The sequence below is a fragment of the Neoarius graeffei genome, chromosome 9 (genome assembly GCF_027579695.1).
Source record: "Neoarius graeffei isolate fNeoGra1 chromosome 9, fNeoGra1.pri, whole genome shotgun sequence".
Lineage (NCBI taxonomy): Eukaryota > Metazoa > Chordata > Actinopteri > Siluriformes > Ariidae > Neoarius > Neoarius graeffei.
The window spans coordinates 57,237,802-57,309,890 of NC_083577.1; the positions used below are offsets into that span (position 1 = coordinate 57,237,802).

At 42.4% G+C, this 72,089-nt stretch overlaps 2 protein-coding genes across 2 annotated transcripts in view; one reads left to right on the forward strand and one right to left on the reverse strand.

The window, feature by feature from the left end:
• Positions 1–8,632: 8,632 nt before the first annotated feature.
• On the reverse strand, positions 8,633–40,978 carry epsti1 (epithelial stromal interaction 1). Its single transcript, XM_060929904.1, has 11 exons — positions 40,712–40,978; positions 33,852–33,910; positions 21,523–21,606; positions 19,810–19,883; positions 19,628–19,711; positions 17,866–17,939; positions 17,240–17,324; positions 14,933–15,016; positions 13,204–13,277; positions 12,883–13,052; positions 8,633–11,034 (listed from the first exon to the last, which is right to left on the reverse strand). Exons 1-11 carry the CDS (start codon positions 40,855–40,857, stop codon positions 10,904–10,906), a joined length of 1,065 nt encoding a protein of 354 aa, XP_060785887.1. The 5' UTR covers positions 40,858–40,978; the 3' UTR covers positions 8,633–10,903.
• Positions 40,979–67,675: 26,697 nt separating this feature from the next.
• Positions 67,676–72,089, forward strand: part of dnajc15 (DnaJ (Hsp40) homolog, subfamily C, member 15) — a 43,713-nt gene continuing 39,299 nt past the window's right edge. Inside the window, exon 1 of the mRNA XM_060929906.1 lies at positions 67,676–67,796. Coding sequence (XP_060785889.1) covers positions 67,689–67,796 — 108 coding nt within the window. The 5' untranslated portion in view covers positions 67,676–67,688. The remainder of the gene's footprint in view (positions 67,797–72,089) is intronic.

The window sequence follows — 72,089 nt, forward strand, 5'->3', positions numbered from 1 at the left end:
ACTGGTGGGTGATGATAAAGTGCATAGTGATGGCATTGAATTATACCTATATAATTGGAAACTACGGTATACTGCATAAACTAGTGGTGTGTAGTTTTGTACCCACTGGAATGTTCCATCTTCAGTGCCCCCACACACACACACATACACGCAAGCGGTGCACAACTAAATACTATATTTCTTCAGCTACAATAAGCTTCAGGTTTACAGCGTGTCAGTAATTCGAAGACTGATTGATTGTTTTTGCAGGCATATTAAATTCATCCTCAAATATCACCCATTATTCTTCTTTTCTTTTCTTTTCTTTTCTTTTCTTTTCTTTTCTTTTCTTTCCACATGGCATGATTTGTTGGTTTGTATGTTAATTTGGTGCATTTTGCTAAAAGTTACCCTGTGAACTCTTTCACACTTTGCATACATCTCTCTCATAAGAGTTTTAGCCTACTTATTTTATTAGCTACATCCACTGTATCTCAGGTATTTATAAAAAATGTCACTGCTGATTTAAGGACACTGATGGCTGACCACATGCTTTCCAGCTACACTGTTTACTGCACATAAAGATGTTTATCCGGCAGATAACGAGAGAACTTGACACACATACGCAAGACAAAACCACAGATGACACTTATTTGTGTCACTTCAACTGTTTCATTGTATAATTGTAAAACAGTTTAGCATCTTAATGTGCTGGTGCTTTGGTATTTCACAAGCCTTAGAATACTCGTTCACACACAAGCTTTGCAATACAAGGCTTTCTTTTGTTATTACATGGGCACATTTAAAACCTAGGCATATTCATTGCAGCTCTTAAATAAACAAGAATATGATGCTGAATGTGCAAAGATAGCGTGAGAAGAATACGTTAATTTCAGTCACGAAGGTGGTCCTGTCCTTCTCCCTTGTGACTCAACAAATCACAGAGTAGAGAACGTCAGGCTAAACACTGGTCAAGATTTGGTGCCTGCTTCACCACACTGAGCTCCAGATGCTGAATGATCATGCTAGGTGAGCTGGCAGTTCTTCTAAAGCTTCGGTTAAGGTTGAGTAAAACTCTCTAATTGATCTTTACCCTCTCTTCATCTTGAGACATTGCTAATTTCACATGGCACCATACAGCAGACTACTAAGGGGCTGGGCACAAACCTTTCTGCTTTTGATTTAGCACTCGTATTATTCTCAGTGTTTTTTTAAACATGAAAAGGCTTTACAGCAGACCTGGAGATGTACATTGGAAATATTAAAAGATCTTTTTAAATAATAAGAAGCAATTTTGTCATGTTTCACATGACTGCCGAGAGCAGGTGGTTAGGGCACTTGAAATATGGCTGCGGAGAAGAAATATTAGGTATTAATTCGATGATTTGTGTAATTACTTCAGGAATCAGGAGGCAGACTGTAAACACAGACATGACAACATTGTTTTGCATTAGTTCAGTGACTGCGTACTTTCTAGGGAGTGGCCATTGCTGCTTCAGAAGAGTCATAACTGTGGTGAGTTAGATAAATACGATGTCTGGGCACCATATGTCATGATTGTGTTGAAACACTTGGTCTAATAATATAAGTTAAATGCGACTATAGTTTTTGTATGTTTCTGTTACACTTTTGTATTAGTGTACACAAAGCATTCTTATGGCAAGTGCTGCTGAGTGATCTTTGTCATCATTTTCATTTTGTGCAGCACATATTACATGATATGCATACACCATATATATAATAAACATTCTAATAATACTCTTAGAAACATTTAATCTCAAAATACACAGACAGCACTGTGTACACAACAGTTCTCTACCCAAAATAATGTATTATTCGTTTCTACAGGGGGAAAAAAAAGAGCAAGGTTTGGCAGGTAAGGCTTTAACAGTTAATGATCTGAATAATGAGTCACTGGAAAATAAATCACTTGGTTTGACCACATGATCCTTGCTGGCACTTTGGGCTGCTCTGTGTGCCTGCTTTGAATTGATTTGTTAAGCTTATCATAGTCCATGCTTTATGTCCAACGTAGCAGCAAGATTCGAAAAGGATTACCACATTGCCAAAACCAGATATCAGATATAAAGAGGGATTTATATGTAAGCATTACACAGTCAAAATGTGTTTAATCCCTCACTTACTTATTTCACAGTTCTGATTCCTGATTCAACATCACAGTTTTTTTTTCTCTCTTCCAGGCACTGCTGTACTACTAGTATGGAAATTGAACAAGCATATGCTTTCCTATATTTTGATTGGTTTCAAATTAATAGTGGGTATCTTGCAGAATAAAAACATTCTTTGTATTGTATAGCTGGAACATTTTGGTCTTTGGAGACTTACTTCTGTAGAATACCACAATTGCCTGAAATTGGACTTTACACAATAACTTGCTACAGTGTTGTGAAAGTGGTCTGACTGTCTTCTGGTCAAAGGCCTCCCCCAGGCTCCTGAACTGATTACGCTGTGAATAAACTGGGATACTGTTGGGAGTTCAGATGTATCATTGAGGATATTACTGAGACAGAAGACCACAGCATGGTCAGGGCTTTGTCCTGTACAACTTCTAAATTAAGTCACTGAGTTTATTTGCTGGAATGTTTTTGTAAAACCGAACTGACCTCTGTTTCTGGGTTCATTGCAGTTGTTTATATTATTCTTATTTTCACTCTGACAACCTCATACAAATATTTTCGACCAATAGAAATGCCCAATAGAAATTGCTTCAATTTACAGTGTATTGTTAGCTGTTGTAAAACAACATACTGAACATAAATCACGAGAGATGCTACTCTGCTCTGTTCCATTTGTCAAAAATAATCCAGCAGTGTTTTCCCTTCAAAATGGTGATAATGCTGATTGTTTCTCAAACTTTTCTGTGCACGATCAAAATGACCAGTTGTCCAAACCCAACATCCAGTAATCCAACCGGAACAAGATATATCTAATGACAGAATCACTCTTCAGATCAGTGGCAAACCGTTGATGCTTGGTCTCCAGTGCTGTCATAGCCTTTAATTTGGAAACTAGCAGCACGCTGGGTCCATCACAGAGTGGCCACATAGCCATGCGTTAGTGGTTTTCAGCATGAGGTGCTCCTCTCTGCTCCATGGGAGGAAGGTTAGTGTGATGCCTCAAACATGCTGGCAAGGGAAGTCAGTCAATTTTCAGTGCTGAGGAGACTTGGGGCAGAGGAAGTTCAGCAGGTCAGGGTGTAGCTGTGTCTGCTATTACCCATGAGAATCCAGAGCAAGCGGATAGTCAGAGGAGGCACTTCTTTCCTGAAAAGGCTATTGGAGCACCAAAGTGTGGGCATCAGCAGGCAGTTTTATTGCTTTTGCTATGGCCTTGGATTTTGTGCCAGTGCCAGACCAGAGAAAGCAAATATTTTGCTTGTCTCGCAGCTGTGCAGGTCCCATGTAGACTTCAGCCTGGAAAGAGGCCAGCCCTTAGTGGGGAAACAGTTGAGATAAATAACTTTCCCAGCAAAATAAAATTGTCTGTAATTATAATGTTAAATCACACTGTGAAGGGCTGTGAGTGGCGTCAGCACCCTGGTTTAAGCCTGATTTCATGCAATGGGGAGATCCTTTAAACACCAACGAACATCACTGAACTAAAGTCATGGAATCTCATCACCTCTTTTTCCTCACACATTCTCATTGCAGACAGGCCAAACTGATGACAGGTTTTTATCCAGGGTACCGATTTTGCCTTCACACCACTGTAGCAGTGTAAACACATCATAAAATCTGTTATAAACTCACTCCAAAGCCTCTCTCCAGCCTTTTCCCACTAATGCCAAGGAGTGCACATTAAAAAAATATATATTTAAGCTATATGATCAGCAACACAGCCTGTCTCACTACACACAAAAGTCATTTTTTCCTTAATGAGGTCCAGGCGGAGCAGGGTCTAATGTCTACCATCTAATTTATCAGTTTCCTGTGTGTTGCATAATGTCTCAAATTTGGCCATTCGCTGTAAACAGGCATGACATGTGTCACTGCTGCCAGCAATCCTAGAGTAAAATCACTCTGCTGTGTCTATGCTGCAAAGATTCAGCAGAACAGATACTGTAGATGATCATTTAAGATATTAACCCTCTCCTGACCATAGCCCCAAAGAGCACCTGTAGAATGCCCTAGATGTCATCATCAGGAGACCATCTAACTTTCGGACTGACTTTTTACTAACTGAATATTTACCATTATTGTTTTTTTTAATTATTCATTAAATTAATGTTAGAAATTGAGTTTAACAAATGCTGCACTGATTTGGTTTCAGCAGTACATAATGGCTATGATGGGCAGCATGGTGGTGCAGTGGTTAGCATGGTTGCTTCAGAGCAAGAAGGTTCTGGGTTTAAACCTCATGGCCAACTGGGGTCTTTCTAGAGTTTGCATGCTCTCCCTGTGCCTGTGTGGGTTTCCTCCAGGTGCACTGGTTTCCTCCCACAGTCCAGAGATATGTGGATTAGGTCAAGTGGTTACTCTAAATCACCCATGAGTGTGAATGGTTGTTCATCTCTGTGTTAGCCCTGTGATAGATTGGTGACTTGCCCAGGGCGTACCCCCCTCTCACCCAAGGTCAATTGGGATTGGCTCCGGTTTCTCCATGATCCTGAAAGATAGGTGGTCTGGATCGATGGATGGATAATGGGTATGTGTATTTTGGATTTGAAGCAAGTACAAAAACATGTCTTCCTTCTGAAGCCTATCTGTAGTGTATTTTACCAGACCATTTGCCCTGTATATGTAGTGAAGTTGATGAGTAAAAAAAAAAATAGTCCCTCCCATGCCAGGACCCAGGCAGTCTCCAGTACTAACCAGGTCCTTAAGGTGCATTGGGTGGTACCAATCTCCACTTCTATGGCCCTTGGCCTCTCATACAGCTCAGGGCTAGTTCTCTGGTAACCATGAGAGTTTGGCTCCCCACTCACATCTGTGTTGCAGCATATCTTGCCAGATGGCAGTAGATACCATTTTTATGAATGTCTTTGGTATGACCCAACCATGAGTAGAACTCGCAATCTCCCAATCAAGAGGCAGACACACTAACCACTAGGCCAACTCGAGGTCAAAGTTGATGAGTAATTGTGAACAAATGAAGGAGTCTTACTTTGATCATTGCAAAAATGCCTCGATACTATTTACGACAACATCCTCATGCCTACTGCTGCATACATGATTTAGGCTACTGTAAAGGTATAAATCTTGAGTATCTATAGAGGAATAACATATTTTATTCTAACACACAATATATTTTAATATTAGTGAATGGGATTGCTCCATTCTTGGTTAATTTCTTTGCTTGTGTGGGTGTATGTGTGAGAGAGTGTGTGAGTGAAAAAAAAAGTCAGCAAACTGTCAGCACTGTTCATCAGCAGCCAAGGCGTGCCTGCATGGTCTCTCTTTCATGGAGCCGATTTTTCCCCAGGAAGCAGAGTGACTCAGTTGTGGTTGTTGTGGAGATTTCTGCATGTTACAGCCCTGCAAAAGGCATGCTTTTCCAGTTCACATTAAGGTCCTTCACCGACCTTAAATATCCTTCCTTTCCAATAAAGAAAGATATCTACAATTGATCTATGTCTGAGAGAGGTAAAATGGTATGAGCTTTTGTAATAAAGCCATATCCTTTAGGGTTTAAAAAAAATTCAGGTACTCTAGTCATGTTTTTGTTGTAAAGGGCTAGGCTGTATTTCATTACCCTATTTTTTTCCACTTCAGATGATTTTTGGAAAAACTGCAAGAAGTGTTACTCATAGTTCAGAATGTGACCTTTCCTTTTCATGAAGTTTGGATAACAGTCAACAACAAAATCCAATGAAGTATTTTTTTTTATTTATTTAAGAAAATCAGTATATTTTGTCTTTGACTCTAAAGGATAATAGCCTCCAGATCTTCAGGGTGGATTCAGTGGTTTAAAACAATCTATACTTGTTATTATTTTTCCTCAGAATTCTTTTGTGATATGGGTAATGCTGTGACCTAATTCAGGGGAGGAACCGCAGGAAATCCCCCTTACTGCAGCTGAGGTAATCAGGGTCCTACAGGTTTCTACAGGATAGGGGATGTGACCTATTGGGCTTGTGTACCCTCAGGATAGGGCCGGTGGTTCTCTCACTAAACACAAGTTTTTGTGTGGCCCAGAAAAACAACTCTGAAATCCATTTTTAATCATGTGTCAAATGTGCTTGTAGATTCAGTCCTTAGTGATAACAGATTAATTCCATTTGTGTAGGTTTAGACATTGGAAACCCCCTATTAAACATTCACTCATCTCTACTCTTTTCTAACTAACACACACGCACACAAAGATCAAAAGGCAAGCTGGCTGTAACAGGAAATGGCCTATTTAATAGGGGAATACATTAACATAATAAGTGATAAATTTGGTCTTTCCTGCACTTGAATATGATTAATCGTGATTCAATGTCAACATGTGGTACCAAAATTATTGGTGATTGCAAAGTGTAGTGTATGTTCCTTTGAGTCGGGTGAAAAGGCCTCTGCGCTCCTATTCCACTAACTTTGATGCTGTTGGAAAGCCTGATCCTGCAGGATGTAATAGTTGGATCAGGAACCCAACCACACACATCGACACACACCTGCACTCTTCCCCTTTTGGTGCGAGATGAAACATCAATTTCCAGTTTTTCATGACTGCATGTGCTGGGCTGAGCAATAACTAAAGTTCATGCACAGTACAGGATACAACAAAACAATCATGTTGCCAGTGATCTGTGTGCTGCTTTTGTCTTATTCTGCTGTCCTCTATAACACCCATGTGATTTAGAAATCAGTGTTTAGACTTATGAGTACAAACCCAGAAATGCCCTTGGGAACTGCTTTGATCTTCGCTTGAATGAGTTACCTCAAACTACTGGCATGCATGTTTAAAATCTCATAAGTGAGCTTTCATAACTGGGAGCTGGGCAGAAAGATATGTCTGGCATGCTCAGCTAGGTTAAGAGAAACGTTTATTTATTGTCATCAAAATGCAGAAGAAGGAATTCTTAACAAATAATTTTTCTTGAATGTCTTTGCGTATATGTTTTGTATTGTTGGGAACAATACTTTGCAATTGTAACTTGCCAAGCTACATGCAACTCATGATGTAAAATAGCTATAAGCAGGGCCGCTGACAGCTTTGGCTGGGCCCGGGACAAAATGCTCTGAATGGGCCCCCCCAACCCACACATACACCCACCTCTCTTATCCCAGTCTCTACTCACTCCAACCCTTAAATGACAGGTATTCAAAAACCATTCAACCGGTCAACAACCATTTCATTTTAGCATTTCAACATTTTTATAGTTTTAACATTTTAACATTTCCTTAGTCTGCAACTATTCAGGTGCGAAATGCAATGCGCCGGACTTTTGTTGTGCGTGCGTGCGTACTGTCCAGTGTGAAAAGCAGAGAAGAACACACCGCTCGAGAAACGGCGGGATATGATTGCGGGCTAATGTGAATATTCTTAGCTTCAATCAGATATATGAAACACAATGTTATTAAGCCGTTGTGGTTATGAAATGATTCAATGCCCTGTGCGTTTGATATGGTGTTCAGTGTGACTTGCTCCCCTCGTTTGTAACATGAATCGCGTGCCGCGCGTGCCTTGGTTGGGGTTACTTTATGGGGCTGGTACTAGCAAAGGTACTAGCAAAGGCAGCAGGTACTAGCAAAGGCAGTGGGGCAGCTGAGCCAGGTACACTCTAAAAAATGACACATTGTCTGAACTTAAACAATTGAGGTAACAATTTGCATCGGTCTTTTTAAGTATTCCCAACAAAGCAATTATTCAGTTCCGCTGACTCTTTTTTTTAAAGTATGCTAAACTTAATTTCAGTTGACTTCTAAAAGCTTAGGTGGGTTGCACGAGCTTTTTTCCAAGTGCCAACTCAATTTGTTAAGTACACTAAACCTAGTATCAGGTGGGTTCTAAAAGCTTAAGCATATTGAACAAACTTAATTTCCCGAACAATGTTTTTGTATATTCTGTAGTTAAATTATTGTTTCGAGTAATTCTAACAAACTACATTGCAATGTATATATGGTAACATTTTAAATTGGATTAAATGATATTAAATCGAGTTTGTTAGAATTACTCGAAACAATAACCTGATATTAGGTTTAGTGTACTTAACAAATTGAGTTGGCACTTGGAAAATTAAGTTCGTGCAACCTATCTAAGCTTTTAGAAGTCAACTGAAATTAAGTTTAGCATACTTTAAAAAAAGAGTCAGCGGAACTGAATAATTGCTTTGTTGGGAATACTTAAAAAGACCGATGCAAATTGTTACCTCAATTGTTTAAGTTCAGACAATGTGTCATTTTTTAGAGTGTATACCTGGCTCAGCTGCCCCACTGCCTTTGCTAGTACCTGCTGCATCATCCGAATCTTTTTTAAAGTATTTATGCAGTGAGCCCCTGAGTCTCTTGGTTTCTTCCTCTCTTTTTCTCTTTTCTTTTCTTTTCTGTGCTCCTGACTTGTGCATGTTGGCAAATGGCACGCACGCTGATTGTCGAAGCGCTATGATATAACGATGTCGTTTTTTCCCCTTAATCAAAGAGTCAGACCAAACCATTTTTGCATTAGGGGTGGTAGGGGGTTCTTGACGCCTTTTTCAAAGACAATAAAGGCAAAAGATCTAGAAATCATTTATTGAATGCAAATATAGCACATTTCTCCGCCAAATCAACACATTTTGAAATGAAATAAAATAATCGCAACTTCATGAGAGCCCAGTTCTGGGCCCTCCCCATTCCTGGGCCCGGGACAACATACCCGTTTGTCCCCCCCTGTCGGCGGGCCTGGCTATAAGCTATGGCCAAACTACCCATTTGATAAAGAAGCTAGCTATTAGGACAAGCGGAAAATGGAAAACAAGCTACTCTCCATATATATGTCACCATGTGAATCTTTCACACTCAAGCACTGATGAACATGGCCTTGAAAGTCTTGTTTTCATCACTAGTAGAATGCACCCTGTATAGCTGTATAACATGATTCTGTTATTCTCCACACAGATCAGTGAAAGCTGAAGCCTGTACCCTAATATACATTTACACTAATTACATATGTTAAACCTGGTTCCTGAAAGATGCAATCCTTTGCACAGATTTTGTGATTTGCTTGATTCAAGAGTATTGAAAGCTAGTAGAGAAAAGGGGAAAAGTAGTGAGAAGGTACTGTGTGACAAACTGCTACACTGCTTCTTGGTGAAGAAGTACAACCCCAATTCCCAAAAAGTTGGGACACTGTGTAAAACATAAATAAAAACAGAACACAATAATTTGCAAATCATGGAAACCCAATATTTCATTGAAAATAGTACAAAGACAACATATCAAATGTTGAAACTGAGAAATTTTATTGTTTTTTTGAAAAATATATGCTCATTTTGAATTTGATGTCAGCAACACGTTTTAGAAAAGTTGGGACGGGGCAGCAAAAGACTGAAAAAGTTGTGTAATGCTAAAAAAAAACTAATTTGGTTAATTGTCAACAGGTCAGTAACATGATTGGGTATAAAAAGAGCATCCCAGAGAGGTGGAGTCTCTCAGAAGTAAAGATGGGGAGGGGTTCACCACTCTGAGAAAGACTGCATGGGCAAACAGTAGAACAATTTAAGAATAATGTTCCTCAGTGTAAAATTGCAAAGAATTTGGGAATCACATCATCTAGGGTGTATAATATCATGAAAAGATTCAGAGAATCTGGAGAAATCTCTGTATGCAAGAGACAAGGCTGAAAACTGACACTGAATGCCTGTGATCTTCAGGCCCTCAGGTGACACTGCATTAAAAGCAGACACGTGTCTGTAGTGGAAAATCACTGTATGGGCTCAGGAACACTTCAGAAAACCATTGTCTGTGAACACAGTGTATCACTGCATCCACAGATGCAAGTTAAAACCAGATATAAACAATACCCAGAAATACCGCCACCTTCTCGGGACCCGAGCTCTTTTACAATGGACTGAGGTGAAGTGGAAAATTGTCCTAAGGTCTGATGGATCAAAAGTAGAAATTATTTTTAGAAATCATGGACACCACATCCTCTAGGCTAAAGAGGAGAGGGACCATCCGGCTTGTTATCAGTGCACAGTTCAAAAGCCAGCATCTGTGATGGTATGAGGGTGCATTAGTGCACATGACACGAGTAGCTTGCACATCTGGGAAGGCATCATTAATGCTGAATGATATATACACATTTGAGAGCAATATGCTGACATCCAGACAAAATCTTTTTCAGGAAAGGCCTTCCTTCTTTCAGCAAGACAATGCCAAACCGCTTTCTGCACATACTAAAACTGCATGGCTCTGTAGTAAGAGTCTGGGTGCTAAACTGGCCTGCCTGCAGTCCAGACCTGTCTCCCATTTAAAACATTTGCCACATTATGAAGTGCAAAATACGACAAAGGAGACCCTGAACTGTTGAGTAACTGAAATTGTATATCAGGCAAGAACGGGACAACATTTCTCTTTCAAAACTACAGCAATTGGTCTCCTCAGTTCCCAAACGTTTACAGTGTTGTTAAAAGTAGAAGTGATGCGACACAGTGGTAAACATTTTTGAAATGTGTTGCTTACATCAAATTCAAAATGAGCATTTTTTTAAAAAAAAAACAACAAACAAAAAAAAACCCTCCACATTTCTCAGCTTCAACATTTGATATTGTTTTTGTCCTATTTTAATGAAATATAGGGTTTCCATGATTTGCAAATTTTCACATTGTTTTTATTTCCAGTTTACACAGCATCCCAACTTTTTTGGAATTGGGGTTGTAGCTTGTTACAGCAGCAATAAACAAAAAGGAGCTCGAATACTACATTGCTACAACATAGGAAAAAAATGTATTTAAGCTAGTAATGTCCCCAACATTAAAGGTTTGAGGCAATAACATTGTCATTTAAGCATTGAGTAGATCATAAGCTTGCTGGTAATTGCCATTACACTGAGAGACAATGTCTTCCAGATACTCTTGGTCATAGTAAGAGAACATAGTCTGAAGCTTCATTACAACCCCTTCGATGTCAATATCTATAAAGGAAACACAGAAAATGTACAATTTAGGAACATTCAATCTAACGGAAAAGTAGAACAAATCATTTAAATTACTGTTTTCATGTACTGGCACAGAAAATGAAACATGATGAAAAGTGGAGCAGCATGTTAGTGTGGGAAGACTTTACATCCCATCCCACAAGCCATCCTATTCCATCCTAATCCATCCCATTCCAGATTGAGCCTGAGGCTCAGCAGTTTGACTGAATCTTCCTGCTGGTTCATCTAGTTCATGCAGTAGGACAGACAGGGTGGGAGTGCTCCACCGCAGTGCTCCTGCCAACCCATTCCACACACAGTGTCATCCCAGTCCTCTAACCACATGCTAATGGGCCAAACAAGCCTTGTTGCACACACGTCCTGTCCATACGTCCCCAAACCCAACGTCACAGACTCTTGCTGCCTCTGCAAACTCTGCTTGGATAGAGCCGCAGACGAAATTGAGTAAGGCAAGTGGTGACATTCTCTAAGCTTAATCATTGTGCTAATTAAGATGGATAGAACAAGTGTCATGCAGTGAAGGATTGCAACAGAAGATGCCAGGGACCCACAGACACACTATGGAGTATGCGTGAGCCATACTGTATAAATACCAGATGTCCAGAGGCCTCAGGAAATGTCCAGTGAGTGCAACATTACACTGACAAGGACCATAGACAGCCGAGACACAGCCCAGGACAATTACAGCTCAAAGTGACACTGAATGTCTTTTGCAGTCAGACGTAGATCCATGAGTTTTTGGATTGGTCCTGGCCCACCCCAAACCTTGGCTAAGTGTCAGGACCCTGCCAGTGATTCATATGTATTTCACTGATTCAAATGAGGCAGAATGTACACACGTAATGTATCATTAAGTATCCTCGAATACATGCAGACAGACAGAAGGTGAACAGCACATTAATCCTGCATTGTCATGCGGCATGTGCTCCATAAACAGTGCTAGCTCACGGAAAAGTCAGCTCTAGCCACCCCTCCTGGCAAAAAAAGTGAGGAATTTTCAAATGGTTTAAGGCTGTGGCCAGACATTGAATCAAAGTATAAATCATCTTAATCTGAATGTTTTTTATGAAGCAATGTTGAGGATTTCCCCAGTGATCTTTCACCTACATAAACAATATGTGTAAATAAAATTCCATACACTAAAAACTGATTTACAACTACATCAGCGTATACGAGAGGAGTTCATATGTCTTGTTTAGGCTGTAGCTTAGGATACTGAAAACAGATCGGATTGTTTATGTTCTTAATCATGGGTTAATTACATTGTTTGAAACCTGAATGAACCTTGATTGTAGCTTGTCTCAAGCCTGAAGTATGTGTACAAGTAAGGACAGAGCAGAAAAGTGAAATATAGATCACTTAGCCGGTTTTTCTAGTGTTGACTCTCAGACATCATACTAATCAGACTGCTGTCAAACAATTTTTCCAGCATTCATTTTGTATGGGAGTCAAACCAACGTCAAATATGACTATTTCTGTCAGTGAATTGGCCTCTCTCAGTGGGTGCACCTAATTAGCTGTAGCCTTTACTGCTACCTCATGCGTTCTACAGCACTAAAACGGCGTCTCAGTGCCACATTTCTGTCTCACAAGGAGGATTTAGAGGCTTATTTTTTATTTACATAATATGCTACATTGCCTAAAAGTGCTTGACAAAAAATAATATTGGGAATGGGAGGCAGAGCTCTGCACAACATCAATCACATGACACATATTGCATTTTGATACAAGGTGACACTGCAATGGAAAGAATCACAAAAAATGCTTTGAAACACCAAAGAATAAACACGCACAATGTCTGGCACATAAATCTGACTAACCCACCTCCACTGCTGTCAGTGTGTTGCTGTGAAGGGAAGGACACAGAGGATGAGGCAGGGTCCTGCGGTTCCTCCGTCTGCCAGACATTACCAAGCTCCTGTGTACAGGGGAGCAACTCAGACGCTCTACCTGATCCTCTCGCCTCCAGTCTGTCTAGGAAGGCCGAGTTCACCCTGGAGGAAATATATCACCACCCAATAACAACCTTCCAGCCTGACCCATACATTAGAGAGTTATTTTGAAGACATTCATATTTCCCTGGCTAGCTGATTAAGCGTGACATTCATGGGTTTGTAAAGTTCTTGTAGAATTAGGTGTCCTTACCGCAGCCGTTCATTTTCCATTTGTCTTTTCCTGTCCTCCTCTTCTTGTTTATGTTTTTCTTCCAAAATTTGACTCTGGAAATAATAAATTAATGGAATCTTAATCCATGATAGTAATGACTCACCTATCTTTAAGTTGCATGAGGGAGAAGTTGTTTTTCAGTTACTTGTCACAACAGCTTAATCACACACTATCAATATCAACCATGTAATGTTCCTTCAGTCCTTTCTGTGCTTGATTATTTTCACTGATTATAAATTCTGTTTTATATTTTCTATTCAGGGCAGCACGGTGGTGTAGTGGTTAGCGCTGTCGCCTCACAGCAAGAAGGTCCAGGTTCGAGCCCCGTGGCCGGCGAGGGCCCTTCTGTGCGGAGTTTGCATGTTGTCCGTGCTCCGGTTTCCCCCACAGTCCAAAGACATGCAGGTTAGGTGACTCTAAATTGACTGTAGGTGTGAATGGTTGTCTGTGTCTATGTGTCAGCCCTGTGATGACCTGGCGACTTGTCCAGGGTGTACCCCGCCTTTTGCCCATAGTCAGCTGGGATAGGCTCCAGCTTGCCTGCGACCCTGTAGAACAGGATAAAGCGGCTACAGATAATGAGATGAGATGAGATTTTCTATTCAAATATTTTTTTTCAGAATTTTTACGAATTTTAACATGGAACAGGTAAAAACAAAGAAATACTAGAAAATAACTACACTATGTCCTTCTGTACTGGGTGTTCATCTCTGTGGCGACCTACTCAGGGTGTACCACACCTCTCACCCGAACTTAGCTGGGATTGGCTCCAGCTTTCTCCACGACCCTGACGGATAAGCAGTATAGATAATGGATGGATCCTTCTTTTACTTATGTCACAATGTACAATTGCTGTATAATATAGGACTGATTACATCAGTGTTATTATGTCTGTGCTTTCATTTTCATTCATATTAGAAGTCAGCTGCCCTAATACACTTCACTACATAATGTACATTTTCAACAAACATCAGTGCAGCAGATCCTCAATGTCAAACTAGGAAGGTTATCATGGGAACAAGTATTACTGACATTAGTGAAAGTTAGGCTGTTAACTGGCATGGACTTACCCTCCCTATAAAGGCAAATAATTATTGTGTTTCTTGATGAAACCCCCTGGAATCCTTTACTCATATATATATATATATATATATATATATATATATATATATATATATATATATATATATATATATATATATATATATTTTTTTTTTAATGACCATGACATGGTTGTCTGGTTTGTACTAAACAGGCTAGTTTGAATATTTCAGAACCTGCTGATCTTTTGGGCTTTTCACAAAGTTTATAGAGTTTACACAGAATATTGCAAAAAACAAACAAACAAACAAACAAACAAACAAACAAACAAACAAACCCATATCCAGTGAGTGACAGTTCTATGGATAGAAGATGGATATTGGTAAATTTCTGCCTATTTCAGCGGAATCAGCAGATCGGTGGAAAGTACACTGGGATTATAGTCTTCATCAAAGTACCATTTATCGTTCACCTCTTGTTACGTTTACTTTTACTGAAGCCAGTTATAAATATGGTGAACCATCATGACTGAAATACTAGGATAAATGAATCAAGGGCACATACTGGTGCTTTTTTCTTGGATATGGCCTAGGCCTTAAAGTGAAACAGACATTAAAGTGCAGGTAATGGTTTTGGGTTTTTTTTTTAACTGCTTTGAGTCTGGTACCTTCTTTCTTTGTTCATCTTTCTTCTGCTGCAGGGTCACTTGTTCCTCAGCCTTCCTGGCCTCCCTGTATTCGCGCCCTCGAGCCTGTGAAGAAACGCCTCAATATGAATCAGACCACTAAAGCTGATACAATCACACAGATGGGCAGAGCCCTGAACAGCGAGTATCAGATGGTCTTTTGTGATATAATTCTGAGATTCTTAACACAATGAGGTGCTATGAGGATGGGTGAGGCAAGAGTGTGTAAAAGATGAAGAGATCCTTTGTGCGTTTGGACAGATAGCCTAGAGACACCAGGGAATGGCTGCTCTGTTTGGAATGGCTTTAGAGCAAGAGGAATAGGTGGGACGACCTGGGCCGGGCATCCTGGGAAGTTAACTCAAATGATCATATACACAAACAGAGGATATGGAGGAGATTAATCGGTCTTGTCTTCTCAGGGGCCACAAAACCACATCAAGACGACGTCTTTCCACATACACTTTGATCAGCTGGCTTACGACATTTAGATTGGAGCATTCCATTACTTTTCTTGGAGGGCTTCCAGAGATTTGAATCAATACCCTGTGAAGCACATTCAAAAAAGCCTCCTCTTCTAGAAAACTGATGGGACCAAACTTCTGTTACTTATGCAGTATGCCTGTACAGAACTAACCTCTGATGGTTTAATATGTTTGTTAGCAGGATGTTCTTCTACAGATGGAAGGACTGGCTATCCAGAGAAGAAAAGCTTGCACAACAATACAGTAAGCCACACAAAAACTTTTTCCCCCTCACCACAGGACCTGCAAAAGCAATGTCGTCAGATGCCACATTCAAGTGGTTCATACAATAAAACAGGCCCCACGCTTCTCATGTCTCAGTCTCCTGTCTGCAGAATCATCCCTGGCCTGCTGAGGCACAGACTGAGATAGAATACTATTTTACTATAAAGGATATTATTTTTAGAGCACATTTAAAAATACACATCATCCCATAGCAGCTGTGCTTTGTCTGCTTAGCTAAGTGAGCAAAGTGGCCAGGAGTAGAAAGAAGCAGGATTCAGCAAGGAAGCTTAATTTGTTCTGACAATCACTGTAAATCATGAGTTACTTTGAATCTATTACACGATTGCCAACTTTATGGAATATAAGTAGCCACTGAGATGCAATATATATATATATATATATATATATATACACACACATACACTAGCTATCACTGGAATCATTATACAGCAGTTATAGAAGAGAGATCAATGCTCATCTCATTATCTCTAGCCACTTTATCCTGTTCTACGGGGTTGCAGGCAAGCTGGAGCCTATCCCAGCTGACTACGGGCGAAAGGCGGGGTATACCCTGGACAAGTCGCCAGGTCATCACAGGGCTGACACATAGACACAGACAACCATTCACACTCACATTCACACCTACGGTCAATTTAGAGTCACCAGTTAACCTAACCTGCATGTCTTTGGACTGTGGGGGAAACCAGAGCACACGGAGGAAACCCACGCGGACAACATGCAAACTCCGCACAGAAAGGCCCTCGCTGGCCATGGGGCTCGAACCCGGACCTTCTTGCTGTGAGGCGACAGCACTAACCACTACACCACCGTGCCGCCAGAGATCAATGCAAACAACCAAAATAAATTCTTGTTTCACAGATATTACAGAGTGCTTGTCAGTTCCCTATAATAACCCATTATGATATAAGTATTTGGAAATGCATGGTTTAGCAAATTAAATGATACTGAGGCAGTGACAATGATGCTGCACTGATAGCACCAATTACATCGTCGTAGACTGCTGATGTCATTGGCTGAGACACTGGCTGCAGTCCAGGTACTTTCACTAGAACAATGCAGGTTATACCACACCAGTCTGCCCTTTTCCTGCACTCTCACACATCCTTCTGCATTCTGTGAACTCTGGGAAGTCCCTTCAACTCTGCTCATATCATTGTGCAAAAGCAGCACTTGTATCCTCACATTGGCTGGCCATGAAGACAAAGTCTGTGTATTTATATTTGGAGGAAATTCAATGACGGGCTTAGATAGCCCTCTCCAATGTGTGGGTATAGAGGAGATAATTCAGAGAGGAAGTTGAGCCCATTGGCAGACTGACTCTTGTCTGCAGATGAATGCACCATGCTGATGAAAGCCCTCAAGAGGAGCCTGTTTATTCTGAAAACATACATCAAAGTCAGATCAATTGGTGTGAATTACCCTAGTGCCTTGGGCTGTAACCTCAGTGCCACAGCTATGCGGCAAAGATTTGAACCCAGGCCTATGGAACACACAGTGCATTCTTTGCCTGTCATCTTACCCAAGATGACACGGGTGTGGAGCTGCTCGCTGCCATAGGAACTGAGCTGGACTTCTCAAGCCTTTGAAGATGTGCTTCTCTTTTCCTGCACAGCAGAAAGACACAAGATTACATAATAATATGCCTACCAGCAGAATACTGAATTTTTGTTAATTAATGGCTACACTTTTAAACCAATTTCAATATCAGTGTGTCCAACATAACAGAAATGACTGAAGAGTTCAAAGAATAATCATGTCCCATAAACTCTCTCTAGACTTAAGTGCACACATTGTCATTTGATAACTGCAGTGGTTTATTTTGCCAGTTTGGGGCATTCCCACGACCATGAATAATTTATGTCTTTGGACACCACTGATAATGTGGACTTCTTCTTTTGTTGTTTTAATCGACTCACTGCTCAAACAGACTTGAACTCCTGCTGCGCCTGCTTTAGTGCTACCGTGTCTACTGGAGTAGACAGTAATGGAAAAAGGCTGTCGTTCTTTGAAACCATGTTCTCAGATTTGTTATTTTTGGATTTGAGCCAGTAGAGCAACAGGGACCAACTCCCTCCTAATGACTGAACACTGCATTCTTAACTCCATGGGGATGTGACAACATCTAATGAAAATATGTGAACATACATTAAAAGTTCGGGTTGGTACAGCTTCTTTCTCTCTTGCTCCTCCTCCTTTTTCCTTGTTTCTAGTCTGTTGGCCTGCAAAGCAATTTCGACATATAATAATGTGTAACTTTATTGTCTCTATTATGGTGAACACTGAAAATGTTTCAAATATACACCGATCAGCCATAAAATTAAAAACACTGACAGGCAAAGTGAATTACATTGATTATGTTGTTACAGTGACACCTGTCAAGGGGTGTAATATATTAGGCAGCAAGAGAACAGTTCTTGAAGTTGATGTGTTGGAATCAGGAAAAATGAGCAAGTGTAAGGATCTGAGCAACTTTGACAAGGGCCAAGTTGTGATGGCTAGATGACTGGGTCTGAGCATCTCCAAAATGGCACACCTTATGGGGTGTTCCCAGTATGCAGTGGTTAGTACCTACCAAAAGTGGTCCAAGGAAGGACATCCGGTGAATTGGTGACAGGGTCATGGGTGTCGAAGGCTCACTGATTCGCATGCAGCATGAAGGCTAACCCATATGGTCCAATCCTACAGAAGAGCTCCTGTAGCACAAACTGCTGAAAAAGTTAATGCTGGCTAAAACAGAAAGGTGTCAACATTAACTTTTTCAGCAGTTTCATGTCCCATGCAAATCAATGAGCCTTTGACACCCATGACCCTGTCAGCAGTTCACCCATTGTTCTTCCTTGGACCACTTTTGGTACGTACTAACCACTGCATACTAGGAACACCCCACAAGATGTGCCCCCAGTCATCTAGCCATCACAATTTGGCCCTTGTCAAAGTTGCTCAGATCCTTACACTTGCTCATTTTTCCTGCTTCCAACACATCAACGCCAGGTCATTGTAGGGCTGGCACATAGAGACAAACAACCATTCACACACACATTCTCACCTACGGTCAATTTAGAGCCACCAATTAGCCTAACCTGCATGTCTTTGGACTGTGGGGGAAAACGGAGCACCCGGAGGAAACCCACACAGACACAGGGAGAACATGCGAACTCCACACAGAAAGGACCCCGTTGGCCACTGGGCTTGAAGCCAGAACCTTCTTGCTGTGAGGCAACAGAGCTAACCACTACACCACCGTGCCACCCCCTAGTCATCTAGTCATCACAATTTGGCCCTTGTCAAAGTCGCTCAGATCCTTACACTTGCCCATTTTTCCTGCTTCCAACACATCAACTTCAAGAACTGACTGTTCTCTTGCTGCCACATCTTGACAGGTGCCAGTGTAACAACAACATAATCAATGTAATTCAGTTGACCTGCCAGTGTTTTTAATATTATGGCTGATGAGTGTATACATAAATTACTTGGGTAAGAAAATAATTAATTTCAACCTGAACACAAAACACAAATTGGCTGTTTTTATAAAGACAAACAAATTATTTATCAGTCACTTAATTGGCAGTAATTGTTATTTTATGGGTGACTGGAATATGTCTAACCAAATTCTTCTTTCAACTGTTGTAGTTTGTGGCTATTAATATGATTAAACTCATTAACTAGTAAGTCCTAGTTTCTGTATATAAGTCTATCGATTAATTTTATTTAATTGCAGTGCATGATAACAGTATGACAGGTCTCAGCAATGACCTCTAGAGTTTTAAAGCAGCACTACAACAATGTAATAAAACCTCAGCTCAAAATCAGAACACTTATTCAATGACTCCAGTTGATCAAATCTAGAAAGTACACAAATAATTAAATATTCAGGTGAAAAAAAAGTCAATTTATCATCCTGTCACACTTTCTCTCTCTGTTTGGCCTTCATCCTCTGATTCTCTTCTTCCTCTTCTTGTCTCCTGGATTGGTCCATGTACTGTCGGATGAGCTATGGAAAGCCCCAAAATATAATAAAGAATTACAATGCATATAAACATACATGGTCATTGGGGAATTCGTTTTAAATTCTAAACAGAATGGCAGTACCTTTTTCTGGAGTTTAGACTGGTTAGCCACCATCTGCTGTCTCCGTCGTGCGTCTGACAATGATACAGTCCCACCTATGACACAGAAAACATTAGCAGGACTTTATAACTTAAATTTTTGTGTCTACTAGTGCATCTCAAAAAATTAGAATATTGTGAAAAAGTTCAATATTTTCCATCAGCTATTTAAGAAAGTGAAAATATTATATATTATAGACTCATTACACATAAACTAAAATGTTTCAAGCATTTTTCTATTTTAATTTTAATCAGTATGGCATACAGTACAAAAACATAAAAAAACATCTCAAAATATTAGAATATTTCATTTTGAGTTTGAGTAAAACAGTATGAACACAGTGTATCTCTCGGTCTAGTTCAGTACACACAACCACAATCATGGGGAAGACTGCTGACTTGACTGTTGTCCAGAAGATGATCACTGATGCCCTCCACAAGGAGGGTAAGCCACAAAAGGTCATTGCTGAAAAGGGTGGCTGGAAAAGGTGCACAAGCAACAGGGATGGCCGCAGTCTTGAGAGGATTGTCAAGAAAAGTTGATTCAAGAACTTGGGAGAGCTTCACAAGGAGTGGACTGAGGCTGGTGTCAGTGTATCAAGACCCATCACGAACAGACATCTTCAAGAAAGGGGATACAACTTTCACATTCCTAATATCAAGCTACTCCTGAGCCAGAGACAATGTCAGAAGTGTCTTATCTGGGCTAAGGAGAGAAAGAAATGGACTGTTGCTCAGTGGTCCAAAGTCCTCTTTTCAGATGAAAGTACATTTTGCATTTAATTTGGAAATCACGGTTCTAGAGTCTGGAGGAAGAGTGGAGAGGCACAGAATCCAAGGTGTTTGAAGCCCAGTGTGAAGTTTCCACAGTCTGTGATGATTTGGGGTGCCATGTCATCTGCTGGTGTTGGTCCACTGTATTTTATCAAGTCCAAAGTCAACACAGCCATCTACCAGGAGATTTTAGAGCACTTCATGCTTCCATCTGCTGACGAGCTTTTTGGAGATGCTGATTTCCTTTTCCAGCAGGACTTAGCACCTACCCACAGTGCCAAAACATTTTTTTCACAGTGCCAAACTACTACCAAATGGTTTGCTGACCATGATATTACTGTGTTTGATTGGCCAGCCAACTTGCCTGACCTGAACCCCATAGAGAATCTATGGGGTATTGTCAAGAGGAAGATGAGAAACACCCGACCGAAAAATACAGATACGCTGAAGGCCACTATCAAAGCAACCTGGGCTTCAGTAACACCTCAGCAGTGCCACAGACTGATCACCTCCATGCCACACCACATTGATACAGTAATTCATGGTAAAGGAGCCCCAACCAAGTATTGAGTGTATAAATGAATATACTTTTCAGAAGTTGGACATTTCTGTATTGTAAATCCTTTATTTGATTGATCTTAGGGAATATTCTAATAATTTGAGATACTGGATTTCTGATTTTCATGAGCTATAAGCCATAATCATCAAAATTAAAACAAAAAAGGCTTTAAATATTTCACTTTACATGTAATGAATATAGAATATATGAAAGTTTACCTTTTTGAATTAAATTACGAAAAAAAGGAACTTTTTCATGGTATTTTAATTTTTTGAGATGCACTAGTATAGTAAGTGTCATATATATATATATATATATATATATATATATATATATATATATATATATATATATGCTTATTACCTAGCTTCTCTGGGGCCAGTTGAATGGGGCCAGGCTGATGTTCCTTCTTCCATCTCATCAGATCATTCTCTTCTTTCTGTGACACTGCAGAAGGAAAGATAAGGTACAGACACTTTCCAGTGTGTTCCCTACACCTCCTTAAATCATCTATCTATCTATCTATCTATCTATCTATCTATCTATCTATCTATCTATCTATCTATCTATCTATCTATCTATCTATCTATCTATCTATCTATCTATCTATCTATCTATCTACAACCCTGATTCCAAAAAAGTTGGGACAAAGTACAAATTGTAAATAAAAACGGAATGCAATGACGTGGAAGTTTCAAAATTCCATATTTTATTCAGAATAGAACACAGATGACATATCTCATCTCATTATCTCTAGCCGCTTTATCCTGTTCTACAGGGTCGCAGGCAAGCTGGAGCCTATCCCAGCTGACTATGGGCGAAAGGCGGAGTACACCCTGGACAAGTCGCCAGGTCATCACAGGGCTGACACATAGACACAGACAACCATTCACACTCACATTCACATCTCATCTCATCTCATTATCTCTAGCAGCTTTATCCTTCTACAGGGTCGCAGGCAAGCTGGAGCCTATCCCAGCTGACTACGGGTGAAAGGCGGGGTACACCCTGGACAAGTCGCCAGGTCATCACAGGGCTGACACATAGACACAGACAACCATTCACACTCACATTCACATCTACGGTCAATTTAGAGTCACCAGTTAACCTAACCTGCATGTCTTTGGACTGTGGGGAAACCGGAGCACCCGGAGGAAACCCACGCGGACACGGGGAGAACATGCAAACTCCACACAGAAAGGCCCTCACCGGCCACAGGGCTCAAACCTGGACCTTCTTGCTGTGAGGCGACAGCGCTAACCACTACACCACCGTGCCACCCCCAGATGACATATCAAATGTTTAAACTGAGAAAATGTATCATTTAAAGAGAAAATTAGGTGATTTTAAATTTCATGGCAACAACACATCTCAAAAAAGTTGGGACAAGGCCATGTTTACCACTGTGAGACATCCCCTTTTCTCTTTACAACAGTCTGTAAACGTCTGGGGACTGAGGAGACAAGTTGCTCAAGTTTAGGGATAGGAATGTTAACCCATTCTTGTCTAATGTAGGATTCTAGTTGCCCAACTGGCTTAGGTCTTTTTTGTCATATCTTCTGTTTTATGATGTGCCAAATGTTTTCTATGGGTGAAAGATCTGGACTGCAGGCTGGCCAGTTCAGTACCCGGACCCTTCTTCTACACGATGCTGTAATTGATGCAGTATGTGGTTTGGCATTGTCATGTTGGAAAATGCAAGGTCTTCCCTGAAAGAGACGTCATCTGGATGGGAGCATATGTTGCCCTACAACCTGGATATACCTTTCAGCATTGATGGTGTCTTTCCAGATGTGTAAGCTGCCCATGCCACACGCACTAATGCAACCCCATACCATCAGAGATGCAGGCTTCTGAACTAAGCGCTGATAACAACTTGGGTGTCCCTGATTTCCATAAAGAACTTCAAATTTTGATTCGTCTGACCACAGAACAGTTTTCCACTTTGCCACAGTCCATTTTAAATGAGCCTTGGCCCAGAGAAGACGTCTGTGCTTCTGGATCATGTTTAGATACAGCTTCTTCTTTGAACTATAGAGTTTTAGCTGGCAACGGCGGATGGCACGGTGAATTGCGTTCACAGATAATGTTCTCTGGAAATATTTCTGAGCCCATTTTGTGATTTCCAATACAGAAGCATGCCTGTATGTGATGCAGTGCCGTCTAAGGGCCCGAAGATCACGGGCACCCAGTATGGTTTTCTGGCCTTGACCCTTACGCACAAAGATTCTTCCAGATTCTCTGAATCTTTTGATGATATTATGCACTGTAGATGATGATATGTTCAAACTCTTTGCAATTTTACACTGTCAAACTCCTTTCTGGTATTGCTCCACTATTTGTCGGCGCAGAATTAGGGGGATTGGTGATCCTCTTCCCATCTTTACTTCTGAGAGCCGCTGCCACTCCAAGATGCTCTTTTTATACCCAGTCATGTTAATGACCTATTGCCAATTGACCTAATGAGTTGCAATTTGGTCCTCCAGCTGTTCCTTTTTTGTACCTTTAACTTCTCCAGCCTCTTATTGCCCCTGTCCCAACTTTTTTGAGATGTGTTGCTGTCATGAAATTTCAAATGAGCCAATATTTGGCATGAAATTTCAAAATGTCTCACTTTCGACATTTGATATGTTGTCTATGTTCTATTGTGAATACAATATCAGTTTTTGAGATTTGTAAATTATTGCATTCTGTTTTTATTTACAATTTGTACTTTGTCCCAACTTTTTTGGAATCGGGGTTGTGTATATATATAATGTGTGTATGTGTATGTGAGTGTGTTTGCAGTGTTTTAACTATTTAAATGAATAAAAAAGTATTTAAATGCACTATCACACACAAATAATCATTAAATAATTAATTAAGATGTACTGTAATGTTTTGTTAAGTAAGGTTTCCCTTAAAATGATTAACATTTACAATTATTGTCTTCAATAATAGCTTTGAAGATATATTTGAAATATGTCAACGTTTTAGTTAATTCTGTAGTCAATATACCCTATACATTTTCAAAACAAACAAAATGTGTTATTCCAAGACATTTTTGAAATTTTAGCAAGAAATATATATTGCTTTGATAAAGCAAAGGGAATCAAATAATTTTTTTACATTAAACAGCTCAAAATTTTCAGTGTAACATGATTTAACACAGAAGCATAAATAATCAGTATACCCAGCTTATTTTGGGTTAGCCATGAGCACTAAACAAATAAAAAAAATTTATATTACTTGTGAATGAGTGTGTTGTTCAGTACTCATCATTCCAAGACAGAACAATATGTACTTGGAGGTTAAAATTGCATTTAAAGGTTCTGACTGCAAAGTTGAATTCTGGGCAAAATGTTCTATGTCTGTAGCTGTTGGAGTTTTGAGATGTTGCGATGTTGCACACACTGTGCATCCTATGTGTTACTGTTTTGCCGAGATAAAATGCGTCCCGCATTTTACAATTCCAAAAGTTGCCAAAGTAAGCAAGCAGCAATATCACATGACCACTGTGGGGTGTGTTTGACCTACTTTTAACCAAAACAAGTTGGCATGGGCAGACACAGCAGACTTGGCTCTCCTGCCAACCTAAAAGCCAGCAGAAAGAAAAGGAAAGCCTGCCTAGTGAGTGCAAGACAGAGCAAGGTTAGATGACGTAATTTTTTTGGATAGATAACTAAATCATTCTAGCTAGCACTTAGCTATCTTAGCCTTAGAAATTATGAACTCGACTCCATGGTAGCGAGTATGGAGTTATAGGGGCCTTTAACATGACATCCTTGTAGCTGCAGATTTGTTTATCCGGCCAAGACAACGACCGACACAAGCATATGCGAGTGATTGTAAGCCCAATTTGGTACATCTACAGATAAACTTGTAGAAGTTACATCTAAAAGAACAATGCCAGAGACCTGTAGTGCTTTTGGATGTATTAAGAGACGTGGATATAAGCCTGGTTTAACTTTTCACTGCTTCCCAGCAAACACAGAAAGACAAGAAAAATGTCAAACTTCAGTTAAACGGGAAGACTGAATGCCAACAAAGCATTACTGTATGTGTGGAGAACATTTTATATCAGGTTAGTGTGAAAGCTCTGTGCACGTTAAAATGTATATCTGGATGTGGGCTTTGGACACCATATTAGACCTAATGCTTGGCGAGACTAGCAGCATATTTTTGATGTATTGATAATGTAAACGAGGCTAAGCACCATAAAATATACTAAATTTAGGCCCTGGCTTGTTTATTACTGTTAGAAGTCAGTGTTTACCTTTGTCATAATCAGGCCCTGGCTTGTTTATTACTGTTAGAAGTCCGCGTTTACCTTTGTCATAATCAGGTATTTTTCTTTATCAGGAAGTTCCCATAACATTCTGGCATGAAACCTGCCTCAAAATATTGGTAGGCATCCATACTTTTGTGTGCCTTTAGCATCTCCAGTGTAATTAGAAGTCCAAATACTAAATAGTTCAGGATATCGTAGTATCTCAAATCCAGTAGCTACCCCGATAGCAGAGGGTCGTTGAAACGACATAGAGTTTTGGTCAGAATGGTCGGTTTCCGTCGTACGTCAGAAAATCAACGTTGAAACGGCGCCGTGAAACGTCGATTTCTCCGCCGTCTGAGAGGGTCGATTTATCACCGTTGAATCAACGTGGGTAAAGGTTGATCTGTCGACCGTCAGAGAAGGTTGAATATACGACGTTGAACCATCGTCACTTTTGCCGGCCAGTTTTCAACATTGGTAGGATGAGCAACTGGCCCGGCGGCACGGTGGTGTAGTGGTTAGCGCTGTCGCCTCACAGCAAGAAGGTCCTGGGTTCGAGCCCCGGGGCCGGCGAGGGCCTTTCTGTGTGGAGTTTGCATGTTCTCCCCGTGTCCGCGTGGGTTTCCTCCGGGTGCTCCAGTTTCCCCCACAGTCCAAAGACATGCAGGTTAGGTTAACTGGTGACTCTAAATTGACCGTAGGTGTGAATGTGAGTGTGAATGGTTGTCTGTGTCTATGTGTCAGCCCTGTGATGACCTGGCGACTTGTCCAGGGTGTACCCCGCCTTTCGCCCATAGTCAGCTGGGATAGGCTCCAGCTTGCCTGCGACCCTGTAGAAGGATAAAGCGGCTAGAGATAATGAGATGAGATGATGAGCAACTGGCCCGTAGCCAGGGGGGATCGGAGGGTTTGTTCGATCCCCCCCCGCGACACCGCGCCCCGGACGCCTCAAGATTTATTCATTTGTTTATGTCCGATGAATATACATTGATTCACATTTAAATTTACAATATCAAATCCAGACTAATCAAAAAAAAAAGTAGACTAAGTGAGGACGAGTTAGAAAAACGGGTTCATTTCTCCTATGTTTATGTTTACACGTTTTGTTCAGACTGCTTTACACCCCAATCCAGTGGGTGGCGGTAATGCCCCCATTAGACCCCTTTCACTGACGTCACCCGAAACAAACCCTGCGCCACATTGGAAGACCAACAAACTCGTGATTAGGGGGAAATAACGGCAGCGCGCGGTATGTGAACCCACGAGGCACTTGGTTCATCAAAAACCTACAATGGTAAACTTCTGTGCTGTGTTAGGGTTCTAACAAAGCTGATGGGAAAGGTGAAAAGAAGTCTTTCTACAGAATACCAGCTGTGATTGAGACACAAGCAAACCAAGGAGCTTTCTGCCAGGAGACAGAGAGAGGTTCTATTTCATGCCTCCTGACCGCCAGAGGCGGCACAGCCTGTGGATGATATCCTTCGCGTAGCGCAAGTCGAGACTTATACCAACAAAGAAGTCGTGATGACGTACCTCATGCATAAGAGGCACTGCAGCACGTCATTCGTCCTCTTATTCTTCTCGCGCTTGATTCGAGCATCCCAAGTTAATTACCGGATTACCGGAATCCTGTACGGCGGTTCCCCCGTGAAGGAATTTATATTCTAAAAAAAAAAAAAAAAAAAGAAGGAAAGGAACAAGAAAGGTAAGCTCACGGAGGCTCTTCCCGTGATCGGAAGTGCACGGCGGTTCACCCCGTGTTCACCCCCGCACACACACACTCACATCCCCGCGGTGGTTTTCCCCGTTTTGTTGACAAGTGTGGTGTATTCCCTAGTTAGCACGGTGGCTCTCCCCGTGTCTGACTAGCTAGCTAGCCAACTCGTTAGCCCTGTCACTCGTGTTAGCATTGTGTATTCGGTGTTTGATCTACATTATTGTTATTGCGTCGTGTGTTAGTTCGGGTTTGCGTTAGTTGCGCTATGATGGATGTCCTTTCCCTCACATGCAAAACGTGCTTTGCACCACTTGCATCTGAGGACGGTCATTTAGAATGCCCGTCTTGTCTAGGCACCGCTCACCTTCGCTCAGCTTTGACGAACCCTTGCCCAAGCTGTGCCGTCCTACCGCTCACGGTAAGAGAGGCCAGACTTACCGAGTTATTGGCCAAAAGTGACGCGCTGCTCTCGACAACCGAGCATATTGCCGCAGGTGCCCACAAAGCCGTGAAACGCGGCAGCACAGGCCTTCAGGCTGCGCAGCCAGCCAAGAAGAAGGCGAAATCGCACTCCACTTCTGTGCTCAACAAACGGGTAGACGATCTCTCCTCGGCTGTAAGCCGAATAGAGACGTTACTGCTTCAGCTCCAACCCCCTCAGGCAAACATGCAGACCATACCACCAGCAGGTGGTACCCTGGCTACTGCTCCCACCCTGCCTGCCCGAGAGGAGCCAGACGTGGAGGACGATACACTCTCCACTGCCGCCACTGACTCTCTCTTTAATCCAGTGGAAGACGATTCCCTTGAGCTGCCTGGCTCTCCTCGCTTGGGCATTTCCTCTGACGATGCCCCCTCCAGCGTTTTTTCCGACAAAAATGGGGATGGCGGGACTCTCGGCCCCCAATCCTTGCTGGCCACAATTACTGCGGCGCTAGTACAACGTGGGCTACAGCCGCTGCAATCTAACGCTGGTGTGAGCGCCTACTTCAGGCAGCCCTCGGTGGACGCCTCCTCCATCATCCCAAAATGTGACGCCTTTGTGGACGAGTTCCAGACGGCGTTTAAAACTGCAGCTGCACGTTCCCACCCCACCTCTGTGGCACGCGCTATGAGTAACATGGCTGATGCAGGCCTGTTTGGATTGGATACAATGCCAGCGGTGGATCCCTGTGTGGCGTCTCTGGTGGTCTCCCCAGACGAGGCAGTACGTCCCCAGGTACGCTGTCCAAGCAAGGCCTGTAGGCGCACAGACGATGATCTTGTTCGAGCCTACAATCATGCGGCGCGCATTGGAAGGATCGACAATACGATTTCTCACCTTCTTCTGGCCGCGCAGTCTTCCCTGCTGAAGGCAGACTCAGATCCGGCTGTACGTGAGGCGATTGAAGCCACCCTACAGGGCGTGGGCTTCATGACCCAGGAGTTAGGGCGTCTGATGGCGGTATTAGTGCGCGCTCGCCGCCAGGTCTGGCTTTCGCAAACGCCACTCCCGGACGCGTGCAGAGCCACCCTACGGGAGCTGCCCCTCATACCTGGCCAACTGTTCGGGCTAGCCGCTAAGGACGCTCTGGAACGCCGCGCCCTAGTTTCGGAAACACGGAAACAGCAGGTGGGCTTATCACAGGTGACTCGCTTCCGAGCACCGCAGCCCCCAGCACCACGGCGGGAATTCTCATCCCCCCAGCGCGCGGCACCTCAACGGCAAAGGGAGAATAGACATGCCCCCAGGGGCTCTGCACCCTTTCGCCGCCAGGCATATCCCATGCCCCGCTCCACCCCCACTAACAGTGGAGCGAAGCCCAATCGCACTCCCCGCTGAAGGCCCCGGGCCGACGGTTGGACTGTACACAGAGACTCAACTGGCCGCATGGGCCAGAATCGTTCGCGACCCATGGGTTCTAAAAACAGTGTCAGAGGGTTACAGACTGCAGTTCAGACGTCGGCCCCCTCCAAAGGCCCGTCTCAGGCCCACAATTGTAAAAAGTTCAACAAGATCTCTGGTTCTCCAGTCGGAGATAACCGTTCTTCTGCAGAAAGGGGCCATAGAGGAAGTAGAGTGTTCTCCTACTTTCAACGGCTTCTGTTCAGTTTATTTTGTCGTTCCAAAAAAAGACGGCGGTTTCCGCCCAATTCTAGACCTCCGGGGCTTAAACAAGTACCTAAAGAAAATGCCATTCAAGATGCTGCACACAGCAGACGTTCTGAAGGTAATCTCCCCAGCGGAATGGTTTACTACCCTGGATTTGAAAGACGCCTACTTTCATATCCCGGTGGCACCAGCACATCGTCGGTTCCTCCGCTTTGCCTTCCAGGGCCGTCTGTTCCAATTCAGGGTACTCCCGTTCGGCCTCGCTCTGTCACCCAGAGTCTTCTCGAGATGCATACAGGCAGTACTGTCCCCCCTCATGGAGTCAGGTATGAGGATTCTACCATACCTGGATGACTGGTTAGTCTGTTCCCCGACGAGGGAACGCAGCCTAGCAGATATAGCAACACTGCAGAGCCATGTCTCAGAACTGGGACTGACAATCAATTTAGAAAAGAGCACACTTATCCCGAGCCAATCGGCTCAATTCATTGGCATGATCCTAGACTCACAGACAATGTCCGCGTCCTTGACCAGCCGGCGTGTAGCGAACATCACTTCACTACTGTCACGAGTACGGGTGGGACGAAGACTACGTTTCAGAATACTACTGCGGCTCCAGGGTATGCTCACAGCAGCAGCCCAGATCCTCCCCTTGGGTCTGCTGGAACTCCGGCCTCTGCAAATATGGCTGATTGGCCTCAGCCTCGACGTGACCCGTCACAGGAAGACACCCGTTCTTATCACAGAACATTGCATGTCTGCCCTCAGCCCATGGCGGAAGGAGACCTTTTTAACATCAGGTGTTCCGCTTGGTGCAGCACCCACACACAGGGAGATTGTGACTACAGACGCCTCTCTTACAGGGTGGGGCGCAGTATGGCAACACAGAGCAGTCAGTGGGTTGTGGAGCAAAGAAGAGATGGGCGAACACGTCAGTCTCCTCGAAATCAGAGCAGTACACCTGGCTCTAAAACACCTTATGCCATACCTACAGGGGCGCCACGTACTGGTCAGATCAGACAATGTGACGACGGTGTACAACATCAACCACCAGGGGGGAACACGATCCCCCACTGCTTTTCGCTTAACTCAATCTCTACTGAAGTGGGCCTTCCCCAGGCTGGCATCCCTCAGGGCAGTCCACTTGCCAGGGAAACTGAATGCGGTGGCAGACTCCCTGTCGAGACAACGCCTCGACCCGGGGGAGTGGCGCCTGAGCCCACAGGTGGTACAGCAGGTTTGGGATCGCTTTGGTACAGCAGCGGTGGACCTGTTTGCCAGCAAAGAGTCCACACACTGCCAAAAGTGGTTCTCTCGCACGCAGGAGGACGAAGCACTGGGCTTGGACGCCATGGCACACGAGTGGCCGGACGAACTGCTGTATGCCTTTCCACCGATTCCCCTCCTTCTGGAGGTGCTACTTCGGATACGCCAGTGCTGTCACCGTGTTCTGCTGGTGGCTCCGCGATGGCCAGCGAGACCGTGGTTTGCTGTGCTTCATTCCCTGCTGACCGGAACTCCGTGGCAACTACCGCTCAGAAGGGACCTACTGTCTCAGATGGAGGGCAAAGTTTGGCACTCCTGCCCGGAACGTCTCCAGCTGTGGGTGTGGCCCTTGGGCCCGACAACCCTCTGTTAGAGTTTGACCCAGCGGTCATCAATACCTTAGAGAACGCGAGGGCCCCCTCAACTAGGTCGTTGTATGACAACCGCTGGAAATTGTTCAAGACGTGGTGTGAGACCGTAAGCGTTTCTCCCACGGGTTGTCCTATACCCGTACTGCTCAAGTTTCTACAGAAACTACTTGATGAGGGTAAATCCCCATCTACCGTGAAAGTCTATGTAGCAGCTATCTCTGCGAGGCATGATAAAGTGGAGGGTGCGACTATTGGTGCACATAGTCTCATCCGCAACTTTCTTAGGGGCGCTAGACGCCTCCACCCCTACAGAGCCCCTCGCAGCCCTCAGTGGGATTTGCATCGCGTACTAGACTCTCTGTGCCAGGCCCCTTTCGAACCATTGGCTGAAGCGGACATGAGATGGGTTTCCTTGAAGACCGTTTTTCTCTTAGCTATGGTCTCGGCAAAACGTGTGAGTGAGTTACACGCACTCTCAGTCAGCCCAGATTGTATGAGATGGGGACCAAATCTATCTGGCGTTACGCTATGGCCAAACCCAGCCTTTCTGCCGAAGGTTCTATCTCCATCCTTTATTAACCAATCCATTGAGCTTGCTTCTTATGAGGACCGTCTAGACCTATGCCCTGTGCGAGCCTTGAGGCACTATGTGTCTCGGACCGAAGCCACGAGACGGTCAGACCAACTGTTTGTCACTTATGGAGGTGGTGCAATTGGCTCGCCTGTATCTAAACAGCGCCTCTCACATTGGGTTTGCGAGGTGATTTCCCTTGCACACAAGTCAGCTGATTCCCTACCAGTGGGCAGTGTAATGTGCCACAACACCAGGAGCTTGGCTACCTCATGGGCAGCCCTGAGGGGAACCCCGCTATCTGACATCTGTGCAGCAGCAACATGGTCTGGCCCTTCAACATTCACCAGGTTTTATAGGGTAAATGTGGCATCACCTACAAGCCTTGGGCCTGCCATTCTTTCAATTATGGATTGACATACTCGTCCTCATGACAGTGCTGGTATTAGTCATCCACAGGCTGTGCCGCCTCTGGCGGTCAGGAGGCATGAAATAGAACGCTAGTTACGAATGTAACTGTGGTTCTATGAATGCCGGATGACCGCCAGAGTTCCCAGTCACTCGGACATCGCAACCGCGAGAAGTTTTCCGAGGACGAATGACGTGCTGCAGTGCCTCTTATGCATGAGGTACGTCATCACGACTTCTTTGTTGGTATAAGTCTCGACTTGCGCTACGCGAAGGATATCATCCACAGGCTGTGCCGCCTCTGGCGGTCATCCGGCATTCATAGAACCACAGTTACATTCGTAACTAGCGATTTAGCTGCTTTATGCAGAGCGGATCTGAATACTTCAAGTGTATTTTGTTACTGGTAAGTCACTAGGCTAGAGTGTTGTAGAACATTTTTTAAAATGTTTACTGAATAAAAACATCCTTAATTTTATCAAATATTCTCTACTCTATATTTCATTTCTTTCTTTTGTTTTAATTTTCCTCCCTCCATCCCTCTTTGGATTTTAAATATAGTTTTTCCCCATGTCCAAATAATGAGGTAGGGTGGCATTTAGAAACCCATAGCCTACTGCTGACTTTCTTTATCAATGCTGCATCAAATTAATTTTGGTTATGTTTGTCTGTTTCCATGTACAGGTGTCTGCGCCGCAGGAGGAATAGGCCACAATTATAAATAAATCATAAAATGTTTCTAAGAACTTGTTCAAGTGTGTTCTGTTCCTTATAAATGTTAAAAGTTATGCCTCATTAGATAGCTTGACAAACATTAGGAGAGGTGCATTGTTGCATGCATTTTTATATCCTGTTGTACATTAAACAGGACGTAGCCTACGCACATTGATATAAATTAAGTTTCACTTTCATGGTTGAAGTATGCATGTGTGTGTTCATCCTAGGCAAGAGCCCCGATGCTTTATTGTTAGCTAGTTTAATTTAGCCTGTTTTGCTTAATTTGTAGCCTTCCTGTTGTACATAAAACAGGAAGTAAAGTTGGATGAATCATCGCCGAAAATTCAACTATAAATCGACCGAAATACGTAGTTGAATAAAGGGTGAAAGGGGGTCTATTCTCTGTCGGCCACCAGCCACTTTTCAACGTCGTTTCAACGGAAACTCGTATGAGCAAAGCGGTGTTGAATCAACGTCGGTGATCGACGGTGATTCGACGGCGTATAGGTCGAAGAACATGCCGATGATTCCACGTCGAATCAACGACCCTCTGCTATCTGGGTAGTTTGTCGTGAACTTTTTAAGTGGAATAAATACATTTGTGGGTAAATTAAGAAGAAGAAGAAGCCTTTATTTTTGTCACATGTACACTCAAGCACAGCAAAATTCTTCCTCCGCGTTTAACCCATCTGAAGCAGTGAACACATGCATGCGCGCGTGCACACACACACACACGCATGCACACACAGAGTGCGCAGTGGGCAGAATAAATAATAAATAAATACATTTGTGGGTAAATTATATGGATCTGTGACGCCTGCATGTTTCAGCTTTTGGATGTAACGCGATCTCCTGGTGTAATCTAAATTTTTAATTGGCACAATGTTTTCCACATGTCGCCATCTTGGTGTGACGCAGTTCCATAGTTATGCTAATTAGTTAAAGCTCCTCATGTTCAAGCTCCTCACACTCGCCCATTTCTGTGGGGCCATACTGTTTACCACAAGAGGTAGGACAACGGTCCCAGAATAGAGAAAAGCAACCCTCAGCACATTAAAATTATCACATCTCATCCTCATGATATGGTGATACTGTTCTTGCGAGACATAGGAAAATGCCATGCACAATAAAAAAAAAATTCAAATTTCAGATGACTTTGCAGTCAACACCTTTAACTCATGTTTGTATGTTTAACCAAACAGAATGTATGTTGAAATCGTACCTGCAAGGAACAAATAAGAACAGGAAATGTGTGGATAACAAGGGGATGGAAATAACAGTAACCTATCATGACTTACTTTTCAGCAGTTTCTGCCGTTTTGATTCATTTGGTGGGATCATGGTGTATCCATCAGAGCTGAGTGAGCATAAACATAATTAGTTACAGCAGGTACCTTTTACTCACAAGCTCCATCTGTGCCTTGAACTTAACAAATTCCATTGCCTCATTTGCAAAGAATGTCGCAAACAAAGGTGGGGCATGAGTGATTTTATGGTAAACAAAGTCCAAATATGTTCCCACAAATTATCATCTGGAACTTCCCTTAAAACCCATCACAGGAGCTATGACCCAAATGTGTCTGTCCAGAAAGACACTGACAGCAAAAGAAATTCACAGTAATAAGCATCCTCAAGAACACATCAATATCTGGTTTACAGCCATAATTTTACTAATTTATGAAGCGTGATCATTGCTTTTCTTCTATACAGTGTGTAATAAAGAATCTAGTGTTTCATTACTTTAAACAGCTATGTCATACATGGACAAATAACCTGTTGAAGATATTTCACACGTAATCTCCACTGAAGACTTAGGCTACTCATAACCTAATTTGGTTTATGAAAACCAATGTTGAAAAAACAGTTTTGAACTAGCCAAAAAAATGTCATAAATTGTGTGGGTTTTTTTTAAAGAAAAGTTATAGTCTTGCACTCTTTTTTACAGAAGCACACCAAATCCTGTCCCCTGGAATGGTTATTCATGGCACTATAACCAGGGAGGTGAAGTTTCGCAGTGTGCTGCATTTATTTTTCTGCACATTACAATAGAGTGAGAAAAACTGAAAACATCTCTTCTAAATGTGTTTTTAGAAATGTTTGCACATCTCAAAAGATGTCGCAATACTTTTCTGATGGCTACATATAATAAGAACTACTTCAATACCATTATCATCATGTCCATCACTTTTATATACAGTAAATGCAATACCGAATATGTCCATGCAATGCTTATATACTGTATAGTTTCATATACTGCATTGTTAGTCATAGAGTACCCTTCCTGTTATTTCCCATGCTTATCCAAAGTCCTTATTCACTATCGTCTGTAACTCAGTACTTCTGATTCAACTGATCAACTAGTGCATATCATTTACAAAAAGCCATCTTCATTGAGCTTGGAATTTTATAACAGCGCCAGATGCGTTCAAAGGTGTTAATATTCACCATATTTACAACCCCAACTCCAAAAGTGTTGGGATGCTGCGTAAAATGTAAATAAAAACAGAATGCAATGAATTGCAAATGTCATAAACCCATTTTTTTCACAGTAGAACATAAACAACATGTCAAATATTTAAACTAAGACATTTTACTATTTCATGAGAAATATTAGCTCATTTTGAATTTGGTGGCAGTAACACGTCTCAGAAGAGTTGGGACAGGGGCAAGAAAAGGCTGGAAAAGTAAGTGGTACTAAAAAGAAACAGCTGGAGGAATATTTTGCAACTAATTAGGTTAATTGGTAACAGGTCAGTAATATGACTGGATATAAGAACAGCTTAGAGAGGCAGAGTTTCTCAGAAGTAAAGTAAAATTGTGAAGACTTTGAATATCTCATCGTCTACAGGACGTAATATAATCAAAAGATTCTGAGAATCTGGAGAAATCTTTGTGCGCAAGGGACAAGGCTGAAGATCAATATTGGGTGCCCGTGATCTTTGGGCCCTCAGGCGGCACTGCATTAAAAGCAGGCATGATTCTGTAATGGAAATCACTACATGGACTCAGGAACACTTTCAGAAATCATTGTCTGTGATCACAGTTTGCTGTGCCATCCATAAATGCAGGTTCAAGATCTATCATGCAAAGAAGAAGCCATATTTGAATATGATCCAGAAACGCTGCCGTCTTCTCTGGGCCAAAGCTCGTTTAAAATGGACTGAGGCAAAACAGAAAACTGTTCTGTGGTCAGACTAATGAAAATTTGAAATTCTTTTTGGAAACCATGGACGCCACTTCCACCGGTCTAGTGAGGAGAGGGACCATCTGCTTTGTTACCAGCGCTCAGTTCAAAAGGCTGCATCTCTGATGGTATGGGTGTGCATTACTCCCTAAGGCATGGGCAGCTTACACATCTGGAAAGGCACCATCAATGCTTAAAAGTATATACAGGTCTTAGAGCAACATATGCTCCCACTCCCATCCAGACGACATTTTTTTTTTTTCTGGAAAGGGCTTGCATATTTCAGCAAGACAATCCTAAACCACATACTGCATCTATTACAACAGCATAGCTTCATAGTAGAAGAGTATGGGTGCTGAATTGGCCTGCTTGCAGTCCAAACCTTTCACCAATTGAAAACATTTGGTGCATCATGAAACGAAAAATATGACAAAGGACTGTTGAGCAGCTAGAATCCTATATCAGGCAATAATGGGACAACATTCCTCTCCCAAAACTCCAGCAACTGGCCTCCTCAGTTCTCAGATGTTTACGGACTGTTGTTAAAAGAAGAGGGGATGCTATACAGTGGTAAATATGGCCCTCTCCCAGCTTTTCTGATATGTGTTGCTGCCATCAAATTCAAGTTTACATTATTTTTTTTTCTTAAAATGGTACATTTTCTCAGTTTAAACATTTGATATGTTGTCTATGTTCTGTTGTGAAAAATAAGTATATGGGTTTATGAGATTTGCAAATTGTTGCAGTCTGTTTTTGTTTACATTTTACACAGCATCCCAGCTTTTTTGGAATTGGGGTTGTATATGAAAACTTTACATAAACACCATTCTTATGGTGTTCACCACTTCAGAATCAGGAGTCAAAATTTCCTGATATCTGTGTTCATGAATTGTGACATAATGGTGATGTTCAACATGATGTAACCACAGTACATTTTAGCTATAATGACCTTTTCTTTTAGTAATTTGAAGCTAAATCAGTTGAGGTTTACATTTGTTAGTAAACCTAACTAAAATGTCTCATTTTTAAAAATCTTAAACATATCTTCCTTTGCATTTTGTTGTGGATTCTGTATTAACTACTTAATCAAGATATAAAATGTTCATGGAATTTATAGCACATTTTTATGATCCAGTGTTATTGTCAGAAATAAAGCTGGTAAATTAATCACGTATGTGTAAATGTATACACAGGAGCAAGAGTAGGATATGAAAGTTTTTCTGAACTTATGGAATTTTCATGAATACCAATTTTTTGTGTGTGTGTATGTGTAAATGATTTACGCATAAATCCATTTATATCCAGTTTGATAAATAAGGCCCATTGTCTGGATAAATTTGCTAAATACGAGTTAACTATTATCCTCAAATATTAGCTACTTCATGCTTTAGACCACTTGAACTTTGAGTGTCACCTGACATCATCTGACACTGGAAGCAGGTTCCACAGTTAAAGGAAAACTCATCCTTGAAAGGCATTAAATAGGTTTATATTGAGGGAATTGTGCTGCCTTCACTGATCCTGGTGATGATTTGTTGTTTGAGGACCAACACGAGGATGTTGTGAGCGCAGTTACAATGTTGTTTAGTAGGTGAAAAATTTCAAGGATAAAAGTCAGATTTCACTCTTAGCGCCTAAAAAAAAAAGCAAGATTTTCTTTTCTCATTTGACCTATGAATTCCGGAGACTCACTCAACTAGCAATCTATGAGATGACAAGCACACAATGCAATGACGATGATATTAGCATTAAAGTTAAAGCTTTGGAAAGCCATTTGTTTGACCAGAGTATCCAGAAGAGGAGGCAAGAGACCTGGATAGACTAAACGACTAAAGTGCTGCTGCATCTATCTCTTTAGGTAGAAATCAGTCAGCAGGTAGCTGAATGGGATTGTTGGTAATGTAGGAAATAGGCCAACATGTATGTATGTGACAAATAAAGGCTAACTAACTAACTATCGGACTAGAAAGAAGATTACAGCAAGAAGGTCCTGGGTTCGAGCCCAGCAGCCATCGAGGGCCTTTCTGTATGGAGTTTGCATGTTCTCTCTGTGTCCGCGTGGGTTTCCTCCGGTTTCCCCCACAGTCCAAAGGCATGCAGGTTAGGCTAACTGGTGGCTCTAAATTGTGTGAATGTGAGTGTGAATGGTTGTTTGTGTCTATGTGTCAGCGCTGCGATAACCTGGCGACTTGTCCAGGGTGTACCCCGCCTCTCGCCCATAGTCAGCTGGGATAGGCTCCAGCTTGCCTGCGACGCTGTAGAACAGGATAAGCGGCTACAGATAATGAATGGATGGATGAGTACAGTGGTGCTTGAAAGTTTGTGAACCCTTTAGAATTTTCTATATTTCTGCATAAATATGACCTAAAACAACATCAGAATTTCACACAAGTCCTAAAAGTAGATAAAGAGAACCCAGTTAAACAAATGAGACAAAAATATTATACTTGGTCATTTATTTATTGAGGAAAATGATCCAATATTACATATCTGTGAGTGGCAAAAGTATGTGAACCTCTAGGATTAGCAGTTAATTTGAAGGTGAAATTAGAGTCAGGTGTTTTCAATCAATGGGATGACAATCAGGTGTGAGTGGGCACCCTGTTTTATTTAAAGAACAGGGATCTATCAAAGTCTGATCTTTACAACACATGTTTGTGGAAGTGTATCATGGCATGAACAAAGGAGATTTCTGAGGACCTCAGAAAAAGCATTGTTGATGCTCATCAAGCTGGAACAGGTTACAAAACCATCTCTAAAGAGTTTGGACTCCACTAATCCATAGACAAACAGATTGTGTACAAATGGAGGAAATTCAAGACCATTGTTACCCTCCCCAGGAGTGGTCGACCAACAAAGATCACTTCAAGAGCAAGGCATGTAATAGTCGGCAAGGTCACAAAGAACCCCAGGGTAACTTCTAAGCAACTGAAGGCCTCTCTCACATTGGCTAATGTTAATGTTCATGAGTCCACCATCAGGAGAACACTGAACAACAATGGTGTGCATAGCAGGGTTGCAAGGAGAAAGCCACTGCTCTTCAAAAAGAACATTGCTGCTTGTTTGCAGTTTGCTAAAGATCACATGGACAAGCCAGAAGGCTATTGGAAAAATGTTTTGTGGATGGATGAGACCAAAATAGAACTTTTTGGTTTAAATGAGGGGCATTATGTTTGGAGAAAGGAAAACACTGCATTCCAGCATAAGAACCTTATCCCATCTGTGAAACATGTTGGTTTGGGTCTGTTTTGCTGCATCTGGGCCAGGACGGCTTGCCATCATTGATGGAACAATGAATTCTGAATTATACCAGCAAATTCTAAAGGAAAATGTCAGGACACCTGTCCATAAACTGAATCTCAAGAGAAGCTGGGTCATGCAGCAAGACAACGACCCTAAGCACACAAATCGTTCTACCAAAGAATGGTTAAAGAAGAATAAAGTTAATGTTTTGGAATGGCCAAGTCAAAGACCTGACCTTAATCCAGTGGAAATGTTGTGGAAGGACCTGAAGCGAGCAGTTCATGTGAGGAAACCCACCAACATCCCAGAGTTGAAGCTGTTCTGTACGGAGGAATGGGCTAAAATTCCTCCAAGCCGGTGTGCAGAACTGATCAACAGTTACCGCAAATGTTTAGTTGCAGTTATTGCTGCACAAGTGGGTCACACCAGATACTGAAAGCAAAGGTTTACTTACTTTTGCCACTCACAGATATGTAATATTGGGTCATTTTCCTCAATAAATAAATGACCAAGCATAACATTTTTGTCTCCTTTGTTTAACTGGGTTCTCTTTATCTACTTTTAGGACTTGTGTGAAAATCTGATGATGTTTTAGGTCATATTTATGCAGAAATATAGAAAATTCTAAAGGGTTCACAAACTTTCAAGCACCACTGTAGGTGCATATAGAGAATATGAAAAGCCACCATCTACATTACCGTTCAAAAGTTTGGGGTCACCCACACAATTTTGTGTTTTCTATGAAAAGTCACACTTTTATTTACCACCATAAGTTGTAAAATGAATAGAAAATATAGTCAAGACATTTTCCTGGCCATTTTGAGCATTTAATCGACCCCACAAATGTGATGCTCCAGAAACTCAATCTGCTCAAAGGAAGGTCAGTTTTATAGCTTCTCTAAAGAGCTCAACTGTTTTCAGCTGTGCTAACATGATTGTACAAGGGTTTTCTAATCATCCATTAGCCTTCTGAGGCAATGAGCAAACACATTGTACCATTAGAACACTGGAGTGAGAGTTGCTGGAAATGGGCCTCTATACACCTATGGAGATATTGCACCAAAAACCAGACATTTGCAGCTAGAATAGTCATTTACCACATTAGCAATGTATAGAGTGGATTTCTGATTAGTTTAAAGTGATCTTCATTGAAAAGAACAGTGCTTTTCTTTCAAAAATAAGGACATTTCAAAGTGACCCCAAACTTTTGAACGGTAGTGTATAATTACAGTAATTCATGCTGGAGCTGGATTTAATGATCAGGCCCTCACTGGTTTTAATGACTCTAAAACATTTGTGTGATGTCAGTCAGACTAGCTATCTGCTGAGTTCAGTCAGATGAAACAGAAGTGCTCAAGTTCTCCAGTCAGGGGCTGGAGTGCGCCACTGCTCTGCGCATGCGCAGACTTTGTTTACAGAGTTGCGCTTTCAGCAGGCGTTTCGGCAGAACCGAAACGGAAACTTAAGCGGGTGGTGATTTGGAGGAAACGGTTATCTTTCAACAAAAGTATTAAAGTTAGAACCCCTAATTCTAGCATATTTATGAATACCAGTTATATAGCTAACTATTAGAGTATAGGCAGCAGCTTAATCTGTCAAATATGTCTTAAACAAGCCCAGTGTAGCATGTCCGATGGACTCGGTTAATTATGGGGCGCCACATGTAAAAATGTTTCATACTATTAAAATGTAGTGAGGAAAAAGCATGTTATTTATATGGTAATGGCTTACTGCATCGGATTCCGAGAATCTTGAGGTTGTGTGTTTTGGTTTGTGGAGTAATTCTCATTTCCATCCATTTGCGTTTTGTTCACCCGGTGGTCACTTCCAGTGTTTGGCTCCGTCCGTATGTCATCAGTCCTATTCGGATTCATCATTTGGTACTAATTCAAGGTTATTTATAAAGGGTCTTCTCAGATAGTCTTTCGTTAACTGCTCAGCAGAGAGAGAGAGAGATTCACCCTGAGCTCGCAGGTCTATAAAAGGCGTGTCCACTGACAGTGCCAGCTGTGCTGTGGCAAGTAATTATTCCACAGATGTATAATCTACAGTATCTCAGCTATGGTTATAGAATTAGGGTCAGCAATAAAGTCTATGCCATTAGAGTGAACTCAGGGCAATGTGGGATAGTGAAGAATGTTTACAAAACCCATTTCCCAAAAAGAATCAGAACCAGAATCAGAATCATGTTTATTGGCCAGATATTTTGACACACACAGTCAATTGATTTTTGATTTGTTTATTCAGTAAATAATAACCATACAAACACTATACATGTAAATATGACCCTTTCTGTGCGGAGTTTGCATGTTCTCCCTGTGGGTTTCCTCCGGGTGCTCCGGTTTCCCCCACAGTCCAAAGACATGCAGGTTAGGTTAACTGGTGACTCTAAATTGACCGTAGGTGTGAATGTGAGTGTGAATGGTTGTCTGTGTCTTTGACTACGTTTACATGCACGTCCAAATCGAGCTGCTGTTGGTAATCGAGCAAAGGGTCCCAGCAGGGTGCCAGAGAAATCCAATCCTACATGCACAAGTGAAATCGGGCTATTGTGCAAGGTGCATTGTGCACCCGAGCCACACGTGGCGCTACACGCCCCATCGTGTTGGTACACTTCCGGTTGTCGTCATGAAGAAGAGCATAGTGTTGCCAGATACTGCTGACGTTTTGCAGCCCAAAACATGTTCAAATCCGCTAAAATGCACTTAAAACCCCCAATCTGGCAACACTAGCAGTTCCGTGTTCAAGCTGTTAGGCTTGCTCTAACAGACTATGGCTACAAACTGTCCGGCGCAGACCACTGTTTTGTAAGACAACTTATTTTGCACAATAATATTTTTCTAAAGTCCATTTTTTGCTTACAAAAAAATATTTTTTTTGCTTACAATTTAACTTATGTCTTAATAAACACACAAAAAGTTCAATTGTTTTGTTTTTATTGACATTCTTCAGATGTTGGACATATACACACACACACACACACAAATACAATGACTTGTTTATGTACACAATTCACAGCTATGCAACAGCTGTACAGATGTATTTGGTGATACAGTAAGTGAGCTAAATTTTAACAGTGCAAACAATGCCACAAAAAGAAAAGATTCATGCCGTTGTCATGATTCGTTGTCATGCCGACCGAGGCTGTTGTGTTTCCCGCTTGTGGTCTCGTCACTCGTCACTTCCGGAAGTAGCTCGACAAGTAGCTCGATAGGGTATACATGCACAAAGTAGCTCGGCAGAAATCGCATAAACTAGGTCGTGTAGCTCGATTCCGAGAAATCAAGTTCGGTTCAATTTCAGCCGAATTAAGGTGTATACATGGCATTTTGAACTTCGATTTCAGTCGAGCAACGGCAGAAATTCGATTCTCTCTATGTGCATGTAAACGTATGTGTCAGCCCTGTGATGACCTGGCGACTTGTCCAGGGTGTACCCCGTCTTTCGCCCGTAGTCAGCTGGGATAGGCTCCAGCTTGCCTGCGACCCTGTAGAACAGGATAAAGTGGCTAGAGATAATGAGAATGAGAAAAACCAGGATAACACGTGAAAGCAAAATTGCTTATTTCCAATGTGGTCCTATTGGTCACGTGGCAATCATGATTACAGGTGAAAATGTTTGGATATAATAATAATAAAGATAATAATAATAATACAGTCCGGCAGCTGGTTTCTCTGTAGCGATACAGGAGAGGAACAAAAAAGTGTGAATATTTAAAGTGCATATCACGGGTAAATTCAGGAGCAAGATCAATGTAATTCCCCTATTTTATATTAAACTTTGGTCACATATCTGTAACATTCTGCATTCTCTGCAATTTTTTTTACCTTGCGCAATACCAGAAAAATTCAATTGAAATCAAGCCATTTGAGGCGAATTGGTCCGCCTCTGAAAACACTTGGTGTTTGGATTTCCCGGCAAACATTGATTTTCGTGACGTCATCTGCGGGACGCCTCCCTCTGAATCCTACGTCAGCGCTGGCTTGTTTATGGGAAAACGACCTGGTGGTTTTCTGCAAATTTCTTCAATGTTATCGCGTAATTATTAAAATGGTTAACAGATGTATCGTAGGAGGGTGTAGCAACACCAATCTTGATGGGATTAGTACTCATCGTTTCCCAAAAGACCAGACAAAGAGAGAAATGGGAGCGCTTGGTCTACACAGGCTGTGCACTGAAACCGTGCAAAGCTCCCGCAGCCTGCTGGCGCTTCCGCAGGTGACGTCACAAATCTGGCTCAAGACTCCCTTGGGATTTTTCCAAGGCAAGGCAAGTTCCAGACGCGTTTTGTTATTTTATTTTTTTCTGCTGTAGACAGATGGCCTTGTGCAAAGTTACCCTTCTGGATGAGTGTGTAAAGGGGCATACTTTCATATAAAAAAAACCCAAAATTGCTCCAGAATATGCACTTTAACAGTTATTCCACAAAATCGAGTCATACATGAATTGATAGTCGACGAGGCACATAGCGCCAAGTAGGCTATAAGCCATGTACGATGAAATCGAATGGAATAACTGTTTTATTCTAACCACATTCACTGGATTTTGAGAAACGGAGCATTTTTTTTTTTTGCAAATTCAATAAATAAAAACTTTATACAAAACGTCCGACAAAATAATTTCCGCTTAGAATGTCAACAAACCGGAAAAAAGACAGCAATTTGTAAAAAATGTTATCATAATACTTCTTGAAAAAAAAGTTCTTCCCATCAAATACTTTTATTCCATATTTTGTTGCTTTTTTGTATTTTGGGGTTTTTGTTTTCGAGTAGAGTTTTTATTTCATCCTTGGTTGGTTCAGCAACACGCTCTGCCATTTTGTTTTTCTCTACTCATAGTATATGAGCTGATAGCCTAGTAGTAGAGTAGCCAATCAGAACGTGCGATTGTTCATATCCAGTGAATATGGATAGAATAAATGTATATGTAAGAAATGTATATGTAATATAAGAAAAATGTATATAAGCATATGTAATGTACAATATGGACAGTATAGACATTACACAATATAATAAATATGCAATCTACAATAACTAGTATAACTATTATATACAGTACACATAATGTACAATACCTATATTATACACAATATACAAAATCTATCTGTAATCTAAATATCTATAATATATCTATCTATAAGAAACACTATAATATACAATATCTACAACCCCGATTCCAAAAAAGTTGGGACAAAGTACAAATTGTAAATATAAATGGAATGCAATGATGTGGAAGTTTCAAAATTCCATATTTTATTCAGAATAGAACATAGATGACATATCAAATGTTTAAACTGAGAAAATGTATAATTTAAAGAGAAAAATTAGGTGATTTTAAATTTCATGACAACAACACATCTCAAAAAAGTTGGGACAAGGCCATGTTTACCACTGTGAGACATCCCCTTTTCTCTTTACAACAGTCTGTAAACGTCTGGGGACTGAGGAGACAAGTTGCTCAAGTTTAGGGATAGGAATGTTAACCCATTCTTGTCTAATGTAGGATTCTAGTTGTTCAACTGTCTTAGGTCTTTTTTGTCGTATCTTCCGTTTTATGATGCGCCAAATGTTTTCTATGGGTGAAAGATCTGGACTGCAGGCTGGCCAGTTCAGTATCCGAACCCTTCTTCTATGCAGCCATGATGCTGTAATTGATGCAGTATGTGGTTTGGCATTGCCATGTTGGAAAATGCAAGGTCTTCCCTGAAAGAGAAGTCGTCTGGATGGGAGCATATGTTGCTCTAGAACCTGGATATACCTTTCAGCATTGATGGTGTCTTTCCAGATGTGTAAGCTGCCCATGCCACACGCCATCAGAGATGCAGGCTTCTGAACTGAGCGCCGATAACAACTGGGTCGTCCTTCTCCTCTTTAGTCCAAATGACACGGCGTCCCTGATTTCCATAAAGAACTTCAAATTTTGATTTGTCTGACCACAGAACAGTTTTCCACTTTGCCACAGTCCATTTTAAATGAGCCTTGGCCCAGAGAAGACGTCTGCGCTTCTGGATCATGTTTAGATACGGCTTCTTCTTTGAACTATAGAGTTTTAGCTGGCAACGGTGGATGGCACAGTGAATTGTGTTCACAGATAATGTTCTCTGAAAATATTCCTGAGCCCATTTTGTGATTTCCAATACAGAAGCATGCTTGTATGTGATGCAGTGCCGTCTAAGGGCCTGAAGATCACGGGCACCCAATATGGTTTTCCGGCCTTGACCCTTACGCACAGAGATTCTTCCAGATTCTCTGAATCTTTTGATGATATTATGCACTGTAGATGATGATATGTTCAAACTCTTTGCAATTTTACACTGTCGAACTCCTTTCTGATATTGCTCCACTATTTGTCGGCGCAGAATTAGGGAGATTGGTGATCCACTTCCCATCTTTACTTCTGAGAGCCGCTGCCACTCCAAGATGCCCTTTTTATACCCAATCATGTGAATGACCTATTGCCAATTGACCTAATGAGTTGCAATTTGGTCCTCCAGCTGTTCCTTTTTTGTACCTTTAACTTTTCCAGCCTCTTATTGCCCCTGTCCCAACTTTTTTGAGATGTGTTGCTGTCATGAAATTTCAAATGAGCCAATATTTGGCATGAAATTTCAAAATGTCTCACTTTCGACATTTGATATGTTGTCTATGTTCTATTGTGAATACAATATCAGTTTTTGAGATTTGTAAGTTATTGCATTCCGTTTTTATTTACAATTTGTACTTTGTCCCAACTTTTTTGGAATCGGGGTTGTATATTATACATTAAAAATATCTACCTATCCATCCACCCATTAGCTGTAGCTGCTTATCCTGTTCAGGGTTGCAGGCAAGCTGGAGCCTATCGCAGCTGACTATGAGCGAGAGGCGGGGTACACTCTGGACAAGTCGCCAGGTCATCGCAGGGCTGACACATTCACGGTCAAGCACCATTTAGCCTAATCTGGATGTCTTTGGACTGTGGGGGAAACTGGAGCACCCGGAGGAAACCCACGCAGACACGGGGAGAACATGCAAACTCCACACAGAAAGGCCCTCATCGACTACTGGGCTCGAACCCAGGATCTTCTTGCTGTGAGGCGACAGTGCTAACCACTACACCACCATGCTGCCTAAAAATATCTATAATATCAATAATATACAATATCTATAATATGCAGTATAAATTATAAATATATATACTATCAACAATATAAACAGTACACCATATACAGACAATATGCAGGATATTTACAGACAAGACACAATATACTAAAGTCAGAGTACACAGAGTACAGTGGGGTAGTGCAAACAGGAGCATACAGGAGGTACAAGTGGTACAATTGTATAATGACGATGGTTTAGGTAAAATATTTATGAGGGTGACGGCATAGGGGAATAAGCTGCTCTTATGTCTGGCGGTTCTGGTTTGCAGTGCTCTATAGTGCCTGCTGGACAGGGTCGGATTATGGGGGTCTGGGCCCCGGGGCCAGGAGTTCGCAAAGGCCCCCCCCCCCCCCCCCCCCCACACACAAACGCTACTGAGGTCGCAAACTAGCAGAGGGCAACATGTGAATGAAGTAAATAAAGTGACATGTGAACATACTGTATGTTTAGAACATTAAGGCATACAGTGTTAGTGATTAAAGATATATGTATTGTGTCAAGAAGTTAACAAGGAAACTGATTAGGATATGTCAATAATTAAGCCGTACCTAAGGAATAATTCATTCTAGGCTATATAAGTTTTTTCCTACTCTTCCTTCTTGCAAAGTCATCCACTAATTCATCAAAGTTAAGCTGTTGGACCAACTCTGATTCAATTGCCAGAAGAGAAAGTGAATTCAAGCAGTTTTGGCACATTGTCATCCTGAGTTCATTCTTAATACGAGCCAGTCTGGAGAATGAACGTTCCCCTTCACAATTTGTAATAGGCAGGGTCAAAAAAAGTCTGAGTGCTATGTAGACATTTGGAAAAGTGGACTGTAGATCCAAATCCACCATGGTTTTCAGCATTGTACTTGGGCATTTTTGATTTTCTGACATGAATGATTTGTATTGTACAAGTTCATCTGCCAGGCTCATGTCCAACTCTATGGGATATGCTGCAGCAAGTGATTTGGCCCTTGAAGTGAGCTCACTGTTGGACATATTGTCAGGCATGAAAAGAACATGAAAAAGATTGGTCAAGTGTGTGTATGCAGTTAACCGATGGTTAAGACAGGACACAAGTTTGTCAATTAGAACATTGAATGTTTCAATCCGAAACTTTTCTTTTCCACTAAATTCAACACCTGGCTCTTCACTTTCATCAGCCATACGTTTGCGCTTCTTTGTGAGCTGGAGGTCACGCCTGTAGTCTTGGGAGACTGAATGGGTAACATTTAAAGCTGACCCTTCAAAAAAGGCGAAATTGTCTCTCTGTTCTGCCACAAAGTCATGAAGTGAAAGGAGAAGCCGTGTAGCCGTGTGTATGTCAATGTTATGTTTCTGCAACTGCAGACTTGTGGCTTGGAACCGCTGCAGTATTGTATCCCAAAAGTGTGCCATGAAGGCTATCTCTAGGGTGTCCAGCTTGCCACAGAGTGCAGAGGCCTCGCTTCTAGTTTCACGTTTCTCCTGTGAATCTTTGGAAATATTGTTCAGTGCCTCTCTCAATTGTGGATAATATTTCCAAAGAGCCTTTGTGGATTCAGCTCTTGAACTCCAGCGAGTACCTGACAACAATTTCAATGTGAGTTTCACATCTGTATCACGAAACACCTTTCCCCACCTGTGTGTTGACAAGGTACAAAATGTGTATAGTGATTGCACAAAGTCAAAGAAACGGCCAGCTTCTGGGCAACTGTCAACAGCATTGACACCAACTAAATTCAACAAATGTGCTGCACAGGGGACATAACAAATTAATGGGTTTATTCATTTCAGATGAGCTTGGACTCCATTGTACTTTCCTGACATATTACTTGCATTGTCATAAGACTGGCCTCTACAGTTAGTTAAGTCTAGGCCCAGGTTCTCCACCATAGCAACAACACACTCAGCCAAACTGCTCCCACTATGATTTCCAATAGGTTCAAAAGCCAGAAAACGCTCAACTACTTCTCCACCATTATTTACAAACCTGAAAATAAAAGTGAGTTGGTCCACATGATCAAGGTCTGCACTGCAAAAAATAAAACTCTTAGGAAGTTTGTCTATTTTCAAGTCAAAACATCTAGCCACCCTTATTATAAGACATATTGCCCAACAAGGAAAACCTCATTTAGCTAGAAAGGCTAGTTTTTAGACAGTCCATCTTGAAAATCTTGTATAGACAAAATGTCTTGAAAAAGTCTTATTTGGAGCACCTTTGAAAATAAAACAAGTTTTTTTTTTAAACAAGTAAGTACATTTGGACATTTGTCAAATGCGGTTCATCTTGTTTCAAGAAAAAAAAAAGTATGCTTGTTTTGGGAATAAATGAACTTTACTGAAATCTTTGAATCTTTCATTACAATTCAACTCCACCTTACATATCCTAAGTTTACTGCGACTGTTTTCTCAGTCATTCAGAGTGAGGTCCTTCTAGATGCTGTACGTACTCTAGACCAGACAAGTGCCTTCAAAAAGGCTATGAGTGAGTGGAAGGCGTTTTAGTGAGGTCTTTTTGGAATGCTGTGAGTTAAGTTCAGTGTTTTTTTTTGTTTGGTTGGTTGGTTTTTTTTTTGTGCCTGATCTTGTAAACCCCTCGTACACATGAATAGTCAGTGCCCCCAAAATGCACTGTTGCTTTGCCGTTGTGTAAGCACTGTCAAAATGCGTAGACTTTTTTATTATTATTATTATTATTTTATTTTTTTTTGGTGCCTGAGGTCCTGGGGAAGTGGAATCTTAAGAGATGTTTTAATGTTTGAATGTTGAAATGGGGGAAAAAAAATAAACTTGTTGCAATGCTACACGTGTCGTCAACTTGATTCAAGATAGTCTCTGGTCTCATATTTAAAGTATTTTACTAATTACAGGTCACAAAAGGAGAATCTTTTAAGCTAGCAATGCTTAGTTGTAGAATTTAACAATCCTAATATTAGTATATTTATCTTAAATTCAGTTTTTACTGCTAAGACTTTGTCATGAATTTAAGTGAAATACCCTTAAAATGAAATAAATAAAAATGACTTGAATGGCTAAATGTAAGAAGTACGATCTTGTTATAAGAACTATTTTGATTTATTTTGAGTTAATCAGATCTCGCATAATAAGTTCCCCAAACTTATTTTGGAATTATTTAATCTAAAAACAGGTTAGATTTTTTATCTTACTTTAAGAAATCTTACCAAGTCAAATTTGACTAGTTCCACTGGCAGATTTTTTTCACCTGATTCAAGCAAATATGCTTTGTTTTAATCTTTTATTTCTTATTTTTGAAAGGCCATTTATTGCAGTGTGGAGTGGAGTCAACTATAACAGAAAAGTATTTGGACTCTTTAATCTCGCTGATAATTGCTTCCTTTGTTCTTTCTCCCATTAAGTGGATAAATTCCTCACAGATTGTTGATGAGAGGTAGGACACAGAGCCTTTGCCCTTGCCTCCAAACCTTTGGAGATGGTCAGCTAGAAAAGGGTCAAATTTGGCCAACAGTTCGACAATGCCCAAGAAATTACCATTGTGAGGTGATCCCAGCTGCTCATCGTCTCCCCTGAAAGCAAGGCCCCTCTCCCCCAAAAACTGGATTACAGCAACAACTCTTTTCAAAACTTCCCGCCAGTATTGCCTCTCTGCATCCATTTGTTTGACAAGATCAGAATCAACTCTTCCTGTGTTTTTGGAGCGATTGTGTAATGCTAGCATGCAAGCCCTATGCTCCTCACTCCTCCCATGCTCACCGATACGCTCAGAATGTTTCCAATCAGAAAACCTGTGGACAAACGCATTGTGCTTACTTGAAAATAGCTTGCAAGCAAAACAAAAGATGCAACCAGTTGAAGGGGAGTAAAGTAGCCACTGCCTAGTCACAGATTGGCCATTAGGTAGAGAACATTTGAGTAAGGAATTTGTGAAACTCCTAGTCATGCCCCCCATTGTCCTATCCCTACTTGAGGCAGGGTACTTTTCACTTCGAGCTTGAAAAGCAGCTGCTCCTCTACTAACCAGAATCGACTTGGCTTGTTCAGTAATGGAAGTTGGCCATAAAGCAGGGTCATTATCTGTTTCATACCAGGAGTTTGAGCCCCCAGCTTCTGGTGTGATACTGGTCTCGGTGTACCCCTTCTGACTTGACAAGACTTTCTCAGGCAATGCCTGGTCTGACAGTGAGTCTCCTGTACTAACAAGAGTGCAGTCTTGGTCGGTTGTGGTATTTGGCCATAAAGCAGGGTCATTAAGTGTTTCACAACTGGAGTTGGAGTCCCAAGCTTCTGGTGTGAAACTGGGCTCCGTGCATTCCTCCTCACTTGGAAACACTTTCTCAGGCAATGCCTGGTCTGATTGTGGGCCTGAGGCCTGAGCCTGACAGGTCGGGTCTACGCTTAATTGGGTCTGTGAGGGCCGCCGCAGGCGAAATTCGCTCCTCATTTGCATAATATTAAACTTGGCCAAATATTTTCACTTCGCTTCGCCCTGTTCGCTTGCCTTCACCCCACTTCGCTTCCCTCATAGGAATGAATGGCGAATTTCACTTCACTTTGCCAAATTCGCGTGTATGTGTCCCCGGCGTGAGGCACACAAGGCATGTTATCATCTGCCTATGACATGACATGAAGTAAGGAACAAAAACGAACCCCAACACCAAAACCCTTGGTAAATCAGAGGCCCTTTGTAAGGACGTTTGTAATCAGAGGGCTCTCTTCAGGGGCATCGAAGTAGGGGGGAAAGTGGGATTCAGTCACCAGGGCCCTACGTATCGGGGGGCCCCATAGGGAGTCAGGTTTTTTTTGGGGGGGGGTCCATTTGAGCTAGGTCCATAGGGCCCAGAATTTGGTGCTACTCTTAACAGTACGCTTTCCCGTTAGGGCGCTCTCTAGGGCCCCCAGATAGCCAGAAGTCACGACCCTTAGCAGGGGCTTTCATAATCATAGGATCCTCTGAAAGCATTCCCCCTACTTCCTTGAACCCCTAGTTGGCAGACGTTACAGCCTCAGGAGTTTTCATGAGAGGCACTACAGCAGGGCCAGGGGCCCTCTGATTGCCATCCCCCGCCACCCACCAACCCACCCCTTCCCTCTGTTTTCTTCAGATATGCCCTATAACAGTGTAAGTAGTCATAAGATCCTAGAGAATAGAGGCCCTCTGATGTCACAATTGGCATTGGCATCGGCATCGCTATGGGCCCCCCTGGACCCCTGGGCGCCGGCCCCACTGGCCCGGTCCGTAATCCGGCCCTGCTGCTGGAGGGGAGGAGTTGGAAAATGTTGTGACCGGGGTGTGAGGAGTCCTTAACGATTTTCTCTGCTTGCTTCCTGGTTTGTGAAATGTACAAATCCTGGAGTCTGGGCAGGAGAGCACCAATAATCCTTTCTGCTGACCTTACTGTTATATGCAGTTTGTTCTTGTCCTGTTTTGCGGCTGCTCCAAACCAGAATGTGATGGATGTGCACAGGACGGATTCAGTGAAAGCAATGTAGAACTTTGTCAGCAGCTCCTGCGACACACCATACTTTCTGAGTTGCTGCAGAAAGTACATCCTCTGCTGGGCATTTTTAAGGATGGAGTTGATGTTGGAGTCCCATTTCAAGTCTTGTGAAATGGTAGTTCCCAGGAACTTGAAGGTCTCCACAGTTGACACAGGACTGTTGGAAATTGTGAGGGGGTTGTTTTATTGTGAGGGAGTTGTTTATATTGTGAAGAGGACTGTTGGATATTGTGAGCATCACAGACGGGTGTCTCCTGAAGTCCACTATAATCTCCACCATCTTGAGCATGTTTAGCTCCAGGTTGTTCTGACTGTACCAGAGCACCAATCGTTCAACCTCCCGCCTGTATGCAGACTCGTTGCCATCTTGGATGAGGCCTATGACTGTAGTGTCTTCTGCAAATTTCAGGAGTTTTACAGTTGGGTCCATGGAGGTGCAGTCATTGGTGTAAAGGGAGAAGAGCAGTGGGGAGAGGACACGTCTCTGAGGAGCACCAGTGCTGATTGACAGCATGCCAGAAGTGACTGCTCCCAGCCTTACTTACTGTTCCCTGCCTGTCAGGAAGCTGGTGATCCACTGACATATGGTAGGTGAGACATTGAGCTGACAGTTTGGAGGACAGGATTTCTGGAATTATGGTGTTGAATGCTGAGCTGAAGTCTACAAACAGGATTCTTGCATAGGTCCCTAGGCAGTCAAGATGTTGCAGGATGTAGTGCAGTCCCATGTTGACTGCATCATCCATTGACCTGTTTGTCCTGTAAACAAACTGTAGGGGGTCTAGCAGGTGACCTGTAATGCTCTTCAGGTGGGCCAACATTAGTTGTTCAAAGGATTTCATGACCACAGATGTCAGAGCAACAGGTCTGTAGTCATTTAGTCCTGTGATAGAGGGTATCTTGGGAACTGGAATGATGGTGGAGCGCTTGAAGCAGGAGGGGACTTGACACAGCTCAAGGGATCTGTTGAAGATCTGTGTAACGATTGGAGCTAGTTGGTCAGCACAGGCTTTAAGACATGAGGGGGAGACTCTGTCTGGGCCTGGTGCTTTCCTGATTTTCTGACTCTGGAAAAGTTGTCTCATGTCCTCTTTACACACCTTGAGTGCAGCCTTAGCATCAGGGTGGGTGAGGGGTTGTCAAGGGTGTGATAAGAGCTGTTGTTGATAGGCTAGAGTGGGTGAGGGGTGTTAATGTGTTTTCCACAAACCTGCAGTAGAAGGCATTCAGGTCATCAGTCAAGTCTTTGCTTTCTTCAGCAGGGGGTGATGGTCTCCTTTAGTTGGTGATGTCTTGCAGGCTTCTCCACACTGATGCAGGGTCGTTGGCTGGAAACCTGTTTTTCAGCTTTTCAGTGTAGTTTCTCTTATCTACTCTGGTTTCCTTACTCAGGCTACGTTTACATTAGACCGTATCTGTCTCGTTTTCTTCGCGGACGCACTGTCCATTTACATTAAACCCCCTGGAAAAGCCAGGAAACGGGAATCCGCCAGCGTCCACGTATTCAATCCAGATCGTGTCAGCTCCGGTGCTGTGTAAACATTCAGAATACGCGAATACGCTGTGCTGAGCTCTAGCTGGCGTCTCATTGGACGTCACTGTGACATCCACCTTCCTGATTCGCTGGCGTTGGTCATGTGACGCGACTGCTGAAAAACGGCGCGGACTTCCGCCTTGTATCACCTTTCATTAAAGAGTATAAAAGTATGAAAATACTGCAAATACTGATGCAAATACTGCCCATTGTGTAGTTATGATTGTCTTTAGGCTTGCCATCCTTCCACTTGCAAGTGGTAAGTGATGTGCGCTGGGATCACACACACAGCGGCTCAGTCCCGAATCGTGGCTTGTGCACTTCACTCGCGCGCTGTGTGAGCTGCGCGGGGCCGGAGTGCGCACCCTCCAGAGGGCACTCGCTGTTCAGGGCGGAGTGATTTGGAGCGCAGGATGCCTGCGGAGCCGAGCGTATCCGCGTATTGGTGTTGCTGTGTGCACGGCTAACGGTTTTAGTGTAAACGCGAATCATTTTAAGAACATTAATCTGATGATCCGCTGATTCAACATGTAAACGTAGCCTCAGTCATGCACGTCCAAATCGAGCTGCTGTTGGTAATTGAGCAAAGGGTCCCAGCAGGGGTGCCAGAGAAATCCAATCCTACATGCACAAGTGAAATCGGGCTATTGTGCAAGGTGCATTGTGCACCCGAGCCACACGTGGCGCTACACGCCCCATCGTGTTGGTACACTTCCGGTTGTCGTCATGAAGAAGAGCTATAGTGTTGCCAGATACTGCTGACGTTTTCCAGGCCAAAACATGTTCAAATCCGCTAAAATGCACTTAAACCCCCAATCTGGCAACACTAGCAGTTCCGTGTTCAAGCTGTTCGGCTTGCTCTAACAGACTATGGCTACAAACTGTCCGGCGCAGACCACTGTTTTGTAAGACAACTTATTTTGCACAATAATATTTTTCTAAAGTCCATTTTTTGCTTACAAAAAAATATATATTTTTTTTTGCTTACAATTTAACTTATGTCTTAATAAACACACAAAAAGTTCAATTGTTTTGTTTTTATTGACATTCTTCAGATGTTGGATATATATATATATATATATATATATATATATATATATATATATACACACACACACAAATACAATGACTTGTTTATGTACACAATTCACAGCTAGGCAACAGCTGTACAGATGTATTTGGTGATACAGTAAGTGACCTAAATTTTAACAGTGCAAACAATGCCACAAAAAGAAAAGATTCATGCCGTTGTCATGCCGATCGAGGCTGTTGTGTTTCCCGCTTGTGGTCTCGTCACTTCCGGAAGTAGCTCGACAACTAGCTCGATAGGGTATACATGCACAAAGTAGCTCGGCAGAAATCGCATAAACTAGGTCGTGTAGCTCGATTCCGAGAATTCAAGTTCGGTTCAATTTCAGCCGAATTAAGGTGTATACATGGCATTTTGAACTTCGATTTCAGTCGAGCAACGGTAGAAATTCGATTCTCTCTATGTGCATGTAAACGTAGCCTCATCAGTGACTACGTTTACATGCACGTCCAAATCGAGCTGCTGTTGGTAATTGAGCAAAGGGTCCCAGCAGGGGTGCCAGAGAAATCCAATCCTACACGCACAAGTGAAATCGGGCTATTGTGCAAGGTGCATTGTGCAGCCGAGCCACACGTGGCGCTACACGCCCCATCGTGTTGCCCCATCGTACACTTCCGGTTGTCGTCATGAAGAAGAGCTATAGTGTTGCCAGATACTGCTGACGTTTTGCAGCCCAAAACATGTTCAAATCCGCTAAAATGCACTTTAAACCCCCAATCTGGCAACACTAGCAGTTCCGTGTTCAAGCTGTTAGGCTTGCTCTAACAGACTATGGCTACAAACTGTCCGGCGCAGACCACTGTTTTGTAAGACATTTTGCACAATAATATTTTTCTAAAGTCCATTTTTGCTTACAAAAAAATATTTTTTTTGCTTACAATTTAACTTATGTCTTAATAAACACACAAAAAGTTCAGTTGTTTTGTTTTTATTGACATTCTTCAGATGTTGGACATATATATATACACACACACACACACAAATACAATGACTTGTTTATGTACACAATTCACAGCTATGCAACAGCTGTACAGATGTATTTGGTGATACAGTAAGTGAGCTAAATTTTAACAGTGCAAACAATGCCACAAAAAGAAAAGATTCATGCCGTTGTCATGATTCGTTGTCATGCCGACCGAGGCTGTTGTGTTTCCCGCTTGTGGTCTCGTCACTCGTCACTTCCGGAAGTAGCTCGACAACTAGCTCGATAGGGTATACATGCACAAAGTAGCTCGGCAGAAATCGCATAAACTAGGTCGTGTAGCTCGATTCCGAGAAATCAAGTTCGGTTCAATTTCAGCCGAATTAAGGTGTATACATGGCATTTTGAACTTCGATTTCAGTCGAGCAACGGCAGAAATTCGATTCTCTCTATGTGCATGTAAACGTAGTGAGTGTTTCTGGTCTGCTTGTACAGGACCCTGTCCCTACTTCTGTAAGAATTCTCCTTGGCCTGTCAGAGTTGCCTTAGTCTGGATTTGAACCATGGTTTATTATTGTTGTAAGTGCAGAAGGTATTGGTTGGTACAAGCATGTCTTCACAAAAGCTGATATACTGTAGGATGTCACAGTGTCTGTCAGTTTGTCCAAGTTGTCAGTTGCAGCTTCAAAAACACTTCAGTCAGTGCAGTTATTGCTTTGTCTTGCTGGTCCATTTCTTCACAGTTTTCACTACAGGTTTTGCAGATTTTAATTTCTGCCTGTAGGCTGGGATGAGATGGATTAAGCAGTGATCAGAGAGCCTCAAAGCTGCACAGGGCACAGAGAGATATGCATTCTTTAGAGTTGTGTAGCAGTGATCCAGGATGCTATTATCTCTGGTGGGACAATTAATATGCTGTAGATATTTTGGTAGTTCCAGGTTTAATTTTGCCCTGTTAAAGTCTCCAAGAATTAGAAAAAGTGCATCTGTGTGTTTTTGTTCCCAGCTGGCTAACTGATCAGCCAGGGTTTGCAGAGCATCATCCATGCTGGCCTGGGGTGGGATGTAAACACCAGCCAGGATGAAGGAAGAAAACTCCCGCGGTGAATAAAATGGCTTGCAGTTAAGGAACAGTAATTCCAAATTCAGGCTGCAGTATTTACTAAGCATTGTGATATCTGTACACCAACCTTCATTTATGTAGAAACAAATTCCGCCACCTCTCTTTTTCCCTGATAGCTCCGCTATGCAAGCCGCACAGTATAAGTGAAAACTCGGGAACAGTAGACCATTGTCCAGGATTGAATCACTAAGCCAGATTTTAGTGAAACAGAGAGCAGCAGAACATCCAAAGTCCTTGTTCGTTCCGTTGAGAAGAAGCAACTCATCCATTTTGTTGGGCAGGCAGCGAAAATTTGCCAGGTGGATTGATGGAAGCGGAGTTCTAAAACCTTGCATACAGAGTTTCATGAGTCCACTGGCTTGCTTACCTCTTCTACATCTCCTCCATGTCTCATCAAGCACCGCTCCTCCAACGAAATTTTCCTTAAGAAAACTTCCTGTGTTTATGAAGTTAGGCAAAAAGTTATCTGGAGTGAACTGCCTGGTGTTAAACAGTTCTCTTGATTGGATTTGAATTGCTGGACGTACAGAGAATAAACAAAAACAAACAAAATGCTAGAGAGCGCAGTGCTGAGGTTGCCATCCGTGGCGCCATCCTGAAGAACCCTAAAGTTGGAATATTTTCTTAAATGTAATAAAAACAAAAATGTCATTTGTTAATTCATGTGAATCTTTATTTAACTTACAAAAGTACAAAGAAAAGATTTTCCGTAGTTTTATTGACCAACTTAATTGTATTTTTGTAAATATAAACAAAGTTAGAATTTGATGCCTACAACACACTCAAAAAAGTTAGGACAGAAGCATTATTAACATTCTGTTACATCACCTTTCCTTTTAATAACACTTTTTCATCATATGGGAAGTGAGGACTCTAATTGTTGCAGTTTTGTAACTGGGATTTTTATCCATTCTTGCTTGATACAAGACTTCAGGTGCTCAAGTCTGTGGTTGCCGTTATCTGATTCTCCTCTTCATGATGCGCCATAAATTCTCAATAGGAGACAGATCTCGACTGGCAGCAGGCCAGTCAAGCACACACACTCTATGTCTACGAAGTCATATTGTTGTAGCCTGTTCAGAATGAAGCCTGGCATTGTCCTGCTGAAATAAGCATGCACTTTCCTTGAAGAGACGTCACCTTGATGGCAACATATGTCTCTCTCAAATCCCAATATACACCTCCATGCCAATGGTACCTTCACACACATGCAGCTCACCCATGCTGTGGGCACTGATGCCCCCCATACCATCACAGATGCTGGCTTTTGTACCTTTCTCTGATAACAAGCAGGATGGTCGTGTTCACCTCTGGCATGGAGAACTTGATGTCTGGTTTTCCTGATAACAAGCTGAAATGTGGACCCATCTGAACACAACACACATTTCTACTGTCTTTCAGTCCATCAAAGATGAATTCGGGCCCAGAGAAATCGGCAGTGTTTCTGCATAGAATGGCTTCCTCTTTGTGTAATACAGTTACAACAAGCATTTCTTCTTTAAAATAAATATTTCAAAAAATTGCAGGCAAAAAAGCACTCATTCAGAATAATGACCCAGGTATCTTTGGATGCTGTGACATATTACTGCTTTCAAAAGGTTTCTTAAACAGCAGAGGCACCAAGGCAGCTGTTTTGTTTGCAGCACAGCCAAAATCAAGCACAAATATTTGCAAAGTAGCATCATTTAGGCTACCTTGCATACTTTCAGTGGAAGTACTGGGAAGTATGTGCACTGATAATACCCATGTGATATATTAGAGCTGCCAATAAATAAAGTGTCAAATGTTTTTGCACTGAGTGGTTGTAGCTTTCTCTATGTAGCAGAAGGGGAGCAGTTAAGTCAAGTCAAGTCAACTTAATTGTCAAATATGCTATACATGCTCGACATACAGCACAGATGAAATATCAGTCCTCTCTGACCCATGGTGCAAACTGGCAATGCAATAAATAAAAATAGAATAATTGAAAAAAACAAACAATATAAACAGTATAAACACAAACCATAACAGAAACCATAGCAACTTCACCACTTCGCTGAAAATGCAAAATAGAGGTAAAAGGTTGAAGAACACTTGTGATTTGTTCCTATGAAGACTTCAAACAAAACAAAACAAAGCAAACAAACAAAAAAACTAGCTGATTATGCTAGTTGTGCAATTACTGCATTTACATCGGACTCCTGTACAATTAAAACCTGACACAACTTACTTAACTCCATTCTCTTGTACTTCATTTAAGATGGCAAATGAAAGGTCTAGTTTATACACAATGATTAAATAATTTCTCAAACTCAAACAATTGGAGAACCTACTAACGTCCTCTGACAGAAATCACAATGAGATGAACTTAATCTCCAGATTCAATCTCTGAACCTCTTTTTCTGTTTCCATGAGATAGAAATATGAGGTTGCATGCGAGTAAAATCCCTTTTGTCATGATACACTGTCAGAAATAGGGGTACAGTAGGAGTCCATTTCTGTCCCCCAAAGGTACCATCTACACTAACATACTAACACTAACAAATGCGCAGATGGCGGCGCGCGTGAGTGCTGCGGCTTGTAGCCCTCTAGTTCGGTGCTTTTTAATGTGTTTAGTTTGTTTTTCATGGCATTTACATGGCGAGCTCCATCAGGCACGATGTGTATATAGCCGTGCAAACCTGATCAGCATCGGTTTTCAAAACAGCATTCCTGTCATGGACTATTTCCAACAAGCCAACAACATACCGCCCGAAATATTGAGGACACCGGGATCTCCATGGATTGTTGTCGGCTCCCACAAGCAACGGAGACGGGACAGGAAACAGAAGCGGGGATGTCGAGCTGGCCTGATAAAGAGGCTTAAGAAGGATCCTCACAAACCACCGCTCCCCAGCGTCTTCCTGGCAAACGTAAGATTTGTTGTGCAGAAAATGGATGACCTGGAGCTACGGATAGCAACTGACAACTTTGTCTGGGACTGCTGTGTGTTGATACTGACTGAGACCTGGCTACATCCTGCTATACCCGACAATGCTGTGCAGCTAGCAGGCCGCGTCATTCACCGGAACGACAGAAACAGTGACTCTGGTAAGAAAAGAGGAGGTGGTCTATGCGTGTACATCAATAATGACTGGTGTTCACAAAGTCATGCCATTCATAAATACTGTTCCCCCGATCTCGAGGCATTAACTGTCATCTGCCGCCCTTTTTACTTACCTAGGGAGCTAACTGTTGTCTCCATCACGGTTGTGTATATCCCTCCAGATGCTAACGTGGACTTGGCCCTAAGCTATCTCCATGGATGCATTAGCAAGCAACAGCAGGCCCATCCAGATGGGGTACACATAATAGCTGGGGATTTTAATCAGGCATGCCTGAAAACTGTTCTCCCTAAATTCACCCAATACGTGCAGTGTGCCACCAGAGAAAACAACACCCTTGATCATGTTTACTGTAATATTAAGCATGCATATAAAACAGAGCCACACCCTCACATTGGCCAGTCTGACCACCTTTCGTTGCACCTCATACCCGCCTATACTCCCCACATCAGGAAAAGTAAGCCGGCCACCAGGGTGATCAAAACCTTGCCCGAGGATGCCCTCTCCCAGCTTCAAGACTGCTTCGCCACCACGGACTGGAACCTGTTTGAAAGCCAGGTTTTGGAGGAATTTATAGTGACTGTGCTATCTTACATTGTTTACTGTATTGAAATGGTTACCATCACTAAGCGCGTCAGGATATTCCCCAACCAAAAACCCTGGATGACGAGTGAAGTACGGCACCTCATCAGGGACCATAATGCAGCATTCAGGTCAGGAGACAGAGAACTGTACAGCACATCCAGAGCTAGCCTGAAGAAGGGCATCAGGGCTGCTAAGGCAGAATACAAAAGGAAAATAGAGGGATACATCACAGAGAAAAACCCACGTCAAGTGTGGCACAAACTGCAATGCATCACCAACTACAAGGGCCACGACATCACACCCCCCTCCGATGATGCTTCAATGACAGAGGAGTTAAATAACTTCTTTGCCCGGTTCGAGGCTAATGGTCAATCAGCACCCCCCCAAGCCTTCACCAACACCCCGCTAATCCTCCAGGAACATCAGGTGAAGAGGGTGTTGAGGGAGGTTAATCCACGGAAAGCAGCTGGACCTGACGGAGTACCAGGCAAGGTACAGTGGTGCTTGAAAGTTTGTGAACCCTTTAGAATTTTCTATATTTCTGCATAAATATGACCTAAAACATCATCAGATTTTCACACAAGTCCTAAAAGTAGATAAAGAGAACCCAGTTAAACAAATGAGACAAAAATATTATACTTGGTCATTTATTTATTGAGGAAAATGATCCAATATTACATATCTGTGAGTGGCAAAAGTATGTGAACCTTTGCTTTCAGTATCTGGTGTGACCCCCTTGTGCAGCAATAACTGCAAGTAAACATTTCCGGTAACTGTTGATCAGTCCTGCACACCGGCTTGGAGGAATTTTAGCCCATTCCTCTGTACAGAACAGCTTCAACTCTGGGATGTTGGTGGGTTTCCTCACATGAACTGCTCGCTTCAGGTCCTTCCACAACATTTCAATTGGATTAAGGTCAGGACTTTAACTTGGCAATTCCAAAACATTAACTTTATTCTTCTTTAACCATTCTTTGGTAGAATGACTATTTTCCTTTAGAATTGGCTGGTATAATTCAGAATTCATTGTTCCATCAATGATGGCAAGCCGTCCTGGCCCAGATGCAGCAAAACAGGCCCAAACCATGATACTACCACCACCATGTTTCACAGTTGAGATAAGGTTCTTATGCTGGAATGCAGTCTTTTCCTTCTCCAAACATAATGCTTCTCATTTAAACCAAAAAGTTCTATTTTGGTCTTATCCGTCCACAAAACATTTTTCCAATAGCCTTCTGGCTTGTCCACGTGATCTTTAGCAAACTGCAGACGAGCAGCAGTGTTCTTTTTGGAGAGCAGTGGCTTTCTCCTTGCAAACCTGCCATGCACACCATTGTTGTTCAGTGTTCTCCTGATGGTAGACTCATGAACATTAACATTAGCCAATGTGAGAGAGGCCTTCAGTTGCTTAGAAGTTACCCTGGGGTCCTTAGTGACCTTGCCGACTATTACACGCCTTACTCTTGGAGTGATCTTTGTTGGTCGACCACTCCTGGGGAGGGTAACAATGGTGTTGAATTTCCTCCATTTGTACACAATCTGTCTGACTGTGGATTGGTGGAGTCCAAACTCTTTAGAGATGGTTCTGTAACCTTTTCCAGCCTGATGAGCAACAACAATGCCTTTTCTGAGGTCCTCAGAAATCTCCTTTGTTCGTGCCATGATACACTTCCACAAACGTGTTGTGAAGATCAGACTTTGATAGATCCCTGTTCTTTAAATAAAACAGGGTGCCCAGTCACACCTGATTGTCAGCCCATTGATTGGAAACACCTAACTCTAATTTCACCTTCAAATTAACTGCTAATCCTCGAGGTTCACATACTTTTGCCACTCACAGATATGTAATATTGGATCATTTTCCTCAATAAATAAATGACCAAGTATAATATTTTTGTCTCCTTTGTTTAACTGGGTTCTCTTTATCTACTTTTAGGACTTGTGTGAAAATCTGATGATGTTTTAGGTCATATTTATGCAGAAATATAGAAAATTCTAAAGGGTTCACAAACTTTCAAGCACCACTGTACTTAAGGCGTGCGCAGACCAACTCGCAGGAGTCTTCACCAAGATCTTCAACACCTCCCTGTCCCGAGCAATCGTCCCATCCTGCTGGAAATCCGCCACTATTATTCCAGTTCCAAAAACGTCCGCCAGCAAAAACCTGAACGACTTTAGGCCAGTGGCATTAACATCTGTGGCAATGAAGTGCCTGGAAAAGCTGGTTGCCCAGCACATCAAGGGCTACCTCCCTCCATCCTTCGACCCCCACCAGTTTGCCTACAGGGCAAACCGTTCCACTGAGGACGCCATCGCCACCACTCTCCATGCAACGCTGAGCCACCTTGACCACCCTGGTAACTATGCAAGACTACTCTTCATAGATTTCAGCTCAGCCTTCAACACAATAAGCCCAGACATTCTGATAAAAAAACTCCTGGACCTTCGCCTCCCCCCCTCCACCTGCGCTTGGATTAAAGACTTCCTCTCCAATAGGCCACAACAGGTGAGACTCGGACAGCATCTTTCCCCTCCGCTCACACTCAGCACTGGCTCCCCCCAAGGCTGTGTGTTGAGCCCACTTTTGTACACTCTCTACACATCGGACTGTACCCCCACCCACCCCTCCAACCTCATCATAAAGTTTGCAGACGACACCACAGTGGTCGGTCTCATTTCAGGGGGCTATGAGATGGCATACAGAGCAGAGGTGCAGTCACTCGCAACCTGGTGCTCATCAAACGACTTACTTCTCAACACAATAAAAACCAAGGAAATCATCATAGACTTCAGACTCAAACGCACTGCCCATGCCCCACTAAACCTCAACGGCGACTGTGTTGAAAGGGTGCCATCATTTAAATTCCTAGGGGTGCACATCTCCGAAGATCTCGCTTGGTCCACCAACACTAAGGCAATAACCAAGAAGGCCTAGCAGCGACTGCACTTCCTGAGAATTCTCAAGAAAAACCATCTGGAACAGAGGCTGCTGGTGTCCTTCTACCGGTCAATCATCGAAAGCATTCTCACTTACAGCATCATAGCTTGGTATGTGGGATGCTCAGCAACGGACAGGAAGGCTCTGCAGAGGGTCATTAGCACAGCCCAAAAGACAATAGGCTGTCCTCTGCCCTCCCTGGAAGATCTTGTCGACACCCGCTGCCTCTCCAGGTCCAGGTCCATTCTCAAAGACTCTGCCCACCCAGCCCACAACCTGTTCAACCTGCTTCCCTCCGGCAGGTGGTTCAGGTTTATAAACACCCGCACTACAAGACTGTCCAACAGCTTTTTCCCCTGGGCCATACATTCACTTAACAAGAGCAATATCCCCCTGCAGACATTAGCCATCCACCAGCCCAACCCCCTCCCCCTTCTTTGTTCGCCATGATTAACTGTATCTCTGGACATTGACTTTGAGCACTTGCACTTTATCACGAGGTACTTTACAGTCTGGTGCTGCTATGTTTTGTCATGATGCTATACTTTTGGTGCTGGGGAGTGTCTTGTTTTGTCTGGGAGAGAAGGAGGGAGTAGTGTTTTTGTGTGAGGGGTGTAGTGTATAGGCTTGGGGTGGGAGTGTTTGTTTGAGTGGGAGAGGTGGGGCTGTCCTTGGAGCTGGAAAGAGGGTGTGTGTGAGAGTGTATGGAGTCCTGTCTGTTTATATATTTATTATTTTTTTACTACCTGTTAGTCTTGAAGCACTGATCAAGAGTGGCAATTCTAATTTCATTGTATTTGATACCAGGTATTTTATGCAATGACAAATAAAGATTCTATTCTATTCCCCCTCGGGCTCATTATTGGACTTCAAGGTAGAGCCCTGCACTCCCGCGGGACTCGCGGGACCCGCCGCAAAGCAGTGCGGCGCGGGACAAATTTTGAAAGCTCATTGCGGGCGCGGGCGGGACCGGAAGTGCACATATGCGGCGCGGGCGGGAGCGGTGATAAGCTGCAGTCCCGCTAACTAAAAACGTGTTTGAAATAAAATTTATAAATTATTAATTTATGTCTATCATATATAATTTGTGCTGGATATTTTATTTGGCATTAATAAAAACATTTTAAGATGCCTAAATTTACAGAGAGAGTCAGATTGCCAGATTGAGTGAGGAATGGCATCTTAAATTTGCCATTGGTCACCCTAACGGGAAATCCTTTGATCATTCTAATGACTCGCCATTCACACCCAGCCTCCAGTGACCCACACTAACATAATGCCTCAATGACACCTTAGATGAGCTGGTCATCAGAATTATGATTCTGATTCAGGAGAGGATAAATATCTCTCGTTCGTTTCTCGATTCTTTTCCTCTTCCGTGTTTGAGATCTCCGATCATGGCAGAAGAGCAGAGCTCCTTTACTGAACCTCACAGTGCTTCAAAAGTAAGTGCTGCTTTAAAAAGAGGTACATTTACCGTTAAAAAGTCAAGAGTCCTGAAATCGGACATTTGGAAGTCGTTCTCACTCGTGTACGACGCGGAGGGAAATCAGCTGCCCTTTGCTTGCTGTGATAAGTAGGCTAGGACTGTGTTTTGTTATAACATTTATATATGCTATGCTTATAGGGTATTCTATAGGATATTCTAGTTAGAAATGCTTAACAAATGTAAACTGGGTTAGCCTAGTGTTTTGTATGGCTGAACAATAAATATACCAAATTTCCACTTGGAATTACGTGCTCGCCTGTCTTTTATTATTATTATTATTATTAGTGCTGTAAAAAATGTCGCGTTATTATCGCGTTAACTTGACTCAATTTTAACGGAGATAATTTTTTTATCGCGAGATTAACGCTCTGTGACATGATGTAGATTTTTCATAAGCTTTTGAAACTAGTAGAGATGGGATTTATGGCTCTTTGATGGGATCCGCATCTTTGTGATCCGTTCTTTGAAAAGAGCCGTTCAAAAGACTGGCTCATTTGGCTCTTTTTAAATATTTATTCAGTTTTAAGAAGACAGCGTCTGTAAACTCAATGCTATCCCAGAAATCCTTCCTGTAATATGCAAATTTGGCCGCCTCTGATTGGACAGCGCGACGCATAAACAGGCAGAAAAAGTGTAAAAGTACGAAATGTGTTAAGTGAGATGAAACAGTAAAGATCAGACTCAATGCAATATTTATCAACGAACTAGTGTACTTTATATTATAATCAGGGGCGGCACGGTGGTGTAGTGGTTAGCGCTGTTGCCTCACAGCAAGAAGGTCCTGGGTTCGAGCCCCGGGGCCGGCAAGGGCCTTTCTGTGTGGAGTTTGCATGTTCTCCCCGTGTCCGCGTGGGTTTCCTCCGGGTGCTCCGGTTTCCCCCACAGTCCAAAGACATGCAGGTTAGGTTAACTGGTGACTCTAAATTGACTGTAGGTGTGAATGTGAGTGTGAATGGTTGTCTGTGTCTATGTGTCAGCCCTGTGATGACCTGGCGACTTGTCCAGGGTGTACCCCGCCTTTCGCCCATAGTCAGCTGGGATAGGCTTCAGCTTGCCTGCGACCCTGTAGATAAAGCGGCTAGAGATAATGAGATTAGATATTATAATCAAGTATGTCAAGCCTACCATCACTGTGTAACCTGTCTCTCTGATAGAGCTGTAGACTAACTCAAGCAGGAAGTCACTTCACCGACTGAAGTGGAAGAAGAGTGAAGTTCAATTCTCTTGCTAGCTCTGCTTTGCAATAAAAAAAACCCCAACACCATTGGTACAAAGCAAGGCTATTCACTTTTTTATGCTGATCAGAGAATTGCAATGGTTTCTCATGTGATAAAAATGTGTGATTCGCGATTAAATATTTTAATCGCTTGACAGCACTAATTATTATTATTAGAGACACTACATGCTGAATTCAGAAACAAGGTAAATAATAACAAACGTGAACGTGAGCTGTAGATATTTATGCTCAAATCCACTCAAAGTAGGGGGCGGGGTACCATCACGCTGTGTCAAGACGAGAACTTTCCTGAGAAATAACGCGAACGTCTGCATCATGCGGGATTTGCGGGCGGGAGCGGGACTGAAAATCATCATTTTTTTGTGGGCGCGGGCGGGAGCGGGACTGAAAATCATAATTTTTTGCGGGCGCGGGTGGGAGCGTGACTGCACAATGCAGGCGGGAGCGGGACTGAAAAATCCGACCGCGCAGACCTCTACTTCAAGGCAACTATATATGTACCTTTTCAGGGGCAAAACGATGCATACATGCTCCCAAGCAATATATCCATCCATCCATTATCTGTAGCTGCTTATCCTGTCCTACAGGGTCGCAGGCAAGCTAGAACCTATCCCAGCTGACTATGGGCGAGAGGCAGGGTACACCCTAGACAAGTCACCAGGTTATCGCAGGGCTGACACATAGACACAGACAACCATTCACACCTACGGTCAGTTTAGAGCCACCAATTAGCCTAATGTGCATGTCTTTGGACTGTGGGGGAAACTGGAGCACCCGGAGAAAACCCACACAGAAAACATGCAAACTTCACACAGAAATGCCCCTCATCAGCTGCTGGGCTCAAACCCAGGACCTTCTTGCTGTGAGGCGACAGCACTAACCACTACACCATCGTGCCGCCCCTCAAGCAGTATATCTCATCTCATCTCATTATCTCTAGCCACTTTATCCTGTTCTACAGGGTCGCAGGCAAGCTGGAGCCTATCCCAGCTGACTACGGGCGAAAGGCGGGGTACACCCTGGACAAGTCACCAGGTTATCGCAGGGCTGACACATAGACACAGACAACCATTCACACTCACACCTACGGTCAATTTAGAGTTACCAGTTAACCTAACCTGCATGTCTTTGGACTGTGGGGGAAACCGGAGCACCTGGAGGAAACCCACGCGGACATGGGGAGAACATGCAAACTCCACACAGAAAGGCCCTCACTGGCCACGGGGCTTGAACCCGGACCTTCTTGCTGTGAGGTGACAGCGCTAACCACTACACCACCATGCCGCCCTCCAAGCAGTATATAAAGTGTACAAATAAGTAGTTTAGAGAGTACTGCTTTATTTTTTGAGAGTGTCGCTGTTGGGAATAAAATAGTGTTCCATATGCTAACAAAATGAAAATAGATTTCTCATCTCATTATCTCTAGCCACTTTATCCTGTTCTACAGGGTCACAGGCAAGCTGGAGCCTATCCCAGCTGACTACGGGCGAAAGGCGGGGTACACCCTGGACAAGTCGCCAGGTCATCACAGGGCTGACACATAGACACAGACAACCATTCACACTCACATCTACGGTCAATTTAGAGTCACCAGTTAACCTAACCTGCATATCTTTGGACTGTGGGGGAAACCGAAGCACCCGGAGGAAACCCACGCGGACACGGGGAGAACATGCAAACTCCACACAGAAAGGCCCTCGCCGGCCACGGGGCTCGAACCCGGACCTTCTTGCTGTGAGGCGACAGCGCTAACCACTACACCACCGTGCTGCCTGAAAATAGATTTGATTTGTGAAATTATATTTTCGTTTTCAGTCCCACTTTGTAAAGCACAATATTTGAGTATAGAAGATGAAAAGATTGACTTAAACATCAACAGGGTTCAATTAAAATGGAAAATAAACCTAAAAAAAACATTTACATTAAATAAACAAAAGAGAAAACGGACGTAAAGATAGTGAGCGAAGTATATTTACTGCAGTGCACAGTTAAATAATTACATTTTTAATACATTTACACCTTCATCTTATTATACAGTACTTCACAATGACACAGTTTTCGGATTCGCGCGTGTCGTTTGTCCTGACTGGCGACCCGTAGGCGTTCTTCAGTGTGTGAAACATGGCGGGTGCAGGCGGTCATATAGCGACAGATAGTGACCTTCTGAGATACGCCGAATATACACCTACATCTAATCAGCGGAATGAAACAGATATTGACAAGCGCATTGTGAGTAAGCTCTGCTGTGTGGCTTTTAAGGCGTGTGTTCATAAATAATCTGGTAGTAGCGTATTAGCTCAGAAACACCTGTGTAGCATGTAGCATGCTAGCCAAGCTTTCAGGTGTTGTGTGTGTGTATATACTGTATATATATATATATATATATATATATATATATATATGAGTGATTCCACGCTTATGGGTACTGAAATGGGGACATGAACTTATTCACCTAAAACCATTTCTTTTTTTACCATCAGGTCACAAAACATGTAATCTTTAATGAATGATATGTTAAAAGATAACTTTAATTTTCTGAGATGTAATAAAAACATATTTATATGCCAAAGTCAAGCCTATGAGTTCCAAAATGATGTCTGTTACATTACTTCTGTTACGATTGTCCATCTCGCATCTGTTACAAATTAATTACAATCTAGCTATATACCATGTTAATCTTACTGAAAGAATGTGTATGTTTATTCTACTACACATGTTTATTAATTATATTTGCTAAAACATCACCTTCCTATGTTTCAAAAAGTAATTCTACATTGTTAAAATTGAGAATATATATGTCCACAACACTTCTGTTACGTTCTGACTTTGGCATATAAATATGTTTTTATTACATCTCAGAAAATTAAAGTTATCTTTTAACATATCATTCATTAAAGATTACATGTTTTGTGACCTGATGGTAAAAAAAGAAATGGTTTTAGGTGAATTTTTAAAAATAAGTTCATGTCCCCATTTCAGTACCCATAAGCGTGGAATCACTCATATATATATATATATATATATATATATATATATATATATATATATATGAGTGATATATATTAGCCAGCTAGCATCAGTCTGCTGGTTTACTTCTTGTTTGTTTATATGTTTAGCATCGATATTCTTTGCGAAACATAACTTTCAGATCATTCACATGGCCAGGTAGGAATAAATAACTTTCACTACATATTTTAGTTAAAACATATTAGCTACCATGTCAGTACCTGGGTTCCCCCTGAGTTCTGAAAAATATTCTCCACTTTTTTTCCTTGAAAAATAAAGTCAAATAAGTATTCTTCACTTTTTCTTAGTTACTGACTTATCAAAGTGGACTTAATACAGGTTTATACCATCCAAACTGACACAATTCAAATATTTGTACAGATACAGCTAACCTCTTCATTACAAATACAAGCTAAACTAAACCTCTTTAGTTTGAGTTTAAAGGTCATAGGCAAGGGTCGGAGATGAAACGTAAAATATCAACTTTATTGTCTAGAAGAACGACCCAAAAAGTGAATTAAATCTTCCTGGTGTCTAATTTACACCCTAAAATTGAATAAAACGGTTAAAATACAGGTAGTCATCGACTTACGACTGCGTTTGGTTATGACTGACCGGTCGTAAACCGATCTGGTCGTAAGTCGGCCTATGTTAAATGAACGTAAGTATATTGTGATGTGTAATGATATTGTAATCATCTTAAAGTCTTATTTTATCAACATTTTCTTATTTCATTACCTTGGCTCATTATTTGGTTTAAGTCAAACACTGCATACTACACTGCGTACAGTACAATTCATGTAATATGTGCAAAACAAAAAATACAAAATACAGGTGTGAAAAATAGAAAACATTTTAGCTTGAAACATACCAAAATACAAATGTAAAACATAGCAAAATACAAAATTTAGTGACCGCTGGCATCACTGGTGCTTGGCCGTAGGTCGTCTACGTCATCATCAGCTGTTGCAGCGCTCGGGCTGGCGGGAGGATTTGCTCGTTTCATAAACCAGGAGCTGGGGCGGAAACTGTATGACGGAGTGCGCGAGGGAGTGCTCCTGGAGCTGGGGCGGAAACTGTTGTACGCAGCGAGAGGCGCTGCCGGGAGCTGGGGCAGAAACTGTCGTACGCTCAGCTAGCTTAGCTGGGAAACACTTGCCAGTCATAACCAGACGGTCGTAAAGTTGATCGGTCGTAAGTCGCATAGGTTGTAAGTCGACGACTACCTGTATACTGTTTTGCCCAAGTTTCGAAGGTTTGTTTACTTCTCACTTATGCACACTTTCACCGCCAGGGGGCAGTCACCGTGACGTCATTCAAGGCAAACAGACCGGCAGCAGTTTTGTGTTTACTTGAGAACCGAGCACACGTGTACGGACTGGTCGTGAGAGGTTGTGTAAAATGTCTGAAAGCGATAACGATTTTGAAGCAGGGACTCTCCAAATTGAATATCGAGAGGTGAAACCATATATGTATGAACCTATGGCCGTTGCAGAGCAATCGGTGAATGTGGCTCACTGGTTTGACCGTGCGGCCTCGGAATCGAACAGCGACTCGGCCGACTCTGATCGTGGTGACCCCGGACCTCAACAAGACTCGCACCCAAACACTTTATCCTGGTAGTTATGATAAATTCTTACTTTCATCATAATACTAAATAAGAGCCCTTTTGAAGAATAATTAAACCGCCCTCCCTAGTGGATATACAGTGGTATGCAAAAGTTTGGGCACCCCTGGTCAAAATTGCTGTGACTGTGAACAGTTAAGCAAGTTGAAGATGAAATGATCTCCAAAAGGCATAAAGTTAAAGATGACTCATTCCCTTTATATTTTAAGCAAAAACAACTTTTTATTTTCATCTTTTACATTTTCAAAATGACAAAAAAAGGAAAAGGGCCCGAAGCAAAAGTTTGGGCACCCTGCATGGTTAGTACCTAGTAACACCACCTTTGGCAAGTATCACAGCTTGTAAACACTTTTTGTAGCCAGCTAATAATCTTTCAGTTCTTACCTGGGGGATTTTCACACATTCGTGCTAGCAAAAGGCTTCCAGTTCTACAACCCCGATTCCAAAAAAGTTGGGACAAAGTACAAGATTCATTGAAAGGACTTGATGTTACATATCCCAATATTTGCACCATTTGTAGGACGGGTGGGCGCTACACAGCTTTTTTACAGCGGGACACATCGTCAGTTGTGTACCTGAGCGTCACCAGGTGTTTCGGCCTCTTAACACAATACACCCTCTGCTGAGGCAGGCCCACCACAAGTTGATCAGGCCCGGGTGTGTGTCCCACTGCTAGCTGTTCCTAGCAGCCCAGATGGTATCGCCTCTCTTCAGCCATAACCAATGGCTTGTTCTCTCTGCAGTGTTGGCCAGTTCTTTGATGGCTTATCTGTGCACCTGCCCCCTGACTCCAATCTCCCTAAGGAGCTTTGCTGTTGTGCTTGCCACAAAGTCCCTGCAGCCCACCTCCACTGGACGCACCTTTATCTTCCAACCTTTGTCCTCTGCCTCAGCTGCAAGGTCGGCATAACGCAGCTTCTTGCGCTCAAAGGCTTCTTCAAGGGCATCCTCCCAGGGAACTGTTAGCTCAATGATGTAGGCGAGCCGGCAGGAATTAGACCAGAGGACGATGTCTGGACGAAGGGTTGTAATTGCAATCTCTGGAGGGAAGATGAGCCTCTGGTCTAGATCCACTCTCATCTGCCAGTCCCTGGCTGCATTCAGTGGGGACAGATCCACGCTTGAGGGCCCCCCCCCCCACGCTTATCACCCTCCCGCACAAACAGTGGCTGGTGACTGTGCGCATTCTGGATGCTGACGAGCTTGCTGTTAGTTGCGACTCTCTTGCACTCAAGTTTGTCGGCCAAACACTTGAGAACTTGGTTATGTCTCCAAGTGTATCTGCCTTGAGTGAGGCTAGTCTTGCAGCCAACCAGAATGTGTTTGAGTGTTGCAGGGGTTGTACACAGGGGGCAAGATGGGTCCTTTCCAAACCACAGGTGCAGATTAGTGGGAGAGGGTAGAACATCATATGTAGCTCGGATGATGAAACTCAACCAGTTGGACTCCATGCCCCAAAGCTCGCTCCATGTTAGTTTCTTCCTCTCAACCCCCTCCCACCTCATCCAGCGGCCCTGTTTGGCTTGTGCCACAGCTTTGGAGCATCTGGCTGCTTCTTCCTGTCGTCGCACTTCCTCCACCACCAAAGATTTTCACACATTTGTCCTTGCAAAAGGCTTCCAGTTCTACAACCCCGATTCCAAAAAAGTTGGGACAAAGTACAAATTGTAAATAAAAACGGAATGCAATAATTTACAAATCTCAAAAACTGATATTGTATTCACAGTAGAACATAGACAACATATCAGATGTCGAAAGTGAGACATTTTGAAATTTCATGCCAAATATTGGCTCATTTGAAATTTCATGACAGCAACACATCTCAAAAAAGTTGGGACAGGGGCAAATAGAAAAAGAAATAAAATAAAAAAAGCTCTGGTGAGAAGCGG

Bases quoted from the DNA above. Each gene is read 5' to 3' on its own strand.
- epsti1 (XM_060929904.1), bottom strand. From the start codon at position 40,857: ATGATGAATCCGAATAGGACTGATGACATACGGACGGAGCCAAACACT. The intron at 21,607-33,851 runs GTAAGTCATGAT...TTCCTTCTGCAG, and splicing joins ACGGCAGAAACTGCTGAAAA to TGTCACAGAAAGAAGAGAAT. The intron at 13,053-13,203 runs GTAAGGACACCT...TATTTCCTCCAG, and splicing joins ATGGAAAATGAACGGCTGCG to GGTGAACTCGGCCTTCCTAG.